Source organism: Gossypium arboreum, chromosome 7 (genome assembly GCF_025698485.1).
Source record: "Gossypium arboreum isolate Shixiya-1 chromosome 7, ASM2569848v2, whole genome shotgun sequence".
NCBI classification, from domain to species: domain Eukaryota; kingdom Viridiplantae; phylum Streptophyta; class Magnoliopsida; order Malvales; family Malvaceae; genus Gossypium; species Gossypium arboreum.
This window is the reverse complement of record NC_069076.1, coordinates 51973390-52045478: the sequence shown is the minus strand read 5'-3', so window position 1 is coordinate 52045478 and position 72089 is coordinate 51973390. Positions and strand designations below refer to the sequence as shown.

The window sequence follows — 72089 nt, the reverse complement described above, 5'->3', positions numbered from 1 at the left end:
TCTTTGCTCTTGAGCTTAATTTAACAATTAAATTGATTCAATCATTTGAGTATCAAAAGAGGAACTCAAGGCACTTAGCCCACATATATTCACTAGACATTAAAGTCACATAAGTACGAATTCATGAATCGACTCAACACACAAAGCCTTCAACATGCTTACTCATGGCGAACAACACAACCTCTTAGGTACTCATTCATGGTCGATTATGCATGTTGATGTTGAGGCCAATTATGTGTTTAATACCACACATGAATGGCACACATTTTACTAGCTAATGCTTTACATATTGTAGCTCAATACACATCTATCATTTACTTCATAATCAAAACATAATCACATGAAAATACATACTTTGAGGTAGTATATATGTCATACCAATACATCATGTGCAAACATGTATACACATATAGGTGCAAGGTCAATCTCAAGGGGTTCATACCCATCCAAACACAAATTTTACCAATCAAGTAACAAGCATAAATCATGCTCATGAATGCACCATGGCGAATACATCACAACCATACCCTTTCAACTTCGGTCATGGTTAAACAAAGAATTCAATGTCCTACTCAAGAATACTAAAAGAAATTTCAAGAGTAGTCAATCCATCATTACATGCATCATCAACAAGCTTCACATTTAGCATGCAATGGCTTTAACACAATATCACCCTTGGCCAAATACCATTTTCATGGCATAACAAGGATTTGAACCATGGCTAACATGCACATCAAGTTAGCAACCAAAACAAGCATGAATCTCATGACACAACCTCAAACATACCTTAATCTTGATGCAAGTATAGCCAAATCTCCTTCTAGTTCTCTTCTAAACCAAGCATGAAGCAAAAATCCTTCCTTTTTCCTTAGTATTTTCGGCCAAAGAAGAGAAAATGGATGAACAAATTTTTTTCTTTCTTTCTCTACAACTCACGGCAATGGGGAGAAGATACCACACTCACACACATTTTTTTTTCATTCTTTTATCACCCATACACCATTGTTTATTATTTCTCCCTAATACACCAACAAAACATGTTTCATGACATGTTTAGCCCATACACCCTTGTCATGGCCGGCCACTTCATGTTGGGGGGGGAAATTTGACATGCAAATCCCTTATTTTTGCATGCATTATCAACTAGTCATCACACATTTCCCCATCATACTTTCAAAGTTTACTACTAGATCCTTTCTAGTGAAATTCACATTTATAACTCTAAATCTAAACATAAAAATGTCACACATGAATTAACACATATTATAGGCATCAAAATAAATTTTAAATTATTTTTATGCCTCGGTTTTGTGGTCCCGAAACCACATCCCGACTAGGGTCAATTTTGGGTGTCACAACTCTCCCCACTTAAGAAATTTTCGTCCCGAAAATCTTACCGTAAATAGGGTTGGGTATCGCTCTTTCATAGAGTTCTCGGTTTCCCAAGTAGCTTCTTCTATCCCGTGTTTGAGCCATAACACTTTCACTAGCGGAACCCGCTTGTTTCGCAACTCTTTCACTTCACGTGATAGGATACGAATCGGTTCTTCCTCATAACTCATATTGGCTTGAATTTCAACCTCGATGGACTAATCACGTGTGATGGATCGATCTATAGCGTCGAAGCATCGAAGCGTGAAAGACATCGTGAATCTTTTCGAGTTCGGGGCAAAATCAAACGATATGCAACCGGACCGACTCGCTTTCGGATATCTCATATGGCCCAATGAACCTCGGGCTCAACTTGCCCTTACGGCCGAATCTGAGTATCTTTTTCCAAGGCGAAACCTTGAGAAACACTTTATCTCCCACCTGATACTCGATGTCTTTTCGTTTCAGATCCGCGTACAACTTCTGACGATCGGAGGCTATCTTCAGACTTTCACGGATCACTTTCTGTTCAGCATCTTTAATCAAATCCACCCCGAAAATTTTGCTTTCACCGAGCTCAGTCCAAAACAATGGTGTACGGCATTTACGACCGTACAAAGCCTCGTAAGGAGCCATCTTAATACTTGATTGAAAACTATTATTGTAAGCAAATTCAATCAAAGGCAAATACCGTTCCCATGAACCACTGAGCTCGAGGATGCAACATCTCAACATATCCTCAAGTATTTGAATTATCCGCTCAGATTGACCATCGGTTTGGGGGTGAAAGGCGGTACTGAAATGCAACTTGGTACCCAAAGCTTCTTACAACTTCTTCCAAAATTGCGAGGTAAATCTCGGATCTCTATCCGACACGATGGAAATAGGCACCCCGTGTAATCTCACAATCTGAGAAACGTACAATTCGGCTAGTTTGTCCATTGAAAAATCCGTGCGTCACGGGGACAAAGTGAGCCGACTTAGTCAATCTATCTACAACGACCCAAATCGCATCTTTCTTACTTGTCGACAATGGCGGTCCGGATACAAAGTCCATTGTGACTCGATCCTATTTCCACTCGTATCGTGATCGGTGAAGTAATCCTCAAGGCACTTGATGTTCCGCTTTCACTTGTTGACATATTAAACATCTCAAACAAAGTCGGAGATGTCTTGTTTCATACCATGTCACCAAAACCGACGTTTCAAATCGTTGTGCATCTTCAGACTCTCCGGGTGGATTGCCATTCGCTTCAATGGGCTTCGTTCGAATTATCGAAATAAGTTTCGAATTCTTTGGAACACACAGATGACTTTTGAACCTCAAACAATCGTCATCATCAATTTGAAACTCCGATTCCTTGTTCGGAACACACTCAGCCCGTTTTGCAACCAACTCATCGTCGACTTTCTGAGCTTCACAAATTTGATGTATCAATAATGGTTTGGCTTTCAATTCAACTACTAACACATTGTCGGATCGAACGGACAAGTGCACGTTCATCACTCGTAAAGCGAATAATGATTTACGACTCAAGGCATCCGCAACCACATTCGCCTTACCCGGGTGATAGTCAATGGCCAGCTCATAATCCTTTAACAGCTCGAGCCAACGTCTTTGTCGCAAATTTAAGTCTCTTTGAGTCATCAAATATTTGAGACTTTTGTGATCCGAATACACATGGCACTTCTCACCAAATAAGTAATGTCGCTATATCTTTAAAGGCGAATACGATGGCGACCAATTCGAGATCATGGGTCGGATAATTTTTCTCGTGTGGCTTTAATTGCCTCGACGATAGGCCACAACTCGACCTTCTTCCATCAATACGCAACCTAACCCGAGGAGGAGGCGTCACTATAGATGACAAACTCTTTGCCGATTCGGGTTGCACTAGAATTGGGGCTTCACCAAATAAGTTTTCGATTGATCGAAACTTTTCGACATTTCTCCGTCCATTCGAACTTAACATCCTTTTGGAGTAAGCCGTCATTGGCGTGGTTATCGTTGAGAAACCTTTTACAAATCGTCGACAATAACCGGTAAGCCCAAAAGCTCCGAACCTCGATAATATTTCTGAGGCTTCCAATTAAGTATGGCTGAAATTTTATTCGGTCGACTCGAATACCCGTCAGATACCACATGACCCAAGAAGCTAACCTCCTCAACCGAACTCACACTTGTTGAACTTAGCATACAAATGCTTATCCCGTAAAATTCGCAACACTATCCTCAGGTGTTCAGCGTGTTCGGTCTCATTTTGCGAATAGACCAAAATGTCATCAATGAAGACAACTACGAACCGATCCAAATATGGTCTGAAGATCCGATTCATCAAATCCATAAATACCGCAGGGGCATTAGTAAGCCCAAACGGCATCACTAGGAACTCGTAGTGACCATATCTCGCTCAAGGCGCTTTTGGTGCGTTCAATCTCGAATTCAAGAATCGATAATAGCCCGATCTCAAATCTATTTTCGAGAACACTGAGGCTCCCTTCAATTGATCGAACAATTAGTCGATACGCGGTAACGGATATTTGTTCTTTATCGTCGCTTTATTAAGCTGACGATAGTCGATGCACAGCCTCATGGTTCCATCCTTCTTTTTCACAAACAACACTGGTGCACCCCAAGGTGAAAAACTCGGGCGAGCAAAACCTCTATCCACCAATTCTTGCAACTGAGCTTTCAACTCCTTTAATTCCGTTGGTGCCATACGATACGGAGCTATCGAAATTGGAGTGGTACCAGGTACCAATTCGATGCCAAACTCTATTTCCCGAACAGGTGGTAAACCCGACAATTCTTCAGGGAAAACATCCGGGTATTCACAAACCACGGGCACAGATTCGGGTTTCTTTTCTGACTCCTTGTCATCGAGCACATACGCAAGGTATGCTTCACGCCCCTTTCTTACGTATTTCTGAGCCAACATTGCTGATATTACAGCTGGCAATCCCTTTAAGTCCGTAGACTCAACCCGAATTATCTCGTTATTCGTGCACCTCAGATCGATAGTCTTGCTTTTGCAATTTACAACCGCATCGTGCATGGTCAACCAATCCAAACCAAGAATAACGTCGAATTCGTCGAACGGCAAAAGCATCAAGTCCACCGGAAAACAAGAACCTCAGAATACTAGGGGACTTTTCTTACACACTTTGTTAACAAGCACGTAATGACCCAAGGGGTTTGACACTTGAATTACAAACTCAGTAGACTCAATAGGCAAAGTCTTACTGGACGCTAAGGTTTCACATATATAAGAATGAGTAGAACCAGGGTCAATCAAAGCAATCACATTAGTATTGAAAAGAGTGAAAGTACCGGTAATAACATCTGGTGAGGCAGCATCCTCGCGTGCGCGTATGGCATAAGTCCTAGCAGGAGCACGAGCCTCAGATCTGATGGTAGCATCTCTAGATCCTCTCTGACCGCCACTAGCATTGCCCGTATTTCTAGGTGGCCTACCTCGGGTTGTGGTAGCACCCGGGTTCCCACTTTGATTTACGTTTTGTTCAGATAAGCTCGGGCAATCTTTAATGAAATGATCGACTTATCCGCACTTGTAACAGGAGCGGTCACGGAATCTACAACTCCCAGAATGTCATTTGCCACCATATTGGCACTTCGTTCTGTCTCAACGATCATTGCCAACACTGGCGATCGAAGTGACTCGCGTGCCCATAGGGGGTCGATCGCGGTCTCGTCTAGAAAAGCCCGAAGTGTCTCTAGACCGGCCTAAGCCATCTCTAAATTTCTTTGATGACTGTGGGGAGGGCTTCCCAAGACCTCTTCTGAAACTCCCTTGCTCCCACTTCACTTTTCTTTTCTCCATCTCGAGCTCCTCGGCTTTACACGCCGCTCGACAAGAGCCACAAACTCTCGGTTTCCAAAATGCCAACATACGACTTTATATCATCATTCATCCATCCTCGGCGTTTACACATAATAGCTTGGACGAAATACATTCCCGAGTGTACCTACTAAGTCTAACAAATTTTCGCTCATAGTCGATGAATCGACATAGAGCCTTGCTTGAGATCAAGAAATTCCTTTCGTTTTGGTCGATGAATCTCGATGATATACTTCTTTGAACTCGGTTAGAAAGAACTCCCAAGTTACTTGCTCTCTAGGCACAACAAAGTCGAGTACTCCACCAATAGTAGACGAATCGCGTAGCAAGGAGATAGTACACTTTAAACATTCATCGGTGTACAAGATAGCTCATCGAGCACCCGGATAGTGTTGTCCAACCAAAATTCAGCTTGCTCGGCATCGTCGCTATCCGTAGCTTTAAATTCAGTAGCCCCATGTTTACGAATTCTGTCGACTGGGGGCTTACTTGACCTTATTTGGTCAGTTACCGGAGGTATTGTAGGTGCGGGGGTTGCGTTAGTCGGGAATGGAGGTTGTGGAACAGCCGTGTTAGTTCGAATGTATTGGTTGAACCAATCATTCATCACACTATAAAAGGCTTGCTTAGCCTCATCATTCGGATTGCTAGCAATAGGTTGAGAGTCCGCCGGTGCTGTCCCTTGCACGGGAGCAGGGGCCACACTCTCCACATCATCAGCTATTGCTCGGTTGGGATCGGGATCCATTGCTATAAACAATCACAAATTCAGAATGTCAGAAATCACCACACTATCAATTTATCACTTAATGGCATGTATAGCTAGACCCCAAACATATCACGGTAGTCCTAGAATTGACTAAACCGTAGCTCTGATACCAATAAAATTGTAACACCCAGAACCCGAGACCATCGCCGGTGTCGGACACGAGGGGTTAACGAGCCAAGTCCTCTTAAAGCACCGACCAATTTGGCATTTCCAGACAGGCTGGAAAACTGCGTCACTGTCGCCTTAAAAATCATATCTCGAGTTTCAAAACTCGGAAACTGATTCCGTAAATTTTCCCTGAATTTAGACTCATATATCCTTCCATGGATTTATTTCTATAATTTTTGGTCGGGCCAATTGGTACAGTTTATTAGTTAAATTCACCCATGTTACAGAGGTCGACTACACTGACCTTCACGCGTTACAACTTGAATATCTCTATGTACAGGGCTTTAATACTGGTACCGTTTGTTTCTAATGAAACTAGACTCAAAATGGAATCTGAAAATATAGGGCATGACTCCTAATTCATTCTGGATAATTTATAGTAAATTTTCAAAGTCGCGACAGGGGACCCAGAAACCGTTCTGGCCCTGTCTCACGAGAACTTTAATATCTCTCGGTATACTATTCATATGATCGTTTCGTTACTTTCACATGAAAATAGACTCGTCAAGGTTCGATCTCATAATTTATTCACTATTTAAAACCATTCCTACAAATTTTGGTGATTTTTCACATCCACGTCACTGCAGCTGGCAGCCTCTGTTTTTAAGGTAGGCTTTACCTATATTGTAGTTCCCATGGACCAACTATAGTCTAGTCATACTTAGGTCCACATATGATCATATTTAGCCATTCCAATGGCTGATCATGTGACCAACTCTCTCATTCCAAACCATAATCACATCATGAAACCAAATATAATTACAAACCACATATGGTCAAATTCCATACTCCACTTTTACGAACCATTTTCGCATGGCTGCACACATATACATCACAAAGTACTTAAAACAACCGAGGGTAGTCCTATACATGCCATATCCAAAACTCAACTAAAGGAGTACCAAAAGGGCTTTGATAGTGTGGTTGACTTCAACTTCTATGATCCCGAATCCGATTGCTAACGAGCAAAATCTATAAACAGAGAAACAAAGAAACGGAGTAAGCAATTTATGCTTAGTAAGTTTGAGCCATAATATACACACAACCAAAGCATAGCATTCAAGTAGCTAAACAATAATTCATATGCACAATTTCTCAAAGACATGCTTACTTCACAATCCCAACTCTTATATTCATACACTAATAACGGCTTAGTCAAGGCCGATAACTCATTTATCATTGGAGCGAATACGCACATACACTTACTCATAGTGTGCAAAGCACACACGAAACGCATTTTGTTGTTGGGAATTTCACAAGCGTATTAACTGAAAATTTTTACAGCAAGTTCAAAGTTCTCGAATCACATACCTTCGAGTTTATCCGGATATAGCTACTTGTTCAAACACCTTGGGACATAGCCGGTTATGATAACCGCACAAATGCCTTGGGACTTAACCCGGATATCACAACTCGCACAATTGCCTTGGAGTTTATCCGGATATCATAGCTCGCACAATTGCCTTGGGCTTAGCCGGATATCACAATCGCACATTCATACACATCTTTGTTTCAATTTCATAACAAACTTTTGTGCACAATTCACTTAATAAGAAATATCATTTCGGCTCAATGGCCACATACAAGGGCACAATTTCGATTGCTTATTACTTCATCCAATCGAATAAAAATCTAAGTTCGATACTCAAAACTTACCTCGGATGTTGTCGAATGATTCGATGGCTATTCGACTACTTTTTCCTTCCCTTTATCGGATTTGGTCCCTCTTTGCTCTTGAGCTTAATTTAACAATTAAATTGATTCAATCATTTGAGTATCAAAAAGAAGGAACTCAAGGCACTTAACCCACATATATTCACTAGACATTAAAGTCACATAAGTACGGAATTCATGAATCGACTCAACACACAAAGCCTTCAACATGCTTACTCATGGCCGAACAACACAACCTCTTAGGTACTCATTCATGGTCGATTATGCATGTTGATGTTGAGGCCAATTATGTGTTTAATACCACACATGAATGGCACACATTTTACTAGCTAATGCTTTACATATTGTAGCTCAATACACATCTATCATTTACTTCATAATCAAAACATAATCACATGAAAATACATACTTTGAGGTAGTATATATGTCATACCAATACATCATGTGCAAACATGTATACACATATAGGTGCAAGGTCAATCTCAAGGGTTCATACCCATCCAAACACAAAATTTTACCAATCAAGTAACAAGCATAAATCATGCTCATGAATGCACCATGGCCGAATACATCACAACCATACCCCTTTCAACTTCGGTCATGGTTAAACAAAGAATTCAATGTCCTACTCAAGAATAACTAAAAAGAAATTTCAAGAGTAGTCAATCCATCATTACATGCATCATCAACAAGCTTCACATTTAGCATGCAATGGCTTGAACACAATATCACCCTTGGCCAAATACCATTTTCATGGCATAACAAGGATTTGAGCCATGGCTAACATGCACATCAAGTTAGCAACCAAAACAAGCATGAATCTCATGACACAACCTCAAACATACCTTAATCTTGATGCAAGTATAGCCAAATCTCCTTCTAGTTCTCTTCTAAACCAAGCATGAAGCAAAAATCCTTCCTTTTTCCTTAGTATTTTCGGCCAAAGAAGAGAAAAATGGATGAACAAATTTTTTTTCTTTCTTTTTCTACAACTCACGGCAATGGGGAGAAGATACCACACTCACACACATTTTTTTTTTCATTCTTTTATCACCCATACACCATTGTTTATTATTTCTCCCTAATACACCAACAAAACATGTTTCATGACATGTTTAGCCCATACACCTTGTCATGGCGGCCACTTCATGTTGGGGGAATTTGACATGCAAATCCTTATTTTGCATGCATTATCAACTAGTCATCACACATTTCCCCATCATACTTTCAAAGTTTACTACTAGATCCTTTCTAATGAAATTCACATTTATAACTCTAAATCGAAACATCAAAATGTCACACATGAATTAACACATATTATAGGCATCAAAATAAATTTTAAATTATTTTTATGCCTCGTTTTTGTGGTCCCGAAACCACATCCCGACTAGGGTCAATTTTGGGCTGTCACAAATTTAGCTTTCACTTTGAACTCAATTATTTAATTACAATCAATTGTAATTAAATAATAATACAAAGAAATTAAATTAATTTCTAAGTCAATCTCTTGTTCCTTTCAAAAAATGTATTTACTACGAAATGTAATTCATGCAATCTATTTCTCTTTCGTCATTTTCATTCATTTAATGTGTCGATTCTAATTACAATCCTTGCAGTATTATGTTGAGCTAGCGAAAAGACCAATCAAACATATATAATTAGGGCTTAAATAACTTATAGTTAAGCTTCGAGTATTTTTCTATTAATTACAATATTATTTAGTCCTGGAGTTAATCTACTTTAAGTACCATGACTAAACTCCCCCATTATATACCATTACGAAAGTAACTTATATTTATGATTTGTCCAATGACCTTATTATCATTCGTGTGTTACTGTCAGAGGATATCCTTAATCTCTTTGGATTAAAATTTTTCATCCAATATGATTCTATTCTATCTCATGGTTACCATTGCATATTCCACGAAGAAAAGATTATTACTAACAAATACCCAACATATCAACTTTCGACTCTAGTACCAATAGATTTCAATATATCAAAGTATATGAGTTACATACACATAATTAGTCACTTATTTAGGATTGAGGTAAGTCACATTATAAATGTCACAAGCGAATAAATCTATAAAGAAATCTAGGATAAATTCAACTTGGGTCCTATTCGATGTAATGTCAACCTATATAATCACACATATCTCTATCTTTTGGGAAGTCGTTTGCTCTAATACCTAAGATAATGTATTTCTTCAATTGGACTCAATAGACAAACATAATAATTCATTGAATCAATTGCTCATTTTGATTCCTCATACTGCAAACTATTTAAGTTACCTATTAATATAAGTTATCTTCCTACATCATAATACATCCTTATGGTGCAACTTATTATTAGTTAAACCTTAAGTAATCAGTGTGTTAATTTTTTTTTACTTATTTTATTTTTCGTGCAAAAACCATTGAGAACAATTATACAAAAGACATTTTATTAATCAATTTGTTTGAAAAACTACAAGTATAATGAAAAAATCACTGCACTAAGGACATAAAATCTTAAAAAGTTAGTAAGGATAAAACTGAAACAAAAAAATTAAAGTTAAATAAAATTTGAGTGATATTTAAAACATACTATGGCACAGTGAAAGCTATCACCCATCATAAGCAAAAAAAAAAAAAAAAGTCATCCAACTTAACTATTTATCAAGTCTAGCAAATGCCTTATTATTTAAAACTCATGTAATAAGTATATAATAAATGAATTATCACACTAAGAAACCAAATAGGTATTTCTCTTTCGTCTCATCATTAGGGGTGAGCAAAACTCGATTCTATTCGAAAAAATTGAAAAAAAAAATGACTTTGGAGTTAATCGAATCGAGTTATTCGAGTTTGGAGTTCGAATCGACTTGAATTTTACACTTCGAATAACTCGAATATGTAAATACCCTTTTGGTTTCTTTCAAGTTTGAAAATGAGCAAATTGGTCACTCTTTTAACAAAAATTACAAAATAATTCAAAATAATTTTCAAAAATTCAAAAAAAATTTTTAAATTCAAAATATTTATCAAAATTTTAAAATTTATGTTTTTAAAAATTCTAAAACTTTCAAAAAAATCTAAAAATATATAAAGAAAGTTAAAAATTCAAAATTTTCTAGAATAATAATTTTGGGGACCTAAATAAGTTAATTAATGATTCAAGTTTATCATACTAAAATATTTTTATTATTTTTCTTTGAAAAATATTTTAAATATATATGGTTTCAAATTTACGTGCTCTAATATGGAATTAGTTATACTTGTAACACCCCTTACTTGAGATCGTCGCTGGAGTCAAGCACGAGGCGTTACCAGACTTATCTTACCTTCCTTTCAGTACACTCTTTGAATTTTCTCTTGAACCATTTGGAATACTAAGGATACACGGGTACCTTTCATTTTTAAACCTACCATTGCCATGTCTTGACATGGTCTTACGTGGTATCCTTGTCTTATGAACTCACCATTGCCGTGCCTTGGCATGGTCTTACATGGGATCTTTGCCTTATCGTAGTTTATCAATGCCATGTCTTGATATGGTCTTACATGATTTCCTTGCCTTGTAAAACTTACCAATGCCATGCCTTGGAATGGTCTTACTTGGTATCCTTAAACCCTAATGTCATGACATTTGTATCCTACACATTCCTAAGGTTCAACCCGGACTTTTAAGTATTATTTATCCATCAATTCTTGCTTGAATCATCAAGGAATAAATTTACAAAATAAATATATAGATGCTTAAAAATAACATCATTAATTATAACAAATAAAATATTGCATTTATTTACCGCAAACTTACCTTAATACAGAATACGATCAAATATTTTGATTTAGTCCTCAACCTTTTTCTTTCCTGGGTCTAACCCCGAATTTCGTTCTTCTTGATCTATAATAGCAAATTTAACTTATTTAATATTCACATATCAAAACAGTCATTAACTCTAACTTTAGAAAAATTATGATTTTGCCCCTAAACTTTTACATATTTACACTTTTGCCCCAAGACTCGGAAATGAAACTTTATTCCTAATTCTTTTTTTATGACATGCTGATCATTTATTTACCTACGGCAACATCAAATTCCCACTCTAACATGTACTTATAACCATTAGGTATTTTTACCGATTATGTAGTTTTACTTGTTTTCGCTTAAAATCGCTTAGCTCAAGTCGTTTAACTTAATTTCAAGCTTCATATTCTACCATAAAACATCAAAATAAACACATTTCACCTATAGGTATTTTTCCAAATATGAACCCTAGGTTAAATTATTGCTAGAATAAGCTAAATCAAGTTACCGGGACTTCAAAAACGTAAAGAACATTAAAAACGGGGCTTGGAATCACTTACTATGAAGCTTGAAAGCTTGAAAAAACCCTAGCTATGAAGAACCCTTGAAATTTTGGCCTAATGAAGAAGATGGGCACATTTTGCCATCTTTTTCCCCTTTTTAATCTTTAAATTACCAAATAACTAAAATACCCTTTTATTAAAACTTTAGTTATTTTTATCTATGTATGTCCATTTTTGTCCATGAAAACCTAATGGTCTAATTACCATTTAAGGACCTCTACTTCAATTATACTCTTCAATTTAATCCTTTAGCATCTAAAACTCATATTTATCATGTAAAACCCCTCGCCCATATCCGACGCCGGGACATGGTTCGAGGTGTTACCTAACTTAACTCAATCAACTATACAAAACCGGGCAGTAAAATTTTTGATAAATTTTAAAACTTTTACTTTCATTAGCAATTAGTTCCCTGAATGGGCTTACGAGGCCCAAAACATACATTCGAGACGATTTAGACTTAACTAAAAATTTAAGAAAAACTTGGTGAAATTCATGCTTTAGGGTTCCACACGCCCGTGTGACTCGGGACACGCCTACGTCCTCAGTCTGTATACGACACTGAATTTAGGGCACGACCATGACGCATGCCCGTGTGGCCTACCCGTGGGCAAAACTGACTTATAGACACGGCTACGGCACAGGCCCGTGTGGCCTAACCATGGACAATACTTATTTAAAAGTTTAAGTGTAGGGGGACACACGGCCATAACACACACCCATAGGGGTGAGCCATGTGTCACACACGATCTAAACACAAGCCCGTGTGTCTTGTTCGTGTGGACAAACTAGGCTATCTTCCAAGCCATTTTGTTACCCAATTTGCACAACCTACACAAGATCATTTCAATATGCTAATTCCATCCCAAAAGGCATTAATTCATCCATAGAAGGAACATCATATACATTTGCCAAAATGAATAATAGCCATTATCTAGGCTTAATACAAAATGAAGGGCTTTTATCTTAAGCCAATATACATAAACAATTCTCAATAATACAACTCCCTAGTCTAGCCTATACATGCCATAATCAAAAATATAAATCCAACTATACCGAGTATTACGGCTGATAGTGTGATTGATATCTCTGACTTCAAGGGATCCTCGAGCAAAATGGCAGTACTAAAAGAAAAGGGAAGGAAAGAGAGTAATCATAAAGCTTAGTAAGTTGCATATAAATATATGTACAACAACAACTATACCAAACTCAGTTTCTTTTTCTGGAGGTAACCCAGGCAACTCTTCCGGAAAAACATCTATAAACTTACAAACCACTGGTACTGACTCAATCTTCAATTCGGACACTTGGGTATTCAGCACAAAAGCTAAATAAGCTTCATAACATTTTCTCAAATATTTTTTGGCGACTAAAAATGATATTACCACAGGCAGGTTATCTGACCCAACTTGAAGAACATCACCATCCTCATATCTTAACTGAATTACTTTTCTTCCATTGTCTACTACAACACTATGGGAGGTCAACCAATCCATCCCAAGAATTACATCGAATTCATTAAACAGCAATAACATCAAGTTGGCCAGAAAGCAATGGCCTTTAATCATCAAAGGACAGTTTCTACATACTTGGTCCACTATACATGCTTGCCTAACGGGTTAGACACTTTTATTATACAAACTTAGTGGACTCTACTAACATGTTTATACGGGGCATCAAATCCATAAATTTATAGGAGTGGGTAGACCCTGGGTCAATCAAAGCAACAACATAAATGTCATGAATAGAAAAAGTACCCGTAATCACGTCAGGAGATTCTGCCTCCTCACGGGCACGGATAGCATAAGTCCTCGCAGACGCTCTGCCCTCGGACCTCGCCACTGTATCTCTAGTCGCGCCTCTACTGTTAGCTCCACTGCCCGTATTTCTTTGGGGTCTGCCTCTCAAAAGAGCACTACTTGCCCTCACCTCTTGATTTTTCTCTTTGTCATTTATTTCGGGACAATCTCGGATGAAGTGGTCTAACGACCCACACTTGAAATAGCCCCTCTCATTTACTCGGCATTCACCCAAGTGGCATCTCCCACATTGTAGACACTCCTGCCTTTTGGCCATATATTGCCGACACTAGCAACCGAAGTGGTCTAGGCTTTAGATGTTATATTCTATAGATTTTTGTTCCTCCGTGAAAATCCCATTGAAGTGTTCGATCGAGTATTAATTTTCTTTCGACCTCTTGGAGGAGGACTGATGCGTCTTCCCCATCTGTCTTCTCTTTAAATCTCGCGACTCAATGGCCGCCTTCCTTCTCTCCTTTACCAGCTCTTCTACTTTACATGCTCTCTCAACGTGCACCACAAATTCTCTTAACTCTAGGATGCCCACAAACACTCGAATGTCTTCATTGAGGCCATCCTCAAACCTCTTACACATAGTAGCTTCAGTGGATACGCATTCTCGCGCATATTTGCTGAGCTTCACAAACTCACGCTCATACTCCATCACAGTCTTACTACCTTGCTTCAACTCTAGAAATTCCTTCCTTTTCTGATCCACGAACCTCTGGCTAATATACTTTTTTTGAAACTCTTCTTGGAAAAATTCCCAAGTGATCCTCTCTCTCTGTACAACAGACATGGGATATTCAACCACTAATAAGTCGAGTCTCGTAAGAGTGACACGGTACACTTCACGCACTCATCGGGTGTGCATGATAGCTCATCAAATACCCTCATGGTATTTTCTATCCAAAACTCCGCTCTCTCCGGTTCATCATCTACACTAGCTCGAAATTCCTCAGCCCCTTGCTTCCGGATCGTGTCTACCGGAGGCTTTTCTCTCCTAAACATGTCCACACCTTACGGAGCCACTAGGGCATACTGAGAAATCGGAGGAGGTGGGTGAGGTGGAGTGTTCGGGTTCGCACGAACAAACTCTGTGTACCAAGCATCCATCATTCGGAGGTAGGCTTCCCTAGCTCCTCCGCCTTGGCCCATACTTACGGCGCTCACCCTCTATCGTGTGGTCCCTTCTGTGGGAGCTGGCACATTACTTTCCACGTCATCTGTTGTGGTTCTATCAGGATCCATTTACCATATAAGAAAAACACAATTTATAACTGTCAGGAATTGTCACACTATCAATATATATATATGGCATGTATGGCTAGACTCGTAATTTAGCTAGGTTAGTCCTAGAACCAACTAAACCATACTCTGATACCACTAAATGTAACACCCCTCGCCAATATCCGACACTGGGACATGGTTCGAGGTGTTACCTGACTTAACTCAATCAACTATACAAAACCGGGCGATAAAATTTTTAATAAATTTTAAAACTTTTACTTTCATAAGCAATTAGTTCCTTGAATGGGCTTACGAGGCCCAAAACACACATTCGAAACAATTTAGACTTAACTGAGAATTTAAGAAAAACTTGGTGAAATTCATGCTTTAGGGTTCCACACGCCCGTGTGACTCGGGACACGCTGACGTCCTCAGCTCGTGTGCGACACTGAATTTAGGGCACGGCCATGACACACGCCCGTGTGGCCTAACCGTGGACAATACAGATTTAAAAGTTTAAGTGCAGGGGGACACACGGCCATAACACACACCCATGGGGGTGAGCCATGTGTCACACACGGTCTAAACACAAGCCCGTGTGTCTTACCTTTGTGGACAAACTAGGCTATCTTCCAAGCCATTTTGTTACCCAATTTGCACAACCTACACAAGATCATTTCAATATGCTAATTCCATCCCAAAAAACATTAATTCATCCATAGAAGGAACATCATATGCATTTTCCAAAATGAATAATAGCCATTATCTAGGCTTAATACAAAATGAAGGGCTTTTATCTTAAGCCAATATACATAAACAATTCTCAATAATACAACTCCCTAGTCTAGCCTTATACATGCCATAATCAAAAATATAAATCCAACTATACCGAGTATTACAGCTGATAGTGTGATTGATATCTCTGACTTCAAGGGATCCTCGAGCAAAATGGCAGTACTGAAAGAAAAGGGAAGGAAAGAGATTAAGCATAAAGCTTAGTAAGTTGCATATAAATATATGTACAACAACAACTTCACCGTTTATCAATTATGCTCATAGCTTAAAGGTAAGTATAAGCTGGACTTACTCATTACCATCAACTCAAATCATATTTTCTAATCGAGCTCATTACTCATGCCTACCAAATAGGTACCTGTAACACTTACAACATTATCATACTTTCCTTATTAAATCTCTTCCTTAACTCTTAAAGTTGAACCTTTTGGAATACTACCGGATATTCTATAAGCCTCAAACATGGGTTAAGTTGCCGCTACCATGTCCCAGACATGGTCTTACGCCGGTTATCTCCATTGAGGCCAATGCCATATCCCAGACATGGTCTTACACTAGCTCTCGTGTATACGTGCTGATGCATGACCCAGACATGTCTTACACTAGCACGAAACTTAGCCGATGCATGTCCTAGACACGTCTTACACTGGCTAACATCATCGAGGCCGATGCATGTCCCAGACATGTCTTACACTGGCACTCACCTCTACGCCGATGCCATGTCCCAGACGTGGTCTTACATGGGCTATCATGATACGGTTGATGCATGTCCCAAACATGTCTTACACTAGCCCTCATCTCAATACCGATGCCATGTCCCAGACATGGTCTTATACTAGCTCTCACGTAACCCCTTGTCATGGCATGAATATCCGGTTTGTTTCCTGGGGTTCTTACTGGATCTTTCGACTTTCTCAATCATAAATACACATACTTAGTTCCAATTCTAGAAATTTATGCTATATCAAATCAATAACAATCAAATACATGCATTAATAATATAGTTGTATTATTTACATACAACTTACCTCGGTTTACAATAAGTACTTGACTAGTCGGCTTAATCGGATTGCTTGGCTTTGTCCTAGTCTAGGCTCGATTTTGGAAAATCTTGATCTATAATAACAAAATGCACTCATTCAGTCATTAAACACAATTAGGCTATCTAAAATTTACATCTTTGGTAAAATGACCATTTTGCCTTTAGACTTTAGCAAAATGACCATTTTACCCTCATGCTCAAAATTTGATTTTTATCAAATTTCTTCATTTCAAGCCTAGCTAAACTCTTTTTACTACTAGAGCAACCCTAAATTCTCACTATTTCACACGCTTATTACTTAATAGTCCCTTTAATTGCTTTCATGCTAACACCCTTCATAAAAGTTGTTTATAACACAACTAGGACTCATATTCCTCCATAAAAACTCAGCATATACCATAAATACATCCATGTAGAAATCCTAAACTCTTGACCATTTTGTAAGATATCACCCTCATTTGAAATCTCATGCTTCAAGGGTCTCAAAAGTGTAAAAATCTTGAAGAAAACTAATTAAAATCACTTACTTATGAGTGCTTTAAGTTACTGCAGATTTTTGAGCTTTCAAACCTCAATATTTGAGGATAATTTCGGTGAAGAAAGAAGATGGAGAAGAAGAAAATGATAGCTAGGCTTTTAGGCATTATTTTATCACCAAATCATGACATCATCTACCTAATACTTTGACTATTTGTTTAAAATCCATCACATGGCCGGCCAACACTATTAAAAATGGTGTAATTGCCCTTTAAAAGCCCTAAATTTTTATTTTCTATCTATTTAACACATTTGGGGTACTAAAATGTAACTTTTGCCCTTTTTGCGATTTAGTTCTTTTTCGCAATCGGGCTTGAAAATATTAAAATTAACTCACCAATTTTTTCATGCACTAATATAATCGTGCTATAACCTCATAAAAATAATAAAAATAATTTTTCTATTTTTGGATTTGTGGTCTCGAGACCACTGTTCTGACTAGGCCCTAAATCAGGTTGTTACATATCGACTTTTGCAATTAAGCCCTAGTAGGTAAATTAAGCATGCTATCTATAAAATTTTCCATCGATACTCTAACAAATTCAGCTAATCACTTGGTAAATTATAAAAATTATTCGGAATAAAATTTTCTATCTCGAATTCGTGGTTTCACAACCACTGTTCCGTTTATGCCCTATTTTGGGATGTTACAATACTGTAAAAAGATTTTAATTTGACATGTTTAATTTTTTTAATTTAACTTGAACAATTTATATGGCATACATTACCATATAGTCCATATGTCCAATTCATACTTCTGATTTCATTGTTTACATTTTAAGGCAATATAGTGCACTCCAATTACGTAGCATCGAACCCCACCACAAGGACGTCCTTCATAATTCATTACTGAGAGTCTTTTTAGAACACACCACCAGAGTAGCCCATTTGGAGTGTACCATAAAAGTTCTTTTGGTAAGACTCGCCACAGAGGTCGTTCCTTCATAATCCACCACAAAGGCTTTCATGTCAAAATTTTCCACATAGGTTATTTATTCATGGTTCACCACTAAGGCAGTTCTTAAGAGCATGCCACGAAAGTGTTCCTTACGGAGTTTGTCGCAAAGGCGTTCCTTTCATATTGTGCCACAAATACGTTCTTTTAATATTGCGTTACAAAGATGTTCTTTTCATATTGAGCCACAAAGGCACTCCTTTCATATTGCACCACAAAGGCATTCCTTATCTGTCATGTTTTTGCGATATAGATTTGCCTAAACTCACATTATGTGAAGTTTGTCTATCATCGTCCTAGGACATGCAAGGAACCCTATTGGGTAATCACCATTCTTTAGGTCCTTTCAGAAGGTGCCATGACCATGGACTTTTCCTTTTAGAGATCATGTTTAAAGTTTCGACAAATCCTTTTAGACTCTACTATAATGAATATACACAGACTCACTTGACCAACTCTTCATGCATTGACACCATTTAAGACTTCACACTTTGATCTATTAACAACACCCAACAACTCACATCTCATCACTTATATTTCATTTGTTCTCATAAAATTATACTTCACCATTAGAATACTTATCACATACTTAACTTGTCAAATTCCCTGCAGACTATACGTGTAAGACCCACCAAACATTTATATAATAGTATAACCTTTATATTATACTTTTCTGATGTCAATTTCATAGTTTATTCGATTTCCACATAAATATCTAGTATAAGCGGTATACAAGTAGGAGTCAGATTAGGGACTCACCTGACAACCATGAACATCAACTTGAACTCCAGATACAACAAGGAACTACAGCAACCACTGCTTGTAAATTAGAAGAACACAATTGAAACTTATTCGTAACCTTTCCCATCATTACAAACCTGGATTATAACACCCTTTACCCGTATCTAACACTGAGACAGGGTTGAGGCATTACCAGACTCAAACATAAACATTCATACAAAACCACTCATAAACATGCATCTCGTCCCTTATACGGGCCCACAAGGCCCAAAACATACATTGGGTGTGGTTCGGGACTAAACTGAGAACTTTCGAAACTTATGTGACACTTAGAAAATTTTCTTATTTTGGAGGGTCACACACCTGTATGGGTAGGCCGTATGGTCACACACGCCCGTGTGGCTTGGGACATGCCCGTGTCCTCAGGCCATGTAACTCTCTCTTTATGACGTCATCAACTTAATAGGGTCACACGGCCAAGTCACACGTCCGTGCGCTTAGGCCGTGTAGCGAATTAAATTCCAAAAATCAGGTGCAGACTTCCCACGGCCTGGGCACTCGCCCATGTCCTGAGGCCGTGTCTTTCACACGGCTGAGACACACAGCCGTATCTCTGCCTGTGTGTTCACTACTAGGCATTCTATTTTACCTAATTAGGGTGTAAGGGACACACAGCCTGATCATACGCCTATGAGGTAGACACACGGTCTAGACACACGCCCGTGTGCCTACCCGTATGGACAACTTTGAGGCTATTTTCCAAGCCTTTTGTCACCCTCAATAACACATGCACACTTACACATCTCAACGACATCCTACATAGCATAAATGTGCACTTACACATTCATAAACATGGCTCATGCATATCAACTTCTTATCAATTTATACCTGCTCAGGACTTCATATTTTATTTAGACCAAGCTTACCAAATCACATGTAATATGAAATATCAATTTACTTCCATTTCATACATTCATGTCTTAGTTGTTATTATGCCATTTACTCATATTTCCATCATCAAACATCCATGATCATATCCACAATTCATCCATGCCAAATGAATTTAACCACAACATAAGTGACCATAGCACATGTATGCTTGTATGTATAGGATTACATCCCCATAATTAATATGGGCCATATCTCATGGCCATATACAAAATGAATCAACAAATCATTATAAGCCAACACATTTGGCTACACAAATATGACATATAACAAAAAGACCAAGTCCCTATACATGCCATACTTAAAACACTTGGATTTAAGATTAGTTTGATAGTATGAATCGAGCTCCGACGTCCTTCGATCCCCGAGCTAGCTTAGTGATACTATAAGAAAATGGAAAAGAAAGGGGAGTAAGCATAAAGCTTAGTAAGTTTGCATGTAAATAATTAACAACATTAACCATGCATTATTATACATATAACACAATAATATTTATCACAATGTCATCCAATATCATAGGTACATTTTAAGTCATGCCTTTTACATAATGTACAATAAAACTCATTATCATAATTCATTCATTCACTTCTTCCTAGGTCTCATCGATTCATAATCTCAATATTTATGAGCTTTGTGTACGTACCTGTACCCTTTCAACATGATCATACCATGTCATCTCTTTGACATAATCGTTGGATTACCCGTTGAACCACTTGGAATACTAAAGGATACTCGAAACTCTCATACACACGGTAGGATACCAATGCCATATCCCAGATATGATCCTACATGGGATCACATATCAATGCCAATGCCATGTCCCAGACATAGTCTTACATGGGATCGTAAATCGATGCCAATGCCATGTCCCAGACATGGTCTTACATAGGATCACATATAGATGCCAATAGCCCAACTATGGTCTTACATGAAATTACATATCGATGCCAAAGCCATGTCCCAGATATGGTCTTACATGGGATCGCACATAACCCTAATGTCATGACATTTGTATCCTAACTATTCCTACCGTTCAACTAGGGTTTTGAGATATCAAACTTCGTCGAATCGTCACCAAGTCATCATTAATTAAATCCACAAAGGCAATTACACAATTCATGCAATATTAAAGCATTAAAAACATAATAATGTAATGTTATATTATTTACACATGAACTTACCTCGGTACCAAAATATGGCTAACTGTTCGATTTAGTCCACAACCTTGCTCTTTCCTCGGTTTAGGTCCAGACTCCGTTTTTCTTGATCTATAATAGAAAATTTCACTTATTTAATTATCACATTGTTCAAATCAATCCATAAATCATACTTTGGAAAAATTACAATTTTGCCCCATTAACTTTCACATATTTACAAATTAGCTCCTAGGCTCGTAAGATGAATTGTGTTCATTTTCTTTATTGCCCAAGCCTAGTTGAACTTATAACATGCCCATAACAGCCCAAATTTCTCATTAAATCATACAACTTACTACTCATTTTACAAACTTCCTTTTTTAGCCATTTTCACTAGAAATCACTTGGTAAAAGATGTTAAACACATATCAAAATTCCATAATCTACCATGAAATATCAAAATACATGCATTTCATACATGGGTAAAATTTCAAACATGAATCCTACTTCAAAATATGGCTAGAAATAGGTAAATCGGGTAACGAGGGTTTCAAAAATGTAAAGAGCATTAAAACAGGCTAGGATGCACTTACTATTGAGCTTGAAAGTTGAAGAAACCCTAGATATGGAACCCTTAGAATTTTTGACACACATGAAGAAGATGGACATCAATTTTGACTTATTTTTCCCTTTTTATTCTTTTATTAACTAAATGACAAAAATGCCTATAAAGCCTTTCTTTTAAATTTTTTCTATTCATGCCCATTTTTGTCTATAAATATAGAAATTGGGAAATTTTCTATTTAAGGACCTCTAATTAATAATCCATGGTAATTTCATACTTAAAGCTTCTAGAACTCAAAGTTTGCAACTTTTGCAATTTAGTCCTAAATGTTAAATTGGACACTTTATCAATAGAATTTCTTCATAAAATTTTCACACAAATATGAAATCATATCATAGACCTCATAAGAATCATAAAATAATTATTTCTACTATGAATTTGTGGTCTCGAAACTACTATTCCGACTATGCCATAATTCGGGATGTTACACAGATAACTCTTACACTAAGCCTTAATTCTTCATCTTACTATTCATGCACTCTTATAGACCTACTCTTTCATAGCACAACATGCAGAGTCATAAAACTTACCTGACATAGAGCAATCACTAATAAAATTTGTATCTCAACTTCAGCTTAGAGAAATTCTTCGGTTCCTCAAGCCTTATATAACCTTGCCTTAGAAGAAGGAAGAAGAGAACTCTCATTTCCCAAAGAAGGAAGAAGAAACTCTCATTTCCCAAACTTGAATATATATTATTGTAATCTAAGTCATTATTAGAACTTGAAAAATGTCACATCATTACTGAATTGTCTTATCAAAAGTCTACAACTTCCGAGAAACCTAATTGAGTATTCCTTTATCTTTTAACTATTTTCGTTCACATTCAATTAGTTCTTAACCAACTTACCTTGCAACTTAACTTGCACAGTACTACAGTTAATCGGGCGCATCATACCCCTGGTATGAACTCAAACCCTCGATACCATTTTACTTGATCGCGGGTCTTATTGCAACTAATATGGCCACCTGACAAAGAATCTTTATTAACTTATCCACATAATTGTACACACCCACTTTATACACCGAAAGATACACTTGGGCGAAGCCTACTCCGCCAATCATACTACCTTTGGACTATGTGTCAAACCTTGTACCCGCCAGAACCAGAGTGTTACAATAAAGACGTAACCTTTGTATATTCGAAAGAAGTACCTATTACCCGTGTATGTGCTTCTCCCTGAATCACGATGAGGTGATGGCTCAAAGATTTAAAGAGTGTAAGTACAGTATCAAAGACAATGAAGAGAAGGAAATAGTCTTAGAGTAAGGTACAATAACAGACAAGTATAAGAGAATAAAATTTGAGGAAGTATTCTCTAGAGACAAAGTTAAAGGTTAAGAACGATGAGTTTGTCAAACTAAAATATCAGTTTCTACATACAAATATGACCCAGGAAAAAGATGTTACCCTCACGAAGTTCTTATGAACTTATATGTGTGTGTTATGCTGTAAGCATGATGTTGTGGGTCTGCGCCAAGAGAGACAATGTCAGGACTACACCAAGAAGCAGCGTATCAAGTTATTATGCATACAAAGCAAGTTGATGATTTTGAAGCTTGCTATGTTACCTAGAATTTCGTACTTTTAGGGACAATTGTAATAGAGTAGGATGTTAGATTTGGTAATTTTGCAACTTAGTTGCCATGTATTGCAAATGTATTGACTTTAGTAATTTAGTTGGAAAGTTGTAATTAAGGGCATTGTAATTTGATTGAAATTTGTATAAGTAGACTAAGTTATTGTTCGTATTTATGTGGTAACACTCAAGATTCGAGTTTGGTTAATCGAATCGGGTTGAGGGCGTTATAATTTCACTTGATTCGATTCGATTCGACTCAACTCAAATTTCATTTCACTCGACTTGATTCGAAAAAATTTCAAATCGAGTTAGGATGATAAAATAAGACTTGTCAACTGAATTTACTTGAAAAGTTTTTACTCGATTCAACTCGATTCGGTCAAATGCTCACACCTACTTACTGTAAGTTACTCCACATTTTTCACCTTTTATCTTGAATAACTACTCACAAACCCCTCATATCCCTCTATCCAGTTGATAAATTCCTTTTATTATATAAAAATATTACAAAATTAATTTTATAATTAAATAAAAGTTTGGTCTGAAAATCCAAACGGAGACAATCTTATTCTTTTAGAAAAAAATCTAGTTTTCTTTTGAAATTGTAACATATAATCATATCAAAATTTTTACCATAATTTTTACCAAATTTTTTTTCATAATCAATCATTATAAATATTGAATTGACTTGTACCTCAAATTAATTTACTCACATATCAATGGGATATCATAATATATGATTTAAGAAATTTAAATGTTTGAGATCTGTGTAAAAATTATAGGGTGAAAAAAAGATATCTAAATAAAATGACAATTTCGAAAATTCAAAGGTTACCCCCATATTTTGTTGAATAGTAGGTTTTCAAACCATATAAACAACTTTTTTAAAATAAAAATTGTTTAAATTCTTATTTTGACCACAAAAATCAATTTTAATGGAATTAGGAAAGTGCCAACAATGAAAAGGACCTTATCGTCTAATTAAAAAAATTACTAAGACCATCAAAGTTGGTTAGAAGAGTAGAAGCAAATAGAAATGTGGAAATTTTTATTTGGCCCACAAAGACCAGGTGTGGAGAGCTTTGTTTAGCTTCTACCAAACTTAAAACGGAAACACATACTAGTTCCTATTTATTTATTCATTAAATAACATTCTAAATCTAATCCAAAAAACACCAAGGCTAAAGTGGTCATTTCAGTCAGATTTTTCTCTTCTTTTTTCTCTTTATTGTAAAGCCTTTTAGTATAGTAGTGCAAAGTTGGATAGAGTATTATAGTCCAAAACAATTAATTTCGCCACAAGAAAATAAAAGCTTTTCTCAAAAAGGACAGTAATAATAATAAAAGTATTCAAACTCTAACGCCCCTCTCCCAGCAAAACAAACAAAAGCGATGAAAGTGATAATAATGAGGTGCGTCATAAATAATAAAAAAGCAGGTGCTTTTTGTGCTATTACCGGACCACGTGTTAGGAAATTAATGAACCTGATTAGGTGCAGAACCATACCTCTGGGTGATCTCAGCTGCAGCTGATTGTTAATGCTACGTGTCCATTCCATGCCGACGCGGCCATCCAAGTCACGACAAGGTCGTAGTTTCTGGCGATAAAGTCCAATTGACCCACGTTGACTTCTCCATATTCTATTTTTATTCTACTTTAGTTATTGGTAGGTATGAACAAAATTTAATTTGATTAAAAAAGAAATTAATTTTAAAAAATAAAAAATATTAACTTTTAAATTATTCAAATCAACTCGAGTAAATAATTGAAGTAAAATTTTGTAATTCTAACTCAAAATAATTTAACTAAAAATTGATGTAAATACTTTTTGTTCTTATCAATTTTAAAATGAACAAATTAATCTCTCAATAAAAATTATAAAAATTCCAAATATTTATAAAATTTTCAAATTTTACATTTTAAAAAATTCTAAAAATTTAAATTCAAGTAACATACTAAAATATCTTTTTTTTATTATTCTACTGTAAATTTTTTAAATATATATAATTTTAAATTTACATGATAACAAAAATTAATTATACTGTAATAATATTTTAATTTGAAATATTTAATTTTTAATTTAATTCAAAAATTTCACTTTATTCAATTTGACTTTAAATTTCATTTCACTTTATTCAACTTAACACTTACTCCTAACACCCCCAGCTCAAATCAAACATTTTCTTGTATTCACACTTTAAATATAGATCCTAAAAGCTCAAAGAAAAGTAGAAGTAACGGAAAAAAAGCTTTTCTATCAGAATGAAGCTTCTAAGCAATAACAGGATTTTGACTAAAGTAAGGTCTGAAACAAATATAAGATACACCAATGGCTCCTAACCCCTCAACATAACCTTGTCATGGTTTAAACAAAAACTTGTGCTTGCTAAAGCCAGCCAGCCTCAATAATCAATCACAAAAGCAAAAGCAAAAGCCTGGAGTTGTATGCTTTGTATACCCCTAGCCTACCCAAACTATCTACAGTTAGCCTAACATGTATTTACTGAAATGGGCGATCCCCTCAACAGAAGAACATTGTACTTGCCACATTCTTTTTCAGCCTCGGAAGGTCTGGCACAAGGATACTTCCTGTGGATGTTACGTTTCCTGAAGATGTTTCTGAATGTTCATCCAGCTTCAAAAATTGGCCCATCTGATATGCCGCAAGGTGAGCGTAACAAATAGGAGCCACTGGATATGAAATACAACCCAGGTTTATGAAATATTAATGAGACTGATACAAATGACTTGCTAAACATGAACAGGGTGTAGGATAAGGGGAAAATTACCTATTGAGACTGCTGCCGTGCTCCTTTGGTATCTGCATTTGGCAAAATGTAATTGATTAAAAACGCCTGCTACTTCCTACGATGTTAGAGATGGCAGATGGAGCTTATTCACAACTTACACATAGGAAAGACAGTGGATAAGATTCTGCAGGTCATTAGGAGAGAAACCTATCTCATCAAGCAAGACATGATAATGAGCTGGCCTAGATGTTCCCTGTTAGATTTGAAACAATGCAACGGAGGATCTTATTCACATGTATGCATATATTATTCAGAAGCAAAAACCAACACGGCTGCTACATAATGTCTCAAGATTGAACAGAGAATTTTGATAGTAACAGTAAATCACTTACAATCATCCCTGCATGAGCACACATGTAGAAATCATAGTTTCTCGGATGCACTATTTTTGTGTCCACTATTGTCCCTGCAGAGGAAAGCGAGAGAGTGAACCAACAAAGTAATAAACTAGAGGAAAATGAAATATCAGAAGCAAACCTGGTGGAACATTTTCAGGGGCATTAGCTTGGAATAATTTTGTATGATGATTCTTCTGAGCAACAACTACTGTGAACTTGGGAACATCAGACTCGCCCAGAAACTGATATGACTGCGTAAAGGATGTTTAACTATCTAAGAATTGACTATTATCAAGAGAATATGAGGCCCTCAACTAACCCTTCGCAGGATCTTGTAACACAATTAATATGCTGCCCCATAGCCCTTACTCAGGGAGATGATGGTTATATTGAGATGAAAAAGATAAACCGTAGTCCGGAATGTACCTTGATGATTTGCTCCAGCTCAATGTTTAATACTTGGTTAAACTGTGATTCACTTACTCCATCCCTAAGAAAATCGTCAAAACTAATTATTTAAGTGATGAATTAAATTGTTCAACCAACCATTCGTAAAGAGAGTATGATTGGTTCATACAAGAAAACAGAAATAATTACTTCCATTTTTTCTTTCACATCTTAAAAAGCAAATTGCTGACCACTGAACAAGCTCAGAAAACCAGTGAGGGGAAATATTTAAATTCCAACCAACTCCTATTAGAGCCATAATGTAATAAAATATACAGAAATCCAAAAACACAAGTGTACATACCTGAAGACGATAATTTGTTTTGGTTTGCGATTACCACTCGTTTTATAGAAATCAACAAGCAGTTCCCTTGCAACACAAAAAACATACTCAAATTTTCATATGAATAAATCTCAAATCATATCCAGCATTTTAATTTTACAGCACCAAAAGAGCCAAGGTTACAAGCAATCTTGTTGGTATCAACTCAACATATCATAATAGAAGTTATGCACGTGTCAGTGGCACATCAAACAACATAACAAATGAAAAATGCATTTTAATGCATTGTAAGACTACCCATTCTGGCATTCAAAATTAAATAAAAGTACATAAGAAATAACTTCAGATATGGGGCAAAAAATGTTGATTTCACTGACTGAAATATTCTTCTGGATCTTGTTTGGGACAGAACAAGAACAGAAGTCTTTGAAATCATGTGAAAAACAATATTATAATATTATACCATGAAATTATACTTAAATAATCAATTTCAAAGCCCTTAAAGGAAACAGAGCAATCAGCACACATGGAGTTCTGGATATAGTTTTATTAAACTACCTGATAATACCATCATCAACCTTTCCATCTGGTGATGGCTTATATAAAGCTTCAATCATCTCCATCTTTGGAGATTGTGTTCTCACAGATGCTCTGTACCTTGAAATCAAAGGCCAATGAAGCGAACCAACAACCTGATATATACAGTAGGTTTAAACAGTTGGATGTATCCTCACAAAATTAGGGGAATCATTATAATGCGTTCAAAAATTCAGAAATTACTGCAGCTATTGATGGGACATCTGATCGACCAGGGGACCCATGAGAGACATCCATTCCCAAAATCAATGTAGGAGTATCCTTCAGCAATGGGAGGATTGAAGGTTTCTCTATTTCCAATAAAGAGTTGATTCCTCCAAGCTATACAGAAGAAAGACAAGGTAATATCATAGTACATCTGAGGTGTAGATCAACAAAAAAGTTAAAAACAATTCTTTTTTTTTTTTTTTCAGGGAAAATGCATTGCTTTAAGATTTTACCTTTGAATTGATTTTAAGGAGGACATTTGTGAGGTATTGGTCATTAATTTTTCCAGGGCTAATGCATTGTGTGGCAATTCCCATATCGCAAAGACATTTTTTCTTCCAAGGTCCTTGACAGAGCATGGAAAATGTCAGTTGACTAACCAAATAAGAAAAGAAATCAACAGGAAAAGCCATACCATATATATCAGAGTTTTTTCTCACTGGCAAGACACATAGAATGAACTCAGGGGGGCCAGGAAGCTTTGCTATAATCTGATCAAACATTGCTTCCACTCTAGCGGCAGGGCCAGCTTTAGCAGCTTGATGTCGTTCCTCCTCAATCAATGTGTGTGGACGTTCCATTTCCTTCATGTATGAATACATTTGTATAAGAAGACAGTTATACTAATAAGTCATATAGCACCATGACAGCCAAAATGTGGAATAACCTACAATGCCCTTGTTTCTTGCACAACTGATTAAATCCCTTGAAATTTGACTGAGATCACAGCGAGCAGAGAAGTTGACAGCAATCCAACGTTCAATTTTCTTTGGATCCAGAAATCTCTGCAAAGGGATGGAATGAATATATATGTGAAAATAAACTGTTGTATCAAATGCTATAAGATGGAAACTAGATAAGAGACAAACTCTGAAGCAAAGAGCTGCAATCAATTAAGATTGGGACCAACACAGTATAATATAACATAAAAGATTGGGATGAACAGAAACCCTCTATGACCACTACCTTGTTGTTATAGTTCCATCTACCATTTCGAGGGATGCAATCCTCATGATTCCCAACCTTCAACTGTTAATGACAATAGAGATGTGTTACGATGAACCCACTAAACAGTTAAATTGAGGTAAAGCTCTCTAGCTCTCTCTTTCTCTTGACAAAGAGGCAACAACACATACCCTTGGAGTCTCCAGGATCCGACCCTCAACTTCTGTCAATTGCCTACCTATTGAAATTTCACATGCAGAAAGTACAAGGTTCTCATTGAATTTGTTGTTTTTCAAAGCCTGCCAGGTTAAAGAAGCAAAAAATTCTAGTAGTCAAGACAAAATAACAAATATGGTTATAGCCATAAGGACAAAGAAACATACATCAGTCAGAATTTGAATTCTTTCCCGAGGCTTTTGCCTGGATCTTTCAACCAGGGTTGCCCTTTGATTTGTAGTTAACGCTTTTGTGTACCGTTGAAGTGAAACAAGTGAACAGAGCTAGAACACCATAAAATTAAATGTTAGGATAGACATGTCTGATAACAATGTATTGTGTAATGAACGCTATGCTTATGAAGAATAAAAAAATTGACTGACCTCTAGGGGTAAATAGTTAGGACGTTTTGGTTTACCAACATCAAGGCATGGCATGTCTGCAGAATATGTGAGTTCAATTCCACAGTGTTTGGTGAAATACTCATACACTGTGATCTCAACAGTCCGGACTTCACCACAACCACCATTTTTAACTTTCATTGGGAAGCTAGAAGAAATTAGAGACAAATACAACCAGAATTAAAATTCTTTCTGGAGAAAGAACTCAAATAGAAGTTATAAAAGGAAAAATCCCCAGCAAATGAGCACATACTATAGCTCACAACAGGGCTTCTCACTTAGACCAGTGATTTTGAATTCCATGTTACTGTGTATTGTTTTAATCCTCATATTCTTCAACATTCGTCTGGCCTGTAGAATTTATAAGTTTAGTTTTCAGGACATAAAGTAATTAAGATTTTTGGTTTTTGAGTTCCTTACTTTCAGCCAGAAACGTTCATCATTTAGATTCAGGTTCTGTTTTAGAAACTCAAATACTGGTCCAGGCCTTAAAATCATTGTTGTAGATACATCTGCAACAAAGGTTTAAAGAGAAAACATGATGAAAAGAATAAAAAAGTTTTAGGATCAAAGTTATGATAGAATGAATAAAAATATACCCATATTCAAAGACAAGCCCCCCTGAGTGGGACGAAAACTGGAATGGAAGCCCCGCAGACCCAATACCCCTCCTCCCAAATCGACATAATTCCTTGAATCATCTTGAAAGAAAGATTGTCTCACCAAAAGGCAACCTCTAGAAAACCAACACTGTCACTAAAATAAGACAGGACAAGCAGTACATACAGATATCCAGGGGGACACATATGGTTCTGTGAAAATGGTTAAGTCTTGAACCAAAAAAGAATAAGAAAATTAAATACCGTTCAGCAGCTTGCTGCCTTAGAATGATGTCAAGTACTCTCAAAGCATCCTGAGTGCTATTATCTGACTGAACTCCTTTGAGGGCAAGAGATATTGACTTCAAGGGTATCTTAGCAGAATAGCTTAGTTCTACTTTGTAAGTCTTTGACTGGAAAGAACGCTTTGTCCTCTTGCCAGTCTCAGCAGGGCCTCCATCAGCAACAGGACTCCTGGTTTCACAACCAGACAGTGAGCTATTGTGACAAAAAAGTTATAACATCTAGATTCTAACATATACAAAATCTAAATCCAGCAAGGAGAAAAAGAATATACCATTTCGTAAATGAGTCTTCTAGCACTATTGTAAATTCAAACTTGTTCTGTGGCAAAGGACCCACTGTATACAAACTCTTTTCACCATCATAGGCAAATCTTTTTCCAGCAAGTTCCGAAGAGTATGTTTGGTAAAGTTTATCAACAAGTTTTCTCCCAATCCGCTTGCTTTCAACAACTCTACTATCTTCTGACGAAACTGTAACCTGCAAATCATATTTTGGTAAATATTCATCCTTAAAGTGAACTTCCAGGAAGAAACAGAATGGAGACAAAATAACCTACAGTATACTGGTAAAATACAGCATCTGGGGCATTGACAGAAACTTTGAAGTGATTGGCAAGCAGGGATATCTTTCGTCCACTTGTCCCAACTTCACTCCTACTGACAATAGAATACTTGGGAGGCTTCAAGCTCTCTAGCTTCACATTGGATGGTATTGTTGGCAGTGGTAGGGGCAGAGATGGTAATTCCAGTGCTTCTTCAGTACTTGCTTTCTCCATCTTGAAATCAATCAGTAAGGACATTAGTACTAGATTGATAGCATTAGTTTCACCACTAATTGCAAGTAAACTGTACATGTAAACAACTAAAATGTACAAGACTACACAAATCTCATGGAATTGTGAAATAACAGAATCTCCACAAGAGCAAAATCTTATAAGATAAACATTTCCATTGATTAGATGAATAGCTTCAAACATTTTAATTGTCAAAGAAGAAATCCACAACAAAAAAATTTCTCCTTCAGTGAAAAACAAATAGGAAAATTAAAGACAAAAAACAGCAATAAAATAGAATAAAATAAATGAAAAACACAGCATATGAGTTACTAGTTGTCCAAGATTACAAGTTATCAGAACCAGCATATAAGATTAGATACAGGTGATGACCAACATAAAATCTTACAAAAAAATTTCCAAGGAGAAGGCTATTAAATTTTGGAAATTATTTCGAAAAAGAATCTTATATTGTTAATACAAAGCAAAGATAAACTTGAAAGGATGGGGAGATAAAATTCCAAACAGGCAACTTACATAACTATCCTTAGAGAGCAAAAATTCAAATGCTAAAGTTGTAGCAGAAAATTATACAATTTTCTTTTTGACATTAAATAGCTCCACTCTATACTACTTATGTGTGAGTGTCAAATATGGGTATGAGTACAACATGGCATGCTTGATTTCTTCTAAGTTTTTCATTTATTTGGAGAGCAGTTAGAAGGTCGTATCCCATACCCATGACCAGAAACGGGTACTTCAAGAAAAATCTAAGCAACATAGGCTCGACTTTAAAAATAAAACGCGATAATATTTTTCCGAATAAAAAAAAAAAAAAAAGCCAGTACTCGAAATCAGTTGCTCTGGACTCTAACAGTGGAGGACATGCACTAAGGGGTGAAAACAAAATTAAAGAAACCAAGAGCAGAGAAATACTGCTTATTTTATGCAATTACAACAAATAAAAAGCTTCTCTCAATGAAATATTTTTCCTGGTTAGGGTTGTTTAGCACGGATTAACAAAATAAATCAAAATCTTAAGAAACGGAAATAATAATTTAGAATAAAAAGTCAAAATCGCTTTGACGATTACGTAAATCAATAGTTCAAACCGCACTCAAAGGTAGGGCATTTCCCATTTTTATAGGAACTTCTGTACCAGAAACAATGGTATCTCCAATTATAGCCCCTCTGGGATGTAAAATATATCTCTTCTCACCATCCCCATAGTGTATGAGACAAATGTATGTATTTCGATTAGGGTCGTATTCTATGGTTACGATTCTACCATATATGTCTTTTTCATTTCGTCGAAAATCAATTTTACGGTATAGACGCTTATGACCTCCCCCTCTATGCCTTGCGGTAATGATTCCTCTGGTATTACGATTTAACATTGCGAAAATCAAACGGCATTCTCAAAAGAAATTGCTTCCGAAAGGAGTTAAAGTTTGAACATCAAATAGAATTCAAAATACAAAAAAAAATATATATATATATATCAAAACAGGTTTTCGTTGACTCCTCGAAATAAGCAAAAAAAAAAAACAGAGTAAGAGACCGATAGTAGAGTCCAGCACGAGACAAGTTTCAAAAATTTTCTTTTCCTCGAATACAATGTCTCAGATTAACAAACAACGTGAAATTTTAGTAAGAAAAAATGTCTGAGATTAGCCAAGAAAACAGAAACAAAACAGAAAAACACAAAAGCTTACAGAGGAGAACATAGGTAGAACTTAAAGCAAAATAGGAATTGTAATGGAAACCAAAAAAAAAAACACATACAAAAACAAAATATCAGAGTATTAGACAACAATGCAGTTCAAAATTCAGCAGAAAAGAAAAGAAAGTTCAAAAGAAGAAAACATAAACCACAAAATATGGTAGCAAGCAAACAAGCAAGAAAAAGAGAAGACTTGGGACGATGATAACATTCAAGGATGAACCAAAAGAAAAGAGCATGGAAAATCATACCCGCAAAGTAAAAACAGAAGAAGAAGGCAGGATTACTGAAGAGTCGGGTCTTTGGCACCAAAAGTAAAAGAGAGCGACAATGTAGGGTGTAAGGGAAAAAAATTAAAATAGTAATTTTCCTGCTTCTTAATTCTTATAGGAGCGGCAATAAAAAGATGGGTTCTTTTAGCATATATATGATGTTAAAACACTTTAGGTTTAAATATTTGGAATATCTCCACCGTTGATATTTAACAAAACTTGTTTTGACTGCTTAGATCTTTTCCGTGGAGTAAACGAAGGGCGGCTATTCCGGTCTAGAACAATCTCTGTTGAACCCTTATAGCTAAAAAGATCAGATCGTTGATATTGATTGGTTAGAAAAGGTTTAACGATGAACAAAAATTAACGGCTCAGATCCCTTGGTTTCTGCTGCATTTGGAATGTGTTTGGACACTGTAAAAGTAATTGGATTTAAACTCTATAGATATTTTATCCCTTAAAATATATTATAATTATCCTGTAACTCTAGTTTTAATAGAGTATTTCATTGTGTATCAAAGTTTTTTTATATGTTTCATGAATCAAGTCAGTTTCAGTGAATTAAATTAGTTTCATGCGATTAGTTAACCTTCACGGGACAATTTGTGTGTATTTGTTATGAGTTTTAGTCCATCAATTCTTGACAAAAACATATAGTAATTATGTTATCTTAGAATTCAATAGAAGTATTGGAAAAGTTCTGTCTTAGGAGCATATTGTATTTTGGACTTCTACTAAAAAAAGAGGTAAATTAACCCTTATACATTTTAAAACATACAAATTAGTCCATCTGTTAAGTTCTATATATTAAATGATCATGTGGCACGTAAATTTAAATGATTAATTATTAATTTGATCGCTAATTTTTAAAATTTTTACAATAATTCTAAAATTTAAAAGAAAGCTTAAAAATAAATATAAATTATTAAAATATATTTAAATCCTGCTTAGTAAAACATTTATAAATTGCAATATTAATAATAAATATTTATATTTTATATTATAAAACATCTATTACTATCTATTTATAAATTTACATAAAAATAGTTATAAATCGCAATATATATTTATTATTAAAATATTAATATAAAATTTTTCAATAAAATATTAAGAATATTACTTTAAATATAAAATTGTTATTAATGTTAAATTTTATAATTAAAAATTTTAATATTAAAATAACTTCATTAAAATAATAAATTGTATTATTTATATTAATAATTTATTATATAATTGAGTATAAATATGTATGTTTAATAATATTAAAAAATATAATTTTAATATTTTAAATTTAAAATATACTATTAATATAATAATACTTGGCTCCATCCAAGTTTTTTTTATTAAAATCAAGTTATTAAGAAATTATTTTTAGAAATGATTTATACTTTTTAAAACGAGAAGTAATTTTCTAAAAAATAGGCTTAATTTTTTTTTGATCAAATTATTTCCACAAAATAAATATAGGAAAATGCAAAACAAAATTCGTAAGTTATTTTCTTGAAACAAACATGCCTTAAGTATTATTGGAGTAGGACCCAAAAAAACTCGAATTCCATGAGATTTTATTCATCCCAGTTCAATGGAGATGAAATCTTCAGGCGGGTCAATTTGGATTTTTCTTAATAAGTTTTTTAGTATTGGGGTTTAAGTTTAGGTGAAATTCGTCCTGCCTGTCTCGTTATATTTACTTAAACATATTTATATTAATTTTATAATTAGTTCTTAAATACTTTTAATTATAATTTCTTGATTTTATACTAATCTATAACATATATTTTAATTTTCTGAACATTTATATATTTCTTTTATAAGATTTTATAATATATTTGATTTAATTTGTAAAAAAATATTATATTGTAAATCTCTACTTTAGTCTTTTATAAAATAAAATAAAAATTTATAAGTGATAGAATTTGAACACGAGCTACTTATATAAAAACAAAACATTAATTTGACTACTAAACTAAATATTTATTTTATTATAATATTTACATTTTAATTGTATTATGTATATTTTATTGTCTCATTAATTTTGTATATATATATTGATAAAGTTGTTGATTGAGTTAGTGTTACAAGCCAGTTAAACACTAACTCAATATTGATTATAACATGTAAATAATTTTACCTTGTTTTGTATTCTCAATATGATGTATTTACATGTTTGAATTTAATTTTACTCACAATTTAATATTTTTATTTTAATATTACATATATTTCATATGTTATTGTTAATTAGTTAATCATGTATTTCATTATTTAATATATGTTAGTTTTAAACATACTTCTATATTTTAAATACATAATTCTCACGTGTGCGTGATAGAATTCTTAATATCATTTAAAATTTCAACACGAGCTAAGCAAAATAAAATAAATCTTTTAAGAGTTGGGATGAAAATATTATATAAAATTCAAATAAGGGTAGGTATGAGTATCAAATAAGGTACACAGATCCATGTTGCGGTATGTATCGCAATCTTGTTTTTCTATTTAATTTTTCTATTTTTTAGTTTTATCTACTAAACAAAATTTAAATAATTTAAGTAAAATTAAATTATTTTTAACCAATTCAAATTTTAAAATAAATTATTATTTTATAAAATATTTGACCAATTCATATTTTATTTTTAAATATAATATATTTACACAAAATATAATTTTAAAATTAAAAAATAACTATTGATTGAATATTAGTTCAATTGGTATCGAGATTATTATCGATATAAAATGACGTAGGTTTAAATACACTGAAATGCCTATAACTTGAAATTAATGTTAATTTTTTAAAAAACTCAGAATTAAAATTGGTAAAACCATTAATTGGTTCTAATAATTGAAAATTAAATAATTCATAAATTAAAAAGAAATCAAAATATTATAATTTGATATTTTTCAATTTTAAATTAAAAATTAAATACTTATTAATTTAAAATTTAGTATGATGGTAAAATATTATATAAAAATTTATTCATTAAAATAAAAATGTAAACCAATCATTTTTGCTATTTTTAAATTTTAAATTTTGAAATAAGATAAAATATATCATTTGTGAAATCTAAATCTCTATATATTGATATTTTAGAATATTTTAGAAATAAAAACTTTTTCTTTTAATTTTTGTTTAAAATGTTAAATTTTTGTCTATTATATTAGCTCGATTGATTAAACCAAAATCGCCAAGAGGGGTGTGAATTGACTTTTAAAAATTTAGGAAAGCTAGATGGAAAAGATAGAGCAATGAACACAATAATTTAGAGTGGTTCGCCCCCAATTGCCTACTTTACTACCTTAGTTTTCCATAGTTAAGGATTTTCTCAAATTCACTAATTTGTTCAACATTTGAAAACAATGTTTAACCTTACAACTTCCTTAAGATTTCTACCTAAATCTTAAAATACAAACCCTCTCAAAGAATTACAAAGAAGCAAACAAATAAATAATCCTTACAAGATCAGAATGTTTGCCAATTAAGCAGAAATAGACAAGAATACGCTTGAGTTCAAGAAAAAAATAATAAAAGCTCACAAGCGTGTACAAAAAAATTATGGAAGTATTGAGCATAAAGGTTATTTGATTGATGATTTTTGCTTGAATATGTTTTTTTGTTGTTGTAGGATCTCTAGAAGCTGATATTTATACCTCCTAATTGATTTCCAACCATTGGGTTTGTTGTGGTAATTAATAGAGTCAGTGGGGATGTGAAAACCAAAGCATTTAATACGTCTGCAACAATGAGTATCGATACCAAATAAAAAGGTATCGATATTTTTTTTGTAATAAATGCTAAATTCAGTGACTGTTGGAGCTAAAATATCAATATCAGGAAGATTTTATTGATACCACATAAAAAGTATAGATACCAGATCAATACTTGACTAAATTTGTGAAATTTAGAATGTTAATTTAGTATCGTTTATTTCAATGGGTATCAATATTTTGAAGAAATCGATGCTTGGCCAAAAAAGTATCGATACTTTTTGGCCTGGAGCAATTCTGACTTGTTTAACAAACAGTTTGCCTAGTTGAAAAAATCCATACTTAGTTAAAATCATTTTAACTTGATTTTGAGGTTGATTCATAAACTTTCTTCTTCCCCTTTTTTGTTATATCAAAAAAGACAAATAAGCTTGAGGAGAAAAAGATGGTTAGTTCAAAAATATAGGAACATGAAGAAATATAGAACTAACATAAAAATAACCAAAGTATCTTATAATACTTAATAAAAAAAATAAGGTGCAAAAAGAAGTCATAAACATAGGAAATGAATCAAAAGTAATAGTGCAAATGTGATTAATAATGATATGAAAATACAAACTTAAAAATCTACTCTAAGCATCATCATGGGGAGAAAAAAGAGGAGTAGATGGAAAATGAGCGAGGAAAGATGCCATTTGCATCTCTAACGTCGATAACCTAGAGTTAACCTCATCCCTATGATATTGAACCTCATCTCTAAATTCTCGAGCATCATTACTCAAAGAATGGATAGAGTCGAGGATGACACCATTAATCTCGGACAAAGGTTGAGCAGCTGGAAAGGACGAAACTAAAGGAGGAGTATGTTTGGGTGAAAGAACACGCTAGGGTGTCGAAATGTCTTCACAAGCGCCTTCGACGCCTTCATCTTCATTTTCCACCGGGTGATCTCTCTTAACCCATGCATTGGAAGTGGTATCAAAATGATATCTCGCATGATGAAGTGTCTCATAACTAATAGGTTGGTTAGAAATAACGGGGGTGTCTCCATGAGTGCTAATGCCTAACCTCCTAAAGAGATATGACAAATAAGTGCCATAAGGAAGGGTGATATTTGTACTCATTCCCCTCCCGATAACCTTAGTTATGTCATTAAACATGATGAAGGCTAGGTCGGGATGCCTATTGGAAAGAATCGAGCCACCAATAATCGGTGTTTGAAGTTTAGCATATTTCTTAATGGGGGGAAGGTTCCAAGTTATGATCAAATGGAGGACACAATAATGAAGGTTAAGTTTGGAGGCTGATCTGGATTGAATAAAAAGAACGGGATTGGAATGTCATTTTTCATCGAAGTTACCTTCGGGAGGCAAATGAAGATAATTGTCAAACTCTGCTAAGGGAAGATGTATAGGGGTGTTTAATAAAAATAAAGTGATGGCTATGACAATGTCGCTGGACTCATCGTGTTCGAGTTTAGCATTAGAGAAAAATGATCAAACAAGATTATAGTAAGTCGGTGATGAAATTTTAAGAAAATCCATCCAACACCAATTTTGTAAAATAAAAAGATATATAAAATTAATACCCTCTAACATGGCTATATCAACTTTCCTAGACTCCCAAACTCTTTTAGATGTAAAGTTTTTATCAAAATGTTCATGAAAAGCATCGATAGGAAAGCATCCGTTAAAGGATGATCAAGGACCACTAGGTTGATGAAACGATGATACATCGGTTCTTGGCCTTTTCTTAAAAGCCATAACTAGATAATTAAATATTGAAGTTCGACTAAAACAAAAAAAAATCATTTGGAAATTTTGTCAAACACTTGGTGTGTAAGAGTTTTAGGAAAAAATTTAAGAAAAAGTCTAGGAATAAGAACCCTCTGTAACACCCTTAACCCGTATCCGTCGCTGGAATAGGGTTTGATGTATTACTGATCAATACGCATCATTTAACATACATAACTCATACATTTATGCATTCATATACAAATACCATTCAACACAATCATATTATCCCTCATAAGGATTTACGAGTCCTTAAACATGCTTTAGAAATGATTCGGGACTAAACTGATAACATAAGAAAATTTTGGAAACTTAGAGATATTTCAACATTTTAGGGGTCACACGCCCGTGTGAACAGGCCGTATGGAGACAGGACATACATACTGACTTGCATTACACGACCGAAGACATGACCATGTGCCAGGCCTTGTGAAAACTGGAGAGTATACTGACTTATGAAACATGGCCAAATCACATGCCCGTGTGCTAGACCGTGTGCTAATTAGGGGACATACTGACTTGTACCATACGACTAGTCACACGCCCGTTTACGAGACCGTGTGGAGCATACTGACTTCAATTCAATTTCAACATTAGGGGACACACGGCCGTTAACATGACTATGTGTCACACATGGCTGAGACACATACCCGTGTCTCTACTCGTGTGGACAAAAATAGGCTATTTGCAAAGTCATTATGCCACCCTGTTTTCACATGTAAACATAAGCATAAATGGTAATGTTTTTACAACACAATAGGCATCCATTTCATAACATTTCATACACATTTAATGCCAATTCCACATAATGTTCAATTGCTTAACTAATATCATACATTTTCCATCCATAAGTTTACCTTATAACAAACATATTTGCACATCTCCATTTCATCAACTATTTGCCAAAACATACTAAATTATAACATTAAGTTTAGCCAAATCACATGGCTTAACTTATACATAAAAAGTACCAAACCATAATCTCAAGTAACCATAACTATCACTATTATAACTAGCCTATACATGCCATATTTACAATTATCCACAAGTTCAAAAGTACCAATCGACAATTGGATAGTGTGATGTGTAACTCTGACTTGTCCGAAACGAACAAGCTATCGAACCTCTATAAAACATGGAAAAAAGAAACAGAGTACGCTTTATAGCTTAGTAAGGCCGTATAATTCAGAACTAAACTTACCATAAATACCAAAATCAAGGCAAATAATCAAAGTGTATTTAATTCAATTACCAAATGCCTAAACACAAGCATTCATCACAAATTAGTCATTTAAATACATGAAATCATCCATTATCTCAATACATTGCATCATACCAAATTCATATATCAAGTACAACATTGGTAACATTTCATTTCCAATCATATAAACAATAATTCATTTGAATACAGTAACTCATCCGTATAAATAGAATTTATGCCCGTTGAACTTATTAGAATCTCGAGGGATACTCGAGTAATATACAATACATATAAATCAGTAATCCGTTAATTCCTTATCATTTACCACTCTTTCGAGTTATGAACAGTAAGCTCCTCCTGAGCTGATGGACAGTAAGCTCTGTTGAGCTGAAATGTTAAGCTCTAATAAGCTGAAATGGTAAGCTCTAGTGAGCTGAGAATAGTAAGTTCTTACAAGTTGATATATCGGTAAGCTCATACAAGCTGCGGTGAGTCCGCAACACATGCAGGATCTCAACCTAAATGGTAACCCTAGTGACATGTCACTCGTATCCTACGAATTCTTACAATTCAAATGGGGCTCGGTAACCATCAAACTATATTGATAAAGCATTAGTATTCCAAGTATATTAATTACTCAATTATACACATTCATTACAAATAAATAGAAGTATTTAAAAGTTTGATTCTAATTATACGAACTTACCTCGAGTTGCTCGAATGAAAACTATCGACTATTCGTCTACTTTTCTTTTTCCCTAATCTAATTCCGATCTCGGCTTATCTTGATCTATATATTATAAAATTTAGTATATTTAGTATTCAATCAATTCAATTTATCCCATAATTCATATTTTAGCATATTTACACATTTGCCCCTAAACTTTCACATATTTACAATTTAGTCCTTATCACATAAAATTGCAAATTTCATGCAATTTAGTACCACCCATGCAAAGCCAAATTTTAATGGAGTAGCAATCCATATATTTTATTTATTCATACTTTTACCCACCTAATTTTACAATTTCTCAATTTAACCCCTTTTTTATATTTTTGTCAAAAATCACTTTACAAAACCAGTTTAACTATAAAAAATTATCCAAAATCCATCATCAAATGTAAATTTACTCAAGAATTCAACAATGGAAACATGATAAATCTTTAAAAATTTTAAAATTTAAGGTTCGGGCCAGCTAGAATACGAAGCAACGATCTCAAAAACATAAAAATCATTAAAAACGGATAAGAAACCGTACCTTAATTTCTCAAAATAGCTTGGCCTAATGAAGAAAGTAAAAATGCTGTTTTATTCACCCTTTTTGGTTGATGATGATGAATGGAGAAAGAATTTTGTTTTGTTTTATTATAAATAACCTTAATTACCAATTTACCTTAATAACCTTTAAAAATATTATAAATTACACCATTTTTCATGCTATCATCATCCACTAACCTATAAATGACATATTTACCACTTAGGGTCCTTTACTTTAAGGTTCTATAGCTATTAGACACTTTTACCTAATAGAAAACAAGTTTTACGCTTTACGCGATTTAGTCCTTTTTACAGAATTAAGCAGTCAAACAATAAAATTTCTTTACGAAACTTTCACACAATAATTCTATCATGCTGTAAACTTTAATAAAATAATAAAATATTAACCTCAAAATTGTGGTCCCGAAACCACTATTTTGATTTGACTCAAAAACAGGCTGTTACAACTCTCCCCTTAAGGATTTTTGTCCCCGAAAATCTTACTAGTGAATAAGTTAGAGTACTATGTTTACATAGCTTCCTCGGGTTCCCACATAACTTCCTCGATTCTGTGCTTATGCTAAAGAACCTTTACCAGGGCTATGCGATTATTTCTCAGTTCTTTGATTTCACGAGCTAAAATTCTGATCGGTTCTTCACTATACGTCAAATCAGCTTGAATCTCAACATCTACCAGAGAAATCACATGTGACGGATCGAATCTGTATCAACGTAGCATAGAAACGTGAAAGACATTATAAATCTTTTCAAGTTCTAACGGTAAAGCTAGTCGATACGCTACAGACCCTATTCTCTCAATAATCTCATACGGACCAATGAAACGCTACAGCATCTTTCTTTTTCGGTGTTAGGGGCAATCCCAACACAAAATCCATTGTAATTCTATCCCATTTTCACTCAGGAATCATCACATGCTGTAGTAAACCCGGTGGTACTTGATTTTCAGCTTTGACTTGCTGACAAATTAAACATTTAGAAACAAACTCTGATATATCTCTTTTTATACCTTGCCACTAATAAAACTGTTTCAAATCGTTGTACATTTTGGAATTTCCCGGATAAACAGATAAGTAGTTATGGTATGCTTTGTGCAAAATCTTCTGAATGAGTTCTAAATTTCTCAGTATGCAAATTCTATTCCGGAACCTTAAACAATCATCAACTCTAATTTTAAACTCTGAATCAGGGATATTCTCACATTGAGTTCGTTTAGCTTGCAATTCATGATCATTTTTCTGAGATTCACAGATTTGTTGAAGAAATACTGGTTTAGCTTTTAATTTATCTAATATAGACCCATCATAACAAATCATCAACTAGGTGTTCATTGCTCGTAATGCAACCAAAGATTTAGGGCATCAGCAACAACATTAGCTTTTCCCGAGTAATAATCAATCACAAAGTCATAGTCTTTCAATAACTCAAGCCATTTTCGTTGCTGCAGATTCAAATCATTCTGTGACATTAGACATTTTAAGCTTTTTTGATCCATATAAATGTGACATTTTTCACCGTATAAGTAATATCGTTAAAATTTCAATGCAAACACAATTACAGCCAACTCTAAGTCATGTGTCGGATAATTCTTTTCATGAGGTTTCAATTGTCAAGAAGCATAAGCTATAACTTTTCCTTCTTGCATCAGGACACATTCCAGACCTTTTAATGGCGAGTCAGTATAAATCACAAATTCTTTCCCCGATTCCGGTTGAACCAAAACTTGTGCTTCAGTCAACAATACTTTCAACTGCTCAAAACTCTGCTGACATTTTTTATTCAAATTTCATATCTTTTTGAAGTAGTCGTGTCATCGATGCCGTAATTATCAAGAATCCTTTCAAAAATCTTCAGTAATAGCCCGCTAAACCCAGAAAATGACGGACTTCAAACACATTTCTCGGAGGTTTCCAATCAAAAATAGCAGAAATCTTACTTGGGTCAACTCTAATACCATCAGCTGAAACAATATGTCCCAGAAATCCAACCTCATGGAGCCAAAACTCACATTTGCTGAACTTTGCAAATAGTTGTTTATCACGTAGAGTTTGTAACACAACTCTCAAGTGTTCGGTATGTTCAGATTCATCTCATGAATAGATCAGAATGTTATCAATGAATACAACAAAAAATCTGTCTAAATATTATCTGAATATCCAGTTCATCAAGTCCACAATAAATGCAGGAGCATTAGTTAATCTAAAAGGCATAACCAGGAATTTATAATGTCCGTACCTTGCTCTGAACGTGGTTTTCTACACATCCAAATCTTTAGCTCACAACTGATAATAACCCGATTTCAAATCAATCTTTGAATATACTGTAGCCCCTTTCAACTGATCAAATAAATCATCAATCTGTGGTAGAGGGTATTTGTTCTTTGTAGTTACTTTATTTAGCTGTTTGTAGTCGATACACATTGTAATGGCCTAAATTCAAGGTTATTGGATAGTGGTTTCGTAACCACAAATTTGATTTAGAGAGAAATTTATTTTAATATTTTTTCATGAATATTGATATGATAGGAAAATTTTCTGAAAATATCGATAGCAAAATTTTACCGATTTAGTGGTTAGCTAGAAAAAAAAGAAATTATTGAAGAAATTGGGTAAAAACAAGGTATCGAGACCTTGATCTTGTGAAACCAAGTCGAAAATATTTTTATAAATATTTATGAAATGCTAGTAATTTGGTATTAAAATTTCGTTAGGAAATTTTAATGTTTGGGTAGTCAATTAAATGAAAAGGACTAAATTGGAAAAGGTGTAAAAGTGGCGCGATGATTAAATAGCTTAAGTGTTTAATGAGAAAGGATTTAAAAGGAAATTAGACCCAAAATTTATTTGGGCTGGACAGCAAGTGCATGAAATCAGCAAGAAAATGGATGATTTAAGGGCAAAATTGGAATATTACATAATTAACTAAATAAAATTAGGACTAATATGGAAATATGTAGATTTCTTGTGATTTCTCTTCATTCTCGTCAGCCAAAACCCCATAGGAGGGGTTCTTTAAGCTGGTATTTCATAATTTTTGCACCAAGTTAGTTAATCCTTGCCTTTTTCTTGTAATTTTTGTGTTTTTAAGACTTTTACAACTAGGTCCTACTATTAAATTCATTAGTTTTTAATTTCATGGATGAAGTTGAAAGTCACCATGGTTGAGTGCTGTAAGTTTATGATGAAATAGCATGAAATTGAAGCTTTAATTTGTTTATGAGATGATTTTATTAAGTAATTTCAATAGAAATTGATTTTTAGGACCTAACTATGAAAAAGTTTAGAATTAAAGTCTAGTGCTGAAATTTTGATTCCCAAAGGTTATAAAGTAGTTTAAAGTGATAGAATAAAGTGTTAATTGAGAAAAATCAGCTCAATTGAGAGGTTAATTGAGCAGGGACGAAATTATCATCTATTAAAAGCTTAGGGAAAAAATGGTAATAAACATCTTGCACTAAAACAGTTTTGGACAGCAGCAGTAGGCTAATTTTAAAAAATCACCATAAATTGTGTAAATCAAATTAGAGGATGAACAAAATATGGAATTAAAGCTTATTGAGTCTAGTTTTTCATAAAAGAAATAGTGTAAGAAATGGAGTTATAAATCATGAGATATAATAAATTTTGTGAGATAATGTCAGAGTGAATTTGGGTTCCCCTGCTCTGACTTTGAAAAACCATCAAAAATTGGAGAAAAATAATTAGGGGTTAAAGTTTACATGTTTAAATTATTAATGAGTCTATTTTCAATAGAAACAAATTGAAACATCATTCATGTAACAGCCCTTGCCCGTATCCAACGCCAGGACAAGGTTCGAGGTGTTACTAAACTAATACATAAACATTCACATGAAACCGGGCCATAAAATTTCATCCAGTTCTGAAACCTTCAATCACATACAATTTGTCCCTTTAAAAGGGCCTACGAGGCCCCAAATATACACCGAAAACTGTTTGGGACTAAATCGAGAATTTGCAGAACCTTTTTGACACTTAGAAAATTTTCTTGTTTTGGAGAGTCACACGCCCGTATAGGTAGGCCTCATGGCCACACACGCCTGTGTGGCTTAGGACACGCTCGTGTCCTCAGCCTGTGTAACTCTTTGACTATGACGACATCAACTAAAATAAGGTTACACACGCCAAGTCACAATCCTATGTGCTTAGGTCGTATGGCGAATTAAATTTTAAAATCAAGTGTAGACTTCACACGGCCTGGGTACACGCCCATGTCTTAAGGTCGTGCCCTTCACACGACTGAGACACATGGCCATGTCTCTGCCCATGTGTTTACTACTGAGCATTCTGTTTGCATTAATTAGGGTGCAGGGGACACACGGTCCAACCACACGCCTATGGGGCAGACTGTGTGTCACACACAGCCTAGATACATGCCCTTGTGTCTACCCGTGTGGACAAATTTGAGGCCATTTTCCAAGCCATTTGTCACCCTTAATTGCTCATTTACTCATTCATCTAAGATGGCATGCAACATGGAAATAAATAGCAACATAATCATATGGATAAATACCATTGACATAACATAATTTACTTATGTGATATCATAAATTCATAGGCATAGCTTAATTTGTAGGCATAACTTACTCAATTTCGATCTTACCATAAGTTCATCACATATTGAGCTCATTCATATGAGTTTATCGTACATACCTATCCTAACTCATAACACATTGTCATACTTCCACATCATCGACTTACTTGTCGAATAGCTTACAGGTTTACACGTTGAACACTCGGAATACTATCGGATACACGGAAGAGTTGCACATAGTGCTTCAAACGTAGCCACATGCTACCTCAAATCACAATCACATATTGCTCGCTTTCGAGCTAATCACAGATCTGCTCACACAAGTTAACAGTTAGGACGTAACTACTCGGGCTGCTCACACAAGTTGATAGGTACCCGCAACACATGCCGGGCTACCCAGCCACTAGTAAAACGTACAAGACTAGCACCCGAATTCACATAGTCACATTTACACATATATTCATGAACTCATATTCACATAGTTCCTAGTGACATGTCACATTGTATCCTAAATTATTCCTAAGGTTCAAACAGGATTTTCTCGATGTCACATCTTTATCGAACCCGTTCATAATGCCATTCTCATAAACCATAACACTGTTCATACACTCGTCATAACAATTAAACATAGAAACTCATACATTAATAAAATATTAAAACATGATATATCATTGCATTATTTACACAAGAACTTACCTCGGAACAAAATATGGATAATTTATTCGATTTAGTCCAAAATATTGTTCTTTCCCCGATCTAGGTCCGAACTCCATTTTTCTTGATCTATAATAGCAATTCAGCTTATTTAATCATCACATTGTTCAAAATAGTCCATAAATCACACTTTGGAAAAATTAAAATTTTACCCCTAAACTTTCACATAATTACAACTTAGTCCTTAAGCTCGTAAAATGAAATGTGTTCATTTTCTTTGATACCCAAGTCTAGTCGAACTTATAACATACCCATATCAGCCCATATTTTCTTTCAAATCATATTTTTAACCACTTATTTTACAACTTTTACAAAAAGGTCCTTTTTAGGTGTTTTCATGAAAAACCACTTAGTAAAAGATGTTTATCATGCATCAACCTTTCATATTCCTCCATTAAACATCAAAATACAAACATTTCACACATGGATCAAGTTTCATACATGAACCCTAGCTCAAAATATGGCTAAAAATGGATAGATCATGTTTCAAGGACTTAAAAAATTCAAAGAACATAAAAAACGGGGCTAGAATTGACTTACTTTCAAGCTTGAAAAGTTGAAAAACCCTAACTATGGAGAGCTTGAGAATTTCAACTATGGCATGGAGAAGATGAACACAATTTTGACTTATTTTTCCCTTTTTATTCCTTTATTAACCAAATGACAAAAATGCCCTTAAAGCATTTCTTTCAAAATTTTCCTATTCATGCCCATTTTTGTCCATAATTATAGAAATTGGGAAAATTGCTATTTAAGGACCTCTAATTAATATCCATGAAAATTTCATGCTTAAATTTTCTAGAACTCACGTTTTGCAACTTTTGCAATTTAGTCCTAAATGACAAATTGGACACTTTATCAATGAAATTTCTTCATGAAATTTTCACACAAGTATGCAATCATATTATAGACCTCATGAGAATCATAAAATAATTATTTCTATTTCAAATTTGTGGTCTCAAAACCAATATTCCGACTAGGCCCTAATTCTGGATGTTACAATCCAAAATTTTTACTAAGAGATAATTAATTTTTAGCAAAGAAAGGTCAAGTCGCTCGATGCCAGTAATGCAGGTAAGTCTGAAGATTTTACTGTACTTATTGGCTTAACCAAAAATTCTAAAAATTCTATGGTAGAGAGGTATTTGAGTCTAGTTTCAGAAACATCAAGTGGTTTTTAATTTGGAATTCTATAGGTTGAGATATAAATAATTTAGTGACTACGACTCAAGTAGATAGTTTTGAATGAACTATAAATAATAGTGGAATTATAGAGAATGTTACATATGAACATGAAATGTATTAAATTCATAATTAAATTTATTTATCTAGATCCAAAAAATTCAAATACGAAGCTAGATCGAGGAAAGGAAAAAGTTTGGGATTAATAGATTTTTTTATACGAACAAGTATCGAGGTAAATTCGTGTAACTCGAATTATTTTCTTAAATGCTTGAAATGTATGTTATTGATGTTAATATGATTTGAATGTTTATTGTATGAAAATTGATGAAATAGTAATATATTTGATAAAAGGGGAAGAAATCCCACTTGAATGGAAGGAAAATTCGATGGATCTCTGAAAAAGAATTGACGGTAAAAAGGATCTATCCCGGATGGGTGATCCTATCGTGATATAGCCCTCCCAAAGAATATGTATAAAATGTATTTAGCCCAGACAGGTAATCCAAATTAGGGTCTGAATTTATCCTGGACTGGTAATTCAGATCCAAGCTCATTAGAGTAATTGTCGTTGCAGGGGATTGAGCCTGGACTGGTAATCCCGACAATACTCTATGAGTTTATATTACAGGGGATTTAGCCTGGACTGGTAATCCCACTGTAAGAATGAGGTTTGCGGGAGTGTGCTCTCTGAAATGGAAATGTGCACACATGAATATGAATTGATGGACTCGAAATTGTACACTAAAAGTGTACCTCTAAAAATCCATCGAAATTTCGAGAAATTAAATGGGATAAATATGGGAAATAATAAGGGTAATAGAAAACATGGAATATATGAGCTCATCAATCATTAATCTTTTTATTGAACTTATATGATGCTATTTGATTAATGTTTTGGTTGAGTTTGTATGTGATAGGTAAATGGTAAATTGAATGGATGTATGAATATTTATTATATTGTATTGAAAATATTAGGTAAGTATAATTCTTGTTACAAGAGCTTACTAAGCACAACGTGCTTACCCTGTTTCCTTTTTCCCTATTTTGTAGTATTAAGAGCTCGGAGGTCAGATTCGGCCGGAGACACATCACACTATCAACCTCACCATTTTGGTATATCAAGAAACTTTATTTTGGAAATCAATGGCATGTATAAGTTAATAAAGTAAATGTTAATGTGAAATGAATGTAAAGTTAGCCATTGGTATGGTTAACAAATCCTAGTTTTAGTATGTGATGAGGTTATCTTATGGATATGCATGAATCTATCTTGAAAATATGTTCAATTAGATTGGTTGATTTGGATTGGTCTAGGTTTAAAATTGCAGGGAAGGTTAGATATCTATAAAAGGGTTATATTGAGTTAATAAAAAAATTGGGGTTTTACGAAAAATTCCCTATGATTTTGATTTAATCTCGGTTTGGTCCCGTTGTATATTTTGGGTTTCAGAGGCCCATCTAAGGGACGTCATAACATGTTTCGGTAAATGAATAATATTTAATTCGTAATAACAGAAAATTTAATTTGGTAAACTCCAGTAATGCCTAGTACCCTATTCCGGCGACAAATACTGGTAGGGGGTGTTACACACATTCTCATCGTGCCATCTTTCTTTTTTACAAACAATATCGGTGCACCCCAGGGAGAATAAATCAATTGTGCAAAACCTCTGCCTGTCAATTCCTGCAACTGAGCTTTCAACTCTTTTAATTCTATTGGAGCCATTCTGTACGTAGCTATCAATATTGGTGTTGTTCCCGGTACTAAGTCAATACCAAATTCAACCTCTCTGATCGGTGGCAAATCTAATAATTCTTTTGGAAATACATCCAAAAACTCACAGACAATAGGTACAGATTCAATCTTTGATTCAGACACCTTTGTATCCAATACATATACAAGATATGCATCATATCCCTTTTTCATATATTTCTGAGCTAACATAGATGATATCATAGTAGGTAATTCAGTCGAATCATCAGACTTAATTTGAAGAATTTCACCGTTTTGACATTTCAATTTGATAGTCTTTCATCTACAATTCACAACTGTATCATGCATAGTCAGCTAGTCCATACCAAGAATCACTCAAACTCATCAAACGGTAAAAACATCAAGTCAACCCGAAAACAGTAATCTCGAGTCATCAAAGGACAATTCTTACAAATTTTATCAACTAAAATAGAATTGCCTAAGGGATTCAATACTTTAATTACAAACTCTGTAGACTCGACATGTAAGCTCTTTTTAAATACTAAATTCATACAGATATATAAATAGGTTGATCCAGGATCTATCAATGCAACTATATCAGTATCAAAAAGAGAAAAAATATCGGTAATAATGTTTGGCGATGATGCCTCCTCCCGTGCACGGATAGCATAAGCTCTAGTAGGTGCTCGTGCCTAAGATCTCACAGTAGAATCTCTCATAGCACCTCAGTTACCACTCATATTTCCAGTGTTTCGGAGTGGTCTTCCTCTAGTAGCCGTATTGCTTACTTTCGCCGGTTGATCTCTTTCAGCTGTAAACTTTTTTGGACAGTCCCAGAAATAATGATCAAGAGATCCACACTTAAAACAAGCTCTGCTCACTAATCTACATTCACCGTAATGTCGCTTATTGCAGTGCTTACTGTCGAAACCAGTTTTATTTTGAAAAACAGAGGTCGACTTTAAAACGAAAATAGAGTCGCCACCAATCCTTTTTGTTTAGGTGTGATTGGGTCACCTTTTGATCAATCATTTTAATAAAGCATTTTGGTTTATTAAAACAATGTTTTTGGTCTACGAAAAACTAGAAAATGGATTTGGAAGTCGGTTACGCACGAGGAAGGGTTAGCACCCTTGCAACGCCCAAAATTGGTAACGTATTGATCAATTATTGTCCTAATGTCGAAAATTTGAAAATTTTTTTGAAATTCAACTCCCTTAAAACATTTAGACAACTTGAATTGGATGTCAAGATTCTCTCGTTCAGAAGGAATAAAATGTCATGTCCAGCACGATTGGATACAATATTTCAAACCCTCAATACAAGATCATTTCGTAATCTCCAAAACTCATGCATTTGAATTTTCAAAAGGATATTGGGTTATTTGGCCAAACGGTAAATCACATCCCAGCACGATTGGGCACGATTTATTGAATTTCCAAATACGAAATATTGCCTCATTCTAATTTAAGAAAACATGGATGAAATGTCAAAAGGATTTCCCATATCTTAGTCGAATGAAAAATCGAAACCCAGCACGATTGGGCACGATCTCTCAAGCTTCCAAACACGAGATATTGCTTCATTTTAGTTTAAGAAAACATGGACGAAATTTCAAAAAAAAAAGATATTCCGTATTTTAGTTGAATGAAAAACTGAAACCCAGCACGATTGGGCACAATCTCTCAAACTTCTAGATACGAAATATTTCCTTATGTTGAGAGGGTTTTCGAAATGCAGGTAGTTATAAAAGCGGTGGAGCACATTTATTCGATTTATTTGAAAATGGAAAAAAATGAAATGAACAATTTGAAACAAACAATAGATATCATAGCTCACCGTTCATCAGCTGTAATACAAAGGTACAAATATAAAAATTAAAATACATAAAAGCAACAATGCACAAAATGCAGAATATATGAATATTAATGCATAAATACAAAATTTATCATATAAATGAATTTCAAAACAAATATTATAAGCTGAAATTTAACATAAATGCTGTACAAAACAATTTACAACTAAAATTAGTAAACATGCGACATGAATTATGTACATAAAAATTGCAACGCTTGCTCAAAGCCAAATTTAAAGCAAATGATATACATACTAGGCAAAGATAAATGAATTATAAATACCATCATATAAAAATATGCTAACGAATATATATGAATTACAATCTATATAATATAAAATCAATAATCATAAAAATGTTTATTAACAACATATAATGCCCATAAAGTAGAAGCTTAATAAGAATAATATATAAAAATAATGAATAATAGTGTTTTTAAAAATAATGAATAATAGTGTTTTTAAAAAATAATAATAAATATATAGTAAAATAGGATTTTAGAGGAAATAAATTATATATAAGAAAATTTAAAATACACAAATTACAAAATAAAATTTTGAAAAAACATACACGTAAAATATTAAAATAGATAAATAAATTAAAAAGAGTGAATGAATTAAAAACTAAAAAGAACTCCATTGAAACAAAAACAAAATCCAGAGGATAGTTTTAAACAAATCAAATTATTAGAACAAAATCAAGGACTTGAACTAGATACACACAAACAAGTAGGGACTAAAAATACAAATTCCCCAAGCCCAAAACGTTGCACCTAGACATGGACTAAACTGGAATGACACGCAACTTCTAGGGATGAATTTAAAGAATCAAAGAAAATATAAGCAAGGCCCAATTGATCACTGGCACGAAGGGGGGACTCAATGTTCAAATCCCCCATTTTGGGTCAAACGTGTGGGCCCAGCACCAAACGGTACTGTTTTAACCATATGTAAAAGCTAAAAAAAAAGAACCCCCCCAAAAACAACAGCCTTGCAGATTATTTTCAAGAAAATTCAAAACCCCCTTGAGACTCACTCTCTGCTAGGGTTTCGTGTCTGCTATGGGAGGCCGCGCACGAGGGTCATCGGCGCTTTTGCGTCTCTATCTTTAACACCGAACCACGGGGTAAGGCTAGGTAAGCTTCTTCTTCCCTAATTTCGATGTAAAAATAATTTGCAAGGAAAAGAAAGCAAGAAAAACCAAAAAAAAGAGGAAAAAAATGCGAAACGGAAAATAATAAAAAACAACCTTCTGGGCCTTCAATCTGATTTTTTATTGATATGAATTGCTCTTGTATGTTCTGCTATTGTGTATGTCCAAAAATCGAAAAAAAAGATATGTTTTACAGTTCATTTGATTTGGCTTTATAGCCGATATTTACAACCTCCTTTGCTCGTTTGTAGGTGTGTGGTGGGTGTAGACTCTGACGTGGAGGTAGAGTGGCGCATGTTACGGAGGTAGTGCAGAGAGACGTGCGCTGTGCGGCACTTAGAGATTACCCTGGCTGCGGTGCTTAGGGTAGCTTAGGGTTTCTGAAACCCTAAAACTTTGGGCTTATCGGGCCCTTGTATTTTGGGTTCGTAAATTAGGGCCCGGGCTATAAATTGGGTCTACAGCTGCCCCTCTTTGCGCGTTGTTGTGTAACGAGAATAGAGCAAAGACTTCAAATAGAGCCAATTTTGCCCAGTCTTGCCAAATCCTCGACTTTTTTGATGCTCATCTTCTTTAAGTAGACCTACTGTATCTTTAAGAAGATAATGTTCGTAACTTCAACTTGCCCCACTGTAACTTCAGGGAGATAAGGTCAATAGCTAGGATCTGTTCCATAGCCGATACATGGAGATAAGATCTGTAAATTTCCAGTCTGCTTTTTGCAATTTCAAGAAGATAAGACTTGTATCTTCAACCTGCTCTCTTGCTTCCTCAGAGAGATAAGGCCGGTGGCTAAAATCTGCTCCATAGTCGATACATGGAGATAAGATCTGTAAATTTTCAGTCTGCTTTCTGCAACTTCAGAAAGATAAGACTTGTATCTTCAACCTGCTCTCCTGCTTCTTCAGAGAGATAAGGCTGGTGGCTAAAATCTGCTCCATAGCCTATACATGGAGATAAGACTCGCCATCTTCGATCTGCTCCATAGCCGATACATGGAGCTAAGATCTGTAAGTCTTCAGTCTGCTTCCTGCAACTTTGTGACATCCCAAAATTGACCCTAGTCGGGATGTGGTTTCGGGACCACAAAACTGAGGCATAAAAATAATTTATAATTTATTTTGATGCCTATAATATGTGTTAATTCATGTGTGACATTTTTGATGTTTCGATTTAGAGTTATAAATGTGAATTTCACTAGAAAGGGCCTAGTAGTAAACATTGAAAGTATGATGGGGAAATGTGGGATGACTAGTTGATAATGCATGCAAAAATAAGGGATTTGCATGTCAAATTTCCCCTTAACATGAAGTGGCCGGCCATGACAAGGAATCATGGGCTAAACATGTCATGAAACATGTTTTGTTGGTGCACTAGGGAGAAACAATAAACAAATGAGTATGGGTAATAAAGAAAGAAAAAAAAAATGTGTGTGTGTGAGTGAAACCCCCCTTGCCGTGCATTGTGGAAGAGAAAAGAAAAATTTTGTTCATCCATTTTCTCTTCTTTGGCCGAAAATACTAAGGAAAAAGGGAGGATTTTTGCTTCATGCTTGGTTTAGAAGAGAACTAGAAGGAGATTTGGCTATACTTGCATCAAGATTAAGGTATGTTTGAGGTTGTGTCATGAGATTCATGCTTGTTTTGGTTGCTAACTTGATGTGCATGTTAGCCATGGTTCAAATCCTTGTTATGCCATGGAAATGGTATTTGGCCAAGGTGGATTTTGTGTTAATGCCATTGCATGTTAAATATGAAGCTTGTTAATGGTGTATGTGATGGGGATTGATGGCTCTTGGACTTTCTTTTTAGTATTTTTGAGTGAGACATTAAGTTCTTTGCTTAATCATGACCAAAATGATGGTGTTGTGATGTATTCGGTCATGGTATATCCATTAAGTATGATTCATGCATGTTGCATGGTAGGTAAGATTTGAGCTTTGAATATGTGTTTGCACATGATGAATTGGTATGACATATATACTATTTCAAGGTATATATTTGCTTGGGATGATGTTTTCGGTTATGTAGTACATGAGAGATGTGTATTGAGCTACAATATGTAATGCGTTAGTTAGTAAAATGCATGCTGTTTTTGTGTGGTATTAAGTGCATAATCGGCCTCAACATGGGCATGCATATTCGCCACATGAGGGAAATTGGTGTGCATGCATTCGGTTAGAGGCAAGCATATTGATGCCTATTCTTGGCTTAGAAAATTCGCTAAGAGGAATACTAACTAAGGTGTTGAGTTCGATTCATGATTTTGTACATATGCGACTTTGATGCCTAATGAGTAGATATTTATATATTGGCTAGGCATCTTGAATTCCTCTTCCGATGCTCAAATGATAAAACCAATTTATTTGTTAAATTTAGCTCAAGAAGCTAGAGGTGGAGAATCAAGCAAAGGCAAAGGAAAGATAATCGAGTAGTCGATTGGAAATCGTTTCATCCAATATAAGGTAAGTCATAAAGCATATATTTGGCATTGATTTAAATGATCATAATATATATATGCAATTGTGTTTAATGAATTGATGTGTAAGTGGAAATGTGTGTGTATGGAATGATGCCATTGTTGAATGTATAAAGGTAGTAAAATGCATAACGTATTGGTCTTGGCACTAAGTGTGCGGGTATAAATGGACACGGTGACAAGATTGGCACTAAGTGTCGGATTTAAAATTTGTACAGCACTAAGTGTGCGAATTTGATTATATAGCACTATGTGTGCGAGCTGATTATATAGCACTAAGTGTGCGGACTTATTATATGCTTTTGCATCACTATTGGCACTGAGTGTGCGATATTATCGAGTTGATCACGGACAGCGGATCGGGTAAGTACCTCGAGCTCATGATGAATAGAAAATACGTCCATGCTTGGGGTTGAATTGGTAAGCCTTAAATCTATGTGATGATTGAAATTGTATGGTTGTGCTGGAAAATGAGTTAATGTGTAAAAATGCTTGATTATCTTGTTGTGTAGAATATGAAATGTGGATGTATGAATTGGTACGAGATTGGACCGAAAGGTTCGAGGTATTATGGTATGGATTCGATATGGACGAGTACCTAGTTTCATTTGTTGTACATGTAGTAGTAATTTTATCGATGGATTGACGAATGCTTATGACTTCTCGAGTTGTAAACTCACTCGGTGTTTTCTTGTCACCCATTTTAGGTCACCGGGACTCGTCTTCTGTTGTGTGCTCGGAACCGTCGTTGAAGTCATCACACCGCTGAAATCTTGTGGTATTACTTTTTTTTGTTGTTGAAGAACATTTGGCATGTATAGGCTATTATATTTTGTCGATTTGTGGGATTGTAAACTTTAAGCCATGTGAAAATGGCCTATGTGGTCGTCGAGTGGGATGCTAGAACCTATAGCCACGAGTCTTAGAAACTCAAATTTTGTTAAGGTGGCCATAATTTGTGTCATGTATGATGGATGATTAAGGCCAAGGAAAAATTCATGAAATTGGCATAGTCTACTGCAGTAACTGTTGCGGACAGCAGCAGTGAGATGAGATTGAAAAATCACTAAAAATAGTATAAGTAGAATTAAATAGTGAGTAAATTATGGAACTGATCCTTGATGAATCTATTTTTATATGGACGAAACGAAACGACCATATGAGCAGTATACTGGGAGATATTAAAGTTCTCGTGAGACAGGGCCAGAACGATTTCTGGGTCCCCTGTCGTGACTTTGAAAATTTACCATAAATTATCCAGAAAGAATTAGGAGTCATGCCTTATATGTACAGATTCCATTTTGAGTCTAGTTTCATTAGAAACAAACGGCACCAGTATTAAAGCCCTGTACAGAAAGATATTCAAGTTGTAACGCGCGGAGGTCAGAGCAGTCGATCCCTGTAACATGGGTGACTTTAACTAATAAACTGTACCAATTGGCCCAACCAAAAATTCTAAAAATAAATCCATGGATGGATATATGAGTCTAAATTCAGGGAAAATTTACGAAACCAGTTTCCGAGTTTTGGAACTCGAGATATGATTTTAAGGCGACGGTGACGCAGTTTTCCAGCCTGTCCAGAAATGCCAAATTGGTCGGTACTTTAAGAGGATTTGTCTCGTTAACCCTCGTGTCCGACACCGCGCCGGTCACGAGTTAGGGTGTTACAATTTTATTGGTATCAGAGCTATGGTTTAGTCGGTTCTAGGACTACCATAGCGCGTGTGAGTCTAGCTATACATGCCAAATTGATAGTGCTTAATAATGTGATGACTTCGACGGTTGAAATTTTTGTTTTAATTAGCGATGGAACCCGGGTAGAGAGACCCTTGGCGGATGACGTTGAAAGTGTAGCGGCTGCTCTGCGCAAGGGACACCGCTGTTGAGCCTCGGTCATCCGCGAATAATCAAAATGAAGGGCGAAACAAGCCTTCTTCACTATGATGAATGAGTGGGTCGCGCAATATGCCCGAACCAACCCTACTGTCCAACCATTCCCAATTTAAACACTCCACCCCAAGAGCCCGCAATGCCTCCGATTCATCGATCCTGTGAGGTCGAGTAAACCACCGTGGACTTGATTAGGAAGCGTGGGGAGGAGTTCAAGGCCATAGTTATTGATGATGCTTAAAAGGCCGAAGTTCGCTCGATAACACCATTAGAGTGTTAGATGAACTGTCATGCACCCCGACGAATGTCTTAAGTGTGCTATATCCTTGTTAAGAGACTCACTTACTATTGGTGGAGGACTTTAATTTCCATAGTCCCAAATGAACGAGTTACTTGGGATTTCTTCCAATCCAATTTCAAAGAAATACATTAGTCAACGGTTCATCGATCGAAGCGTAAGGAATTCTTGGAACTCAAGCAAGGCCGGATGATCAGATTCAATCTGAACATGAGTTCGTAAGACTTAGTCGGTATGCTCGGGAGTGTGTGGCTGATGAGGTTGCGATGTGCAAAAGATTTGAAGAAGGATTGAATGAAGAGTTAAAGTTACTAGTGGGAATTTTGGAGATAAAGGAGTTCGTGACACTAGTCGAACGAGCTCGCAAGGCGGAAGAACTTGGGAAGGAGAAGAAGAAGGCTGAATTTGAAGCAAGAGATTACCGTAAAAGATCGACGAGTAAAGCTCCGTTCTCGGCTACAAAGAGGTTCGTGGAGGACACCAAGAAGTCGAGAACGATCATGGAATTTCCATTAGAACCCGACCATCGACGGACTCCGAGCTACTTCAAGAGCTAGTGTGGGCAATAATCGTCAAGAGAGACCTGAATGCCCCAATGTGGAAGACGACACCTAGGTGAATGTTGGGGTAAGTCTCATTAATAGGGCTGTTATGGATGCGGTTCAAGGACCACTTCATTAGGGATTGCACGAGCTAGATGAGAAGAATAAGATGCAAGGTCACGAGATCTAGTGGGGCGACACTAGAGGTAGACCCCGAGGGTTTCAGGAGGTAGGGCGGTAATCGAGGGGAGCCACCGACACGGCTGTTCGATCCGAGACCCGAGCTCCTGCTAGAGCATATGCCATCCGCAAGACGAGAGGAGGCATCCTCCCCGACGTTATCACCGGTACTTTTACTCTCTTTGATACTAGTGTGATTGCATTGATTGACCCGGCTCTACTCATTCATATGTATGTGAAACTTTAGCATCCAAGAAGACTCTACCGTTGAGTCTATCGAGTTCGTAATTCGAGTGTCAAACCCTTTGGGTCAATACGTACTCGTTGATAAAGTGTGCAAGAGATGCCCCTAATAATTCGAGAATCTGTTTTCCTACCGATCGATGCTTTTACCATTTAATGAATTCGATGTTATTCTTGGTATGGATTGGTCGATCGTACATGATGCAAAGGTGGATCGCAAAGGAAAACCATTGATTTGAGGAGTACAAATAATGAGGTAGTCCGAGTCGAGTCTCATCGATTTAAAAGGAGCGCCAATGATGATATCTTCTATGACCGCCGAGGTACGTGAAAAGGGTGTGAAACATACCTTGCGTATGTGTTTGGAAGTAAAGAGACGGAAAGGAAACTCGAATCGGTACCAGTGGTTTGTGAGTATTCGATGTTTTTCCCGAGGAGTTACCGGATTGCCACCGGTTCGAGAAGTGGAATTCGCATCGGTTGTACCGGTACTACGCCGATTTCAATAGCCCCGTATCGTATGGCATTAACTAATTAAAGGAATTGAAGGTTCAATTGCAAGAACCGACGGATAGAGGTTTCGCCGACCGAAGTTTTTCTCCATGGGCGCTTTGTATTGTTTGTGAAGAAGAAGGACGGAACCATGAGGTTGTGCATCGACTATCGTCAACTCAATAAAGTGACGATAAAGAATAAATATCCATTGCCACGAATTGACGATTTGTTTGATCAATTAAAGGGAGCCTCGGTGTTTTCAAAGATAGATTTGAGGTCGGGTACTATCGGTTGAGGGTCCGAGAATCGGACATACCCAAAACCGCTTTTAGAACGAGGTATGGTCACTACGAATTCTTGGTGATGCCGTTTGGGCTCACCAATGCCCTCGGTGTTTATGGATTTAATGAATAGAATTTTCAGGCCATACTTGGATCGGTTCGTAGTTGTATTTATCGATGACATTCGGTCTATTCGAGATGAAACCGAGCATCTTTGAACACCGAGGCTAGTGTTGCAAATCTTACGAGATAAGCAGTTATACGCAAAGTTCAAGAATGTGAATTTTGGTTGAAAGAGGTTAGCTTTTGGGGCACGTGGTGTCCGTGACGGTGTCGTGGTGGACCCGAACAAAATTCGCCATAGTCGATTGGAAACCACCAAGGAATGTTACCGGTTAGGAGCTTTTGGGGCTTGCGGTTATTACCGACGATTTGTAAAAGGTTTCTCGACAATAGCCACGCCAATGACAAAGCTACTCCAAAAGGATGTTAAGTTTGAATGGACGGAGAAATGTCAGAAAAGTTTCGATCAACTGAAAGCTTATTTGACTGAAGCCCCAATTCTAGTGCAACCCGAATCGGGCAAAGAGTTTGTCATTTATAGTGACGCATCCCTACTTGGGTTGGGTTGCGTATTGATGCAAGAAGGGCGAGTTGTGGCCTATGCGTCGAGGCAACTAAAGCCACATGAGAAAAATTATCCGACCCATGATCTCGAATTGGTCGCCATCGATTCGCTTTAAAGATATGGCGACATTACTTATTTGGTGAGAAGTGCCATGTGTATTCGGATCACAAAAGTCTCAAATATTTGATGACCCAAAGAGACTTGAACCTGCGACAAAGGCGATGGCTCGAGTTGTTAAAGGATTATGAGCTCGTCATTGATTATCACCCGGGAAGGGCTAATGTGGTTGCGGATGCCTTAAGCCGGAAATCACTATTTGCTTTATGACGATGAATGTACACTTGTCTATTCTACCCGACAATGTGTTAGTAGCCAATTGAAGGCCAAACCATTGTTGGCTCATCAAATTCGGGAAGCTCGAAAAGTTGATGAGGAGTTGCTTGCAAAACGGGCCGAGTGTGTTCGAACAAGGAATCGAGTTTCAAATTGATGATGACGATTGTTTGAGGTTCGAAGTCGTCTGTGTGTTCCAAAGAATTGAACTTATTTCGATAATTCTAAATGAAGCCCATTGTAGTCGAATGTCAATCCACCCGGGTAGTACTAAAATGTACAATGACCAAACGCCAATTTTGGTGGCCCGTATGAAACGAGACATTTCAATTTGTTTCAAGGTGTCCGATATGTCAACAAGTGAAAGCGGAACATCAAGTGCCATCGGATTACTTCACCGATCATGATACCCGAATGGAAATGGGATCGAGTCACAATGGACTTTGTATCCGGACCGCCATTGTCGGTGAGTAAGAAGGATGCGATTTGGGTCGTTGTCGATAGACTAACTAAGTCGGCTCACTTTATCCCCGACGCACGGATTTTTCAATGGACAAATTAGCGGAATTGTACGCTTCTCGATTGTGAGATTACACGGGTGCCTATTTCTATCGTGGTCGGATAGAGACCCAAGATTTACGTCGCGATTTTGGAAGAAATTGCAAGATGCTTTGGGTACCAAGTCGCATTTTAGCACCGCTTTTCATCCCCAAACCGATGGTCAATCCGAACGGATAATTCAAATACTCGAGGATATGTTGAGATGTTGCATCCTTGAGTTTAGTGGTTCATGGGAACGGTATTTACCTTTGATTGAATTCGCCTACAACAATAGCTTTCAATCAAGCATTAAGATGGCGCCTTACGAGGCTTTATACGGTCGTAAATGCCGTACCCCATTATTCGACCGAACTTAGTGAAGGTAAATTCTTCGGGTTGATTTGGTTAAGGATGCCGAGCAAAAGTTCGAGTAATTCGTGAAAGTTTGAAAGTCGCCGGATCGCCAAAAGTCGTATGCGGATTTGAAAAGAAAAGATATTGAATATCGGGTTGGAGACAAGGTCTTTCTCAAAGTTTCACCTTGGAAGAAGGTGCTTAGATTTGGTCGTAAGGGCAAATTGAGTCCGAGGTTTATCGGGCCATATGAAGTATCCGAACGAGTTGGGCGATCGCATATCGATTAATTTTGCCCCCGAGCTCGAAAGGATTCACAACGTTTTCATGTCTCGATGCTTGACGATACAGTCGATCCATCACACGTAATTGCTCCATCCGAGATTGAGATTCACCTAATTTGAGCTATGAAGAGGAACCGGTTCGCATTATGATGCGTGAAGTAAAGGAGTTACGCAATAAGAAAATCCCGTTAGTGAAGGTGTTATGGCATAAACACGGAATTGAAGAAGCCACTTGGGAACTTGAGGACTCTATGAAAGAGCGATACCCGAGCCTATTTACTCAGTAAGATTTTCGGGGACGAAAATTTCTTAAGTGGGGAGAGTTGTGACATCCCAAAATTGACCCTAGTCGGGATGTGGTTTCGGGACCATTAAAACCGAGGCATAAAAATAATTTATAATTTATTTTGATGCCTATAATATGTGTTAATTCATGTGTGACATTTTGATGTTTCGATTTAGAGTTATAAATGTGAATTTCACTAGAAAGGGCCTAGTAGTAAACATTGAAAGTATGATGGGGAAATGTGGGATGACTAGTTGATAATGCATGCAAAAATAAGGATTTGCATGTCAAATTTCCCCTTAACATGAAGTGGCCGCCATGACAAGGAATCATGGGCTAAACATGTCATGAAACATGTTTTGTTGGTGCACTAGGGAGAAACAATAAACAAATGAGTATGGGTAATAAAGAAAGAAAAAAAAAATGTGTGTGTGTGAGTGAAACCCCCCTTGCCGTGCATTGTGGAAGAGAAAAGAAAAATTTTGTTCATCCATTTTCTCTTCTTTGGCCGAAAATACTAAGGAAAAGGGAGGATTTTTGCTTCATGCTTGGTTTAGAAGAGAACTAGAAGGGGATTTGGCTATACTTGCATCAAGATTAAGGTATGTTTGAGGTTGTGTCATGAGATTCATGCTTGTTTTGGTTGCTAACTTGATGTGCATGTTAGCCATGGTTCAAATCCTTGTTATGCCATGGAAATGGTATTTGGCCAAGGTGGATTTTGTGTTAATGCCATTGCATGTTAAATATGAAGCTTGTTAATGGTGTATGTGATGGGGATTGATGGCTCTTGGACTTTCTTTTTAGTATTTTTGAGTGAGACATTAAGTTCTTTGCTTAATCATGACCAAAATGATGGTGTTGTGATGTATTCGGTCATGGTATATCCATTAAGTATGATTCATGCATGTTGCATGGTAGGTAAGATTTGAGCTTTGAATATGTGTTTGCACATGATGAATTGGTATGACATATATACTATTTCAAGGTATATATTTGCTTGGGATGATGTTTTCGGTTATGTAGTACATGAGAGATGTGTATTGAGCTACAATATGTAATGCGTTAGTTAGTAAAATGCATGCTGTTTTGTGTGGTATTAAGTGCATAATCGGCCTCAACATGGGCATGCATATTCGCCACATGAGGGGAAATTGGTGTGCATGCATTCGGTTAGAGGCAAGCATATTGATGCCTATTCTTGGCTTAGAAAATTCGCTAAGAGGAATACTAACTAAGGTGTTGAGTTCGATTCATGATTTTGTACATATCGACTTTGATGCCTAATGAGTAGATATTTATATATTGGCTAGGCATCTTGAATTCCTCTTCCGATGCTCAAATGATAAAACCAATTTATTTGTTAAATTTAGCTCAAGAAGCTAGAGGTGGAGAATCAAGCAAAGGCAAAGGAAAGATAATCGAGTAGTCGATTGGAAATCGTTTCATCCAATATAAGGTAAGTCATAAAGCATATATTTGGCATTGATTTAAATGATCATAATATATATATGCAATTGTGTTTAATGAATTGATGTGTAAGTGGAAATGTGTGTATGGAATGATGCCATTGTTGAATGTATAAAGGTAGTAAAATGCATAACGATTGGTCTTGGCACTAAGTGTGCGGGTATAAATGGACACGGTGACAAGATTGGCACTAAGTGTCGGATTTAAAATTTGTACAGCACTAAGTGTGCGAATTTGATTATATAGCACTATGTGTGCGAGCTGATTATATAGCACTAAGTGTGCGGACTTATTATATGCTTTTGCATCACTATTGGCACTGAGTGTGCGATATTATCGAGTTGATCACGGACAGCGGATCGGGTAAGTACCTCGAGCTCATGATGAATAGAAAATACGTCCATGCTTGGGGTTGAATTGGTAAGCCTTAAATCTATGTGATGATTGAAATTGTATGGTTGTGCTGGAAAATGAGTTAATGTGTAAAAATGCTTCGATTATCTTGTTGTGTAGAATATGAAATGTGGATGTATGAATTGGTACGAGATTGGACCGAAAGGTTCGAGGTATTATGGTATGGATTCGATATGGACGAGTACCTAGTTTCATTTGTTGTACATGTAGTAGTAATTTTATCGATGGATTGACGAATGCTTATGACTTCTGAGTTGTAAACTCACTCAGTGTTTTCTTGTCACCCATTTTAGGTCACTGGGACTCGTCTTGTTGTGTGCTCGAACCGTCGTTGAAGTCATCACACCGCTGAAATCTTGTGGTATTACTTTTTTTTGTTGTTGAAGAACATTTGGCATGTATAGGCTATTATATTTTGTCGATTTGTGGGATTGTAAACTTTAAGCCATGTGAAAATGGCCTATGTGGTCGCCGAGTGGGATGCTAGAACCTATAGCCACGAGTCTTAGAAACTCAAATTTTGTTAAGGTGGCCATAATTTGTGTCATGTATGATGGATGATTAAGGCCAAGGAAAAATTCATGAAATTGGCATAGTCTACTGCAGTAACTGTTGCGGACAGCAGCAGTGAGATGAGATTGAAAATCACTAAAAATAGTATAAGTAGAATTAAATAGTGAGTAAATTATGGAACTGATCCTTGATGAATCTATTTTATATGGACGAAACGAAACGACCATATGAGCAGTATACTGGGAGATATTAAAGTTCTCGTGAGACAGGGCCAGAACGATTTCTGGGTCCCCTGTCGTGACTTTGAAAATTTACCATAAATTATCCAGAAAGAATTAGGAGTCATGCCTTATATGTACAGATTCCATTTTGAGTCTAGTTTCATTAGAAACAAACGGCACCAGTATTAAAGCCCTGTACAGAAAGATATTCAAGTTGTAACGCGCGGAGGTCAGAGCAGTCGATCCCTGTAACATGGGTGACTTTAACTAATAAACTGTACCAATTGGCCCAACCAAAAATTCTAAAAATAAATCCATGGATGGATATATGAGTCTAAATTCAGGGAAAATTTACGAAACCAGTTTCCGAGTTTTGGAACTCGAGATATGATTTTTAAGGCGACGGTGACGCAGTTTTCCAGCCTGTCCAGAAATGCCAAATTGGTCGGTACTTTAAGAGGATTTGTCTCGTTAACCCCTCGTGTCCGACACCGGCGTCGGTCACGAGTTAGGGGTGTTACAAACTTCAGGAAGATAAGATTTGTATCTTTAACCTGCTCTCTTGCTACCTCAGAGAGATAAGGCTGGTGGCTAAAATTTACTCCATGACCTATACATAGAGAGAAGACTCGCCATTTTTTATCTGCTCCATAGCCGATACATGGAGATAAGATCTATAATTTTCAGTCTGCTTCCTGCAACTTCAAGAAGATAAGACTTGTATCTTCAACCTGCTCTCTTGGTACCTCAGAGAGATAAGGCTGGTGGCTAAAATCTGCTTCATAGCCGATAAATAGAGATAAGACTCGGCATTTCTGATCTGCTCCATAGCCGATACATGGAGATAAGATATGTAATTTTCAGTCTGCTTCCTGCAACTTCAGAAAGATAAGACTAGTGACTAGAATCTGCTCCATAGCCGATACATGGAGATAAGACTCGTCATTTCTGATCTGTTCTATAGCCGATACATGGAGATAAGATCTGTAATTTTCAGTCTGCTTCCTGTAACTTCAGGAAGATAAAACTAGTGGCTAAAATCTGCTCCATAGTCGATACATAGAGATAAGACTCTCCATTTTTGATCTGCTCCATAGCTGATACATGGAGATAAGATCTGTAAATTTTCAATCTGCTTCCTTGCTACCTCAAGAAGATAAGACTCGTATCTTCAATGATACACTGCACTGTCCTCTGAGGAACATATTCTGTAAAATTGATTTCATGTATGTATGCTTATGCCGAATAGTTAGGATGCTATGATCGAAATGAATCAAAAGCTCCTAGCTAGATGTGATCCTTATGTCAAACAATTAGGATGCTATGATCAAAATGAACCAAAATGCTCCTAACTAGATGTACCATGAATGACATTGGTATGAATGTAGAATGCCATGAGAAATGTCTCTTTTTTTCTGTTTCAGCTGTTATTGCACGCCGTTTGTTATTGACATATTTCTTCTCGTTTAACTGATATCTTTAACAGACATCTGAAGTAATAGTCCTAACTTAAACCTTTTAACTTCTCAAGTAACTCTAACCCTTAAGCTTGGTGGGTTCTGAATAATTAACCTGTTTCGAGTTCTTGTACTACTTAGAAGCCTCTAGAGTGATATGTAGAACTCCTTTTATGAAAGTATTATTAGTCCATTGATCAATATTTCAATAAGAAATTCTTTGAAAAAGATTATCAAAATGGGGAAAATGAAACTTTATTGAGAACGAAGCTCGAGGTAGAAAATCAATCAAGATAACAAATTTTACTAAGGTACATAAGATGTATAAGATGGAAAATTGGCGCTCCAGATATCGCAGCATGAGCTTCTTTATTCAGACTGCTTGAAAACTCTTGGGAGCCCAATGTGTGTTTAGGAGGTCCGAAGTATTTCATTGATGCCTTCAAGATGTAATATTCCTCTTTCTTATTAATTCTGGTAGAATAAAGGTTGCAACATTTCCCATTCTCGATCACAATTTGAGCTACCCTTTTTTGGGTTTACAACTCAAAGCCCCTTTGGTCTCAAAGCGCCCTTTGCGGGTTTTCGACTTGGCCTCTCCATCTTTTTTTTTCAGGTGAAGTAATTTTTGACCGAGTCTGAATTTACCGGGTTGGGAAGGCTTTTACCATCCATTTATGCTAATATTAGTGCCCCTCTAGAGAAAGCCTTCTTCACTACTAAGGTCCTTCCCAGTTTGGCATCCATTTCCCTCTGGAATCCTTTTGCATAGGGAGAATCCTTTTCAGTACCAAGTCCCCTTCCTGGAATACTCTTAGGCGAACTTTCTTGTTGTAAGCTTGCATCATTCACTTTTGGTACATTTGACCATGACGGATAGCTCTCAACCTCTTTTCTTCAATCAAGTTCAGCTGGTTGTACCGGGATTGGACCCATTCTGCTTTGTCTAATTTCAATTCAGATAAAACCCGGAGAGAAGGAATCTCAACTTCAATAGGCAAAACTGCTTCCATCCCATAAACCAACGAGAAAGGTGTTGCCCCGGTGGAAGTTCTGATCGACGTTCGATAGGCATGGAGAACAAATGGTAACTTTTCATGCCAATCCTTGTAGGTCTCAGCCATTTTCCCCACGATCTTCTTTATATTTTTATTAGCCCTTCAACTGCCCCATTCATCTTCGGGCGATATGGTGATGAGTTGTGGTGCTTAATTTTAAAGTGATTACAGACCTCTGCTATCATGCTATTGTTCAAATTTAACGCGTTGTCAGATATGATCCTCTGGCATGCCGTATATGATTTTCTTTTTCAAGAACTTGCTGACTGTCGACTTCGTAACGTTAGCGTATGAAGCGGCCTCCACCCACTTGGTGAAATAATCGATGACCACAAAGATGAAACGATGACCGTTAGAAGCCTTCGGTGAGATCAGCCCAATGACATCCATGCCCCACATTGAGAAAGGCCATGGGGAAGTCATAACATGAAGAGGTGAATGAGGCACATGGATCTTGTCACCATAAATTTGTCACTTATGGCATTTCTTGGCATAGTTGATGCAATATCCCTCCATTGTAGACCAGTAATACCCGAATCTCATGATTTGTCTGGCCATTGTGAACCCATTGGCGTGCGTCCCACAGATACCTTCATGGACTTCTTCTAAGATTTTCTTTGCTTCAACAGCGTTAACACATTTTAGCAGTATTTGGTCTTTTTTTCTTTTATATAGGATTTCACCGTCTAAGATATAGTCAATGACCAACCTCCTCAATGTTCTTTTATCATTTTCTGTTGCCTGATCAGGATATACACGATTTTTCACATATCGTAAAATATCCTGATACCAAGGATGATCATCCCTTTCTTCCTCTTCGTCAATATTGCAGCAATGAGCTGGAGCATCACAAATACTCATCTGGATTGGCTTCATATCCTCTTGTCTATTTGCTCTAATCATGGAAGCTAACGTAGCCGAGGCATCAGCCATCTGGTTCTCATCACACGGGAGATAATGGAAAGTGATATCATCAAACACCTTGATTAAGTCCAGAACCAGCTCTCGGTAATTGATCAACTTTGAGTCTCTTGTTTCCTATTCACCCCTAAGCTGATAGATCACTAGTACAAAATCCCCATACACCTTTAACACCTTTATTTGCGCTCTACGACCGCACAAATGCCCATGATACATGCTTCATATTCGGCCATATTATTTGTGCAATCAAAATCCAATTTGCAAGTGAATGGATAGTGATCTCCATTTGAGGATATCAGGACTGCCCCAATTCCATTACCAATGGCGTTTGATGCTCCGTTGAAATTCAGCTTCCAAGGATGATCTTCTGAAGTGTCTTCTTGAGTGGCTGCCACATGCATTAGATCTTCATTGGGAAAATCAAAATTCAAAGGCTCGTAATCTTCTAAAGTTCTGCTGGCTAGAAAATCTGCTATTGCACTCTCTTTTATAGCCTTCTGGTTCACATAAACTATGTCAAATTCAGAGAGCAAGATTTGCCATCGGGCCATCCTTCCATTTAGAGTGGCTGACTCTATCATGTACTTAAGAGGATCTAATTTCGAGATTAACCAAGTCGTATGGTACAACATGTAATGCCTCAATCTCCGGGTTGTCCAGACCAAAGCACAACGTAGCTTCTCGATCGGCGAATATCTCATCTCACACTCAGTGAATTTCTTACTGAGGTAGTATATTGCCTTTTCTTTCTTTCCTATCTCATCGTGTTGACCAAGCACACATCCCATTGAATGGTCAAATACTGTCAAATACAATATCAATGGTCTACTCAGGCTGGGTGGTGTTAACACTGGGGGATTGGACAGATATTGTTTAACCCTATCAAAGGTCTTCTAACACTCTTCATCCCATACACCCGGGTTGTGTTTCTTGGGAAGACGAAATATGGGATCACATTTCTCAGTTAGTTGCGAAATAAACCAGGTGATGTAATTTAGTCTTCCCAGAAAACCTCGAACTTCCTTCTGAGTGCGTGGCAGGGGCAATTGTTGTATAGCCTTGGCTTTGTCAGAGTCGACCTCGATTCTTTTTCACTGATGACAAAACCGAGTAGCTTTCCTGATCTAGCTCCGAAAGTACATTTTGTTGGATTGAGTTTTAGCTAGAACTTTCTCAGCCTCAAGAACAATTTTCTCAAAACCTGTATTTGCTCTTTTTCTGTTCGGGATTTTGTGATCATATCGTCGACGTAAACCTCAATCTCCTTCTGCATCATGTAGTGAAACAAGGTTACCATAGCTCTTTGATACGTCGCTCCCGCATTTTTTAACCAAAATGACATCACCTTATAGAAAAATGTTCCCCAGAAGGTTATGAACGTGGTTTTTTCCATATCTCCAGGATGCATCTTTATTTGATTGTATCCTGAGCAACCATCCATGAAAGAGAACAATGAATAACCCGCTGTATTATCCACCAGAGTGTCAATATGGGGCAGCAGGAAATTGTCCTTTGGGCTAGCCTTGTTGAGGTCTCTGTAATCCACACACATCCGCACTTTTCCATCTTTCTTAGGGACGGGGACGACATTGGCTATCCATTCTGAGTAATTCACCACCTGTAAGAACCCAGCATCAAATTGTTTTCTGACCTCTTTTATTATTTTTACTGCAACATTAGGTCTCATCCTTCGAAGCTTCTACTGAACAGGCTTGCACTCTTCTTTTATGGGGACTCGATGTATCGCAATATCAACGCTTAAACCAGGCATATCTTGATACGACCACGCGAAAACATCTTTGAACTCCTGTAGCAGTTTAACGAGGTCTCGCCTTGTTTCCTCGGTTATACAAGTTTTAATTTTCACTTCCTTCCCTTCTTCCAAAGTCACGCTCTCGGTTATCTCCCTATGGGGTTGAATATGTTTCTCTTCCCGTTCTACCATCCTTAACAAATCCGGAGATAACCTATAATCTTCGTCATCTTCAAAATCTTGAGATCCCTCTAAACACATACCTCGCTCAAAAGGAGATCCTGGGTCTGTAAAGTGTTGCTCGTGATGTTAATGTAACACCCCGTACCCGAGTCCGTTACCGGAGTCGAACACAAGGCGCACACAGACTTAATCATTTCACAGTCCATTTAAAATTTTCCAGACGAGCTGGTTACTGCATCACTGTCACCTTAAAAATCATATCTTGAGTTCCAAAGCTCGAAAATCAGTTCCGTAATTTTTCCCTGAAATTAGACTCATATGTCCATCTACTTATTTTTTTCTAGAATTTTTGGTCAGGCCAATTAGTACAGTTTATTAGTTAAAGTCTCCCCTATTCCAGGGTTCGACTACACTGACCTTTATGCATTACGAATTGGATATCTTCCGGTACAGATCTTCAATACTGATGCCGTTTATTTCTTTAGAAAGTAGACTCAAAGAGAAATCTATACATATATGGCATGACTCCTAATAATCTCTGGTTAATTTATAATGAATTTCCAAAGTCGGAACAGGGGATCCAGAAACTGTTCTGGCCCTATTTCACGAGAACTTTAATATCTCTTAACGTATAACTCATATGACCATTTTGTTTCTTCCATATGAAAGTAGATTCATCAAGGTTCATTTACATAATTTATTCACTATTTAATTCCATTCCTACAAATTTTAGTGATTTTTCAAATTCACACCACTGCTGTCACATCATGAAACCATACATATATACATAAACACAAATGGTCTAATGCCATACTCCACTTTTACGAGCCATTTTCGCATGGCTGTACACACATACATCACAAAACGTACTTGAAAAACAGCAAAGGGTAGTCCTATACATGCCATATCCAGAGTTCAACTAAAGAGTACCAAAAGGGCTTTGATAGTGTGGATGACTTCGACTTCGATGATCCCGAATCCGATAGCTAACGAGCAAAATCTATAAAACAGTGAGCCAAAGCAACGGGGTAAGCATTTTAATGCTTAGTAAGTCTCAAGTAATGAAATCAGCTTTGACTAAAGTATTACATTCACATAGCTAAATGAATCACTTTATTAATACACATTCTCATAATCATACTTACTTCACACTTCATCAACATATACACACAAGGTATCAACCTATCTAAGAGCCGAAAGTTCGTTAGTCGATTGAATGAATACTATTTCAAACGGATCGCTTTTCCGATGCACATGTAAACATACCTTATCGTATGGGTTTTTCGAGCGTATTAATTGAATTTATTACAGCACCAAAATGCTCACCTTCAAACCGAGTCTCTTGAATTTAGCGGATATAACCACAAGCACAATTGCCTTGGTCTTAACCCGGATTTGGTAACTTGCACAAATGCCTTGGTCTTAGCCGGATATAACACCTCATACGAATGCCTTGGTCTTAGCCGGATATAATCACTAGCATAAATGCCTTGGGACTTACCGGGTATCATTCGAATGCTCATGTACACATATATCAATAATCACGACACATCCATATTTCATTTTCACACTAAGGCTCAAACACAAATCATTTATCAAACCTTTCCAATTTCGGCTCAATAGCCACACACAAAGAGCATGATTTCAATTGACTTTATAACTTAGTCCCTACGCACATTCGGTGTCCGCCATAATATGACAAATCATTTCAATATAATTCCAGTGGATCATTACTCAAGACTTACCTCGGACGTGGTCGAGCGATTTCGACTGCTACTCGACTACTTTTTCCTTCCCTTTATCGGATTTAGCTCCCTTTGCTCTTGAGCTTAATTTAACAAATAAATTGATTTAATCATTTGAGCATCGAAGAGGAATTCAAGGTACTTAGCCCACATATTTTCATTAGACATTAAAGTCACATATATACGAAATCATGAATCAAACTCAACACATTAGTTAGTACTCTCCTTAGCGAATTTTCTAAGCCAAGAATAGGCATCAATATGCTTGCCTCTAACCGAATGCATGCACACCAATTCCCCTCATGTGGCCGAATATGCATGTCCATGTTGAGTCCAATTATACACTTAATACCACACAAAAACAGCATACATTTTACTAACTAACGCATTCCATATTGTAACTCAATACGCATCAATCATTTATTTCATAACCGAAACATCATCATATGCAAATATATACCTTGAGATGGTATATATATGTCATACCAATACATCATGTGCAAACATGTATATCTATATATATATATGCTAGAGCCGAATCTCAAAGTTGCTTATCCAAATATAAACATATATCCAAAGCTCAAATCTTACCTACCATGCAATATGCATAAGCCATACTTATGGATATACCATGGCCGAATACACCACAACACCATACCGTTTCAATTTTGGTCATGGTTAAACAAAGAACTTGATGTCTCACTCAAAAATGCTAAAAGAGAATCTAAGAGTCCTCAATCCACCATCACATGTATCATTATCAAGCTTCATTTTTAGCATGTAAATGACATCAACACCAAGCAAGAATGATGCATCCATGGCCGAGTGTCATTTCCATCACCTAACAAGATTTAGACCATGGGCTAGGTAGAAC

General features: G+C 36.0%; 2 protein-coding genes across 4 annotated transcripts; both read right to left on the bottom strand.

The window, feature by feature from the left end:
* Window positions 1-25837: 25837 nt before the first annotated feature.
* Window positions 25838-33775, bottom strand: LOC108461845 (protein argonaute 16). 3 transcript variants are annotated; one of them, XM_017761845.2, is made up of 23 exons: window positions 33483-33775; window positions 31293-31511; window positions 31008-31213; window positions 30695-30904; window positions 30431-30567; window positions 30252-30343; window positions 30085-30182; window positions 29814-29979; window positions 29598-29714; window positions 29406-29513; window positions 29236-29298; window positions 28941-29054; window positions 28685-28853; window positions 28503-28615; window positions 28246-28383; window positions 28024-28157; window positions 27487-27552; window positions 27162-27225; window positions 26875-26986; window positions 26730-26803; window positions 26496-26590; window positions 26377-26408; window positions 25838-26278 (listed from the first exon to the last, which is right to left on the bottom strand). In XM_017761845.2, exons 2-23 carry the CDS (start codon window positions 31509-31511, stop codon window positions 26109-26111), a joined length of 2697 nt encoding a protein of 898 aa, XP_017617334.1. In that variant the 5' UTR covers window positions 33483-33775; the 3' UTR covers window positions 25838-26108. The 3 variants fall into 3 exon arrangements, with proteins under 3 accessions (XP_017617334.1, XP_052886762.1, XP_052886763.1); XM_053030802.1 differs by lacking the exon at window positions 33483-33775 and adding an exon at window positions 32602-33464; XM_053030803.1 differs by lacking the exon at window positions 33483-33775 and adding an exon at window positions 32668-33464.
* Window positions 33776-42037: 8262 nt separating this feature from the next.
* LOC108478321 (uncharacterized) lies at window positions 42038-66679 on the bottom strand. Its single transcript, XM_017780774.1, has 2 exons — window positions 66444-66679; window positions 42038-42179 (listed from the first exon to the last, which is right to left on the bottom strand). Exons 1-2 carry the CDS (start codon window positions 66677-66679, stop codon window positions 42038-42040), a joined length of 378 nt encoding a protein of 125 aa, XP_017636263.1.
* Window positions 66680-72089: the final 5410 nt, after the last annotated feature.

Coding starts and splice junctions, on each gene's coding strand:
- LOC108461845 (XM_017761845.2), bottom strand. CDS start 31,511: ATGGAGAAAGCAAGTACTGAAGAAGCACTGGAATTACCATCTCTGCCC. Junction 29,299..29,405: donor GGATCCTGGAGACTCCAAGG/GTATGTGTTGTT, acceptor TGTCATTAACAG/TTGAAGGTTGGGAATCATGA. Junction 26,409..26,495: donor ATCCACTGTCTTTCCTATGT/GTAAGTTGTGAA, acceptor TGCCAAATGCAG/ATACCAAAGGAGCACGGCAG.
- LOC108478321 (XM_017780774.1), bottom strand. CDS start 66,679: ATGGCTGAGACCTACAAGGATTGGCATGAAAAGTTACCATTTGTTCTC. Junction 42,180..66,443: donor AACTTGATTGAAGAAAAGAG/GTTGAGAGCTAT, acceptor ACGTTGATACAG/ATTCGATCCGTCACATGTGA.